Raw genomic sequence first — 68,425 nt, 5'->3', positions numbered from 1 at the left:
AGGAGTCCTGCGCCTTCGATTGCACTGAAAGGCAATAGCACGGGGAAGCCTAGGAAGGGGCTGAGTCACGTCGGACACACTTCCTCAGCCTGCTCCTTTCAGGGAAGCAACGCTGGGAGCTAGGAAAGCCTTCTCAAGCTCGGAGAGTGCAAGAGAGATGCAGGCCGCGCACCCGGAAATCTCGGTGCTTGGAGCCAATCTCAGCGTCTCCCAGGGGCAAAGCGAACGCCTCTCTGCCAAATCCAGCTGTGCAGACGCAGGCCGCTAGGCTGCCTCTGCATTGGCGAAGGAAGCTCTCTCCTCCCGCTTCCTGCGAAATCTGCTTCTCAGCCTCAGCGAATCTCAGTGGGAACGGTCTTTCCTCTGGGGCCGTTGCTCCTGGGCCTGGGGCTGCCGCAAGGGCACCACCCTCCCAGGGAAAGGCCAAACACACCCCACATGTCTTTGCTCCTCTGGAGAGCTGCAGGCAACCTCAAACTCTCAGGAAGCTTCTGGGCTGAGACGCAGAAGCACTCTGGCTGGGATCTCGCATCCCCTGCCTGGAGGCCCATGGTGCCTGTTTCTCCCTGGGCGTTGCTTCACCAGAGCGGCCAGGCAACCTCTGCCCCATCTACCCTTCTGCTCTTCCCTTCCAGCTGACAGAGTTCTCCCTGCTCTACTCTAGCCCTAGGAAGTTTGGAGACAACCGGGCTCCTCCTCCTCTGCAAGGAGTCCCGGGGCCCAGTTGGAGTGGAAAGGCGAAACCACAGGCAAGCCCAGGAAAGTGCTGAGTCATGTCTGACACACTCCCTCAGCCTGCTCCTTCATGGCTAGCGAGGCTGTGAGCTAGGAAAGTCTTTGGAAGCTCAGCAAGTGGCAGCGAGATGCAGGCCCCAACCCAGCAATCCCGGTGCTTGGAGCAGTTCTCACAGCCTCCCAGTGCCAAAGCGAGCTCCTCTCTGCCAAATGCAGCTGTGCACACGCAGGCCGCTCTGCTGCCTCTGCATCCACGAAGGAAGCTCTCTAGGCCCGCTTCCTGCGAAATCTGCTTCAGCCTGAGGGAAAAGCCCTTGGAGAGGTCTTTGCTCAGGGGCAGTTGCTCCCTTGCCTGGGGAAGAGGGAAGGGCACCACACTCCCAAGGAAAGGCCAGACACACTCCACACGTCTTTGCTCCTCTGGAGGGCGGCATGGAGCCTCCAACTGGGAGGTCGCTTCTCAGCGGAGACGCAGGGGCATTCTGGCTGTGATCCCGCAGCCCCTGCCTGGAGGCCCACGGTGCCTGTTTCTCTCTGGGCGTTGCTTCCACAGTGCGGCCAAGCAACGTCTTCACCATGGGCACAACAGCGCTTCCCTTCCGTCTGACAGACGTCTCAGTGCTCTGCTCTAGACCTCTGAAGTGGGGAGACAACCGAGCCCAGCCTCCTTTCCAAGGAGTCCTGCGCCTTCGATTGCACTGAAAGGCAATAGCACGGGGAAGCCTAGGAAGGGGCTGAGGCACGTCGGACACACTTCCTCAGCCTGCTCCTTTCAGGGAAGCAACGCTGGGAGCTAGGAAAGCCTTCTCAAGCTCGGAGAGTGCAAGAGAGATGCAGGCCGCGCACCCGGAAATCTCGGTGCTTGGAGCCAATCTCAGCGTCTCCCAGGGGCAAAGCGAACGCCTCTCTGCCAAATCCAGCTGTGCAGACGCAGGCCGCTAGGCTGCCTCTGCATTGGCGAAGGAAGCTCTCTCCTCCCGCTTCCTGCGAAATCTGCTTCTCAGCCTCAGCGAATCTCAGTGGGAACGGTCTTTCCTCTGGGGCCGTTGCTCCTGGGCCTGGGGCTGCCGCAAGGGCACCACCCTCCCAGGGAAAGGCCAAACACACCCCACATGTCTTTGCTCCTCTGGAGAGCTGCAGGCAACCTCAATCTCTCAGGAAGCTTCTGGGCTGAGACGCAGAAGCACTCTGGCTGGGATCTCGCATCCCCTGCCTGGAGGCCCATGGTGCCTGTTTCTCCCTGGGCGTTGCTTCACCAGAGCGGCCAGGCAACCTCTGCCCCATCTACCCTTCTGCTCTTCCCTTCCAGCTGACAGAGTTCTCCCTGCTCTACTCTAGCCCTAGGAAGTTTGGAGACAACCGGGCTCCTCCTCCTCTGCAAGGAGTCCCGGGGCCCAGTTGGAGTGGAAAGGCGAAACCACAGGCAAGCCCAGGAAAGTGCTGAGTCATGTCTGACACACTCCCTCAGCCTGCTCCTTCATGGCTAGCGAGGCTGTGAGCTAGGAAAGTCTTTGGAAGCTCAGAAAGTGGCAGCGAGATGCAGGCCCCAACCCAGCAATCCCGGTGCTTGGAGCAGGTCTCACAGCCTCCCAGTGCCAAAGCGAGCTCCTCTCTGCCAAATGCAGCTGTGCACACGCAGGCCGCTCTGCTGCCTCTGCATCCACGAAGGAAGCTCTCTAGGCCCGCTTCCTGCGAAATCTGCTTCAGCCTGAGGGAAAAGCCCTTGGAGAGGTCTTTGCTCAGGGGCAGTTGCTCCTGTGCCTGGGGAAGAGGGAAGGGCACCACACTCCCAAGGAAAGGCCAGACACACTCCACACGTCTTTGCTCCTCTGGAGGGCGGCATGGAGCCTCCAACTGGGAGGTCGCTTCTCAGCGGAGACGCAGGGGCATTCTGGCTGTGATCCCGCAGCCCCTGCCTGGAGGCCCACGGTGCCTGTTTCTCTCTGGGCGTTGCTTCCACAGTGCGGCCAAGCAACGTCTTCACCATGGGCACAACAGCGCTTCCCTTCCGTCTGACAGACGTCTCAGTGCTCTGCTCTAGACCTCTGAAGTGGGGAGACAACCGAGCCCAGCCTCCTTTCCAAGGAGTCCTGCGCCTTCGATTGCACTGAAAGGCAATAGCACGGGGAAGCCTAGGAAGGGGCTGAGGCACGTCGGACACACTTCCTCAGCCTGCTCCTTTCAGGGAAGCAACGCTGGGAGCTAGGAAAGCCTTCTCAAGCTCGGAGAGTGCAAGAGAGATGCAGGCCGCGCACCCGGAAATCTCGGTGCTTGGAGCCAATCTCAGCGTCTCCCAGGGGCAAAGCGAACGCCTCTCTGCCAAATCCAGCTGTGCAGACGCAGGCCGCTAGGCTGCCTCTGCATTGGCGAAGGAAGCTCTCTCCTCCCGCTTCCTGCGAAATCTGCTTCTCAGCCTCAGCGAATCTCAGTGGGAACGGTCTTTCCTCTGGGGCCGTTGCTCCTGGGCCTGGGGCTGCCGCAAGGGCACCACCCTCCCAGGGAAAGGCCAAACACACCCCACATGTCTTTGCTCCTCTGGAGAGCTGCAGGCAACCTCAAACTCTCAGGAAGCTTCTGGGCTGAGACGCAGAAGCACTCTGGCTGGGATCTCGCATCCCCTGCCTGGAGGCCCATGGTGCCTGTTTCTCCCTGGGCGTTGCTTCACCAGAGCGGCCAGGCAACCTCTGCCCCATCTACCCTTCTGCTCTTCCCTTCCAGCTGACAGAGTTCTCCCTGCTCTACTCTAGCCCTAGGAAGTTTGGAGACAACCGGGCTCCTCCTCCTCTGCAAGGAGTCCCGGGGCCCAGTTGGAGTGGAAAGGCGAAACCACAGGCAAGCCCAGGAAAGTGCTGAGTCATGTCTGACACACTCCCTCAGCCTGCTCCTTCATGGCTAGCGAGGCTGTGAGCTAGGAAAGTCTTTGGAAGCTCAGCAAGTGGCAGCGAGATGCAGGCCCCAACCCAGCAATCCCGGTGCTTGGAGCAGGTCTCACAGCCTCCCAGTGCCAAAGCGAGCTCCTCTCTGCCAAATGCAGCTGTGCACACGCAGGCCGCTCTGCTGCCTCTGCATCCACGAAGGAAGCTCTCTAGGCCCGCTTCCTGCGAAATCTGCTTCAGCCTGAGGGAAAAGCCCTTGCAGAGGTCTTTGCTCAGGGGCAGTTGCTCCTGTGCCTGGGGAAGAGGGAAGGGCACCACACTCCCAAGGAAAGGCCAGACACACTCCACATGTCTTTGCTCCTCTGGAGGGCGGCATGGAGCCTCCAACTGGGAGGTCGCTTCTCAGCGGAGACACAGGGGCATTCTGGCTGTGATCCCGCAGCCCCTGCCTGGAGGCCCACGGTGCCTGTTTCTCTCTGGGCGTTGCTTCCACAGTGCGGCCAAGCAACGTCTTCACCATGGGCACAACAGCGCTTCCCTTCCGTCTGACAGACGTCTCAGTGCTCTGCTCTAGACCTCTGAAGTGGGGAGACAACCGAGCCCAGCCTCCTTTCCAAGGAGTCCTGCGCCTTCGATTGCACTGAAAGGCAATAGCACGGGGAAGCCTAGGAAGGGGCTGAGTCACGTCGGACACACTTCCTCAGCCTGCTCCTTTCAGGGAAGCAACGCTGGGAGCTAGGAAAGCCTTCTCAAGCTCGGAGAGTGCAAGAGAGATGCAGGCCGCGCACCCGGAAATCTCGGTGCTTGGAGCCAATCTCAGCGTCTCCCAGGGGCAAAGCGAACGCCTCTCTGCCAAATCCAGCTGTGCAGACGCAGGCCGCTAGGCTGCCTCTGCATTGGCGAAGGAAGCTCTCTCCTCCCGCTTCCTGCGAAATCTGCTTCTCAGCCTCAGCGAATCTCAGTGGGAACGGTCTTTCCTCTGGGGCCGTTGCTCCTGGGCCTGGGGCTGCCGCAAGGGCACCACCCTCCCAGGGAAAGGCCAAACACACCCCACATGTCTTTGCTCCTCTGGAGAGCTGCAGGCAACCTCAAACTCTCAGGAAGCTTCTGGGCTGAGACGCAGAAGCACTCTGGCTGGGATCTCGCATCCCCTGCCTGGAGGCCCATGGTGCCTGTTTCTCCCTGGGCGTTGCTTCACCAGAGCGGCCAGGCAACCTCTGCCCCATCTACCCTTCTGCTCTTCCCTTCCAGCTGACAGAGTTCTCCCTGCTCTACTCTAGCCCTAGGAAGTTTGGAGACAACCGGGCTCCTCCTCCTCTGCAAGGAGTCCCGGGGCCCAGTTGGAGTGGAAAGACGAAACCACAGGCAAGCCCAGGAAAGTGCTGAGTCATGTCTGACACACTCCCTCAGCCTGCTCCTTCATGGCTAGCGAGGCTGTGAGCTAGGAAAGTCTTTGGAAGCTCAGAAAGTGGCAGCGAGATGCAGGCCCCAACCCAGCAATCCCGGTGCTTGGAGCAGGTCTCACAGCCTCCCAGTGCCAAAGCGAGCTCCTCTCTGCCAAATGCAGCTTTGCACACGCAGGCCGCTCTGCTGCCTCTGCATCCACGAAGGAAGCTCTCTAGGCCCGCTTCCTGCGAAATCTGCTTCAGCCTGAGGGAAAAGCCCTTGCAGAGGTCTTTGCTCAGGGGCAGTTGCTCCTGTGCCTGGGGAAGAGGGAAGGGCACCACACTCCCAAGGAAAGGCCAGACACACTCCACGCGTCTTTGCTCCTCTGGAGGGCGGCATGGAGCCTCCAACTGGGAGGTCGCTTCTCAGAGGAGACGCAGGGGCATTCTGGCTGTGATCCCGCAGCCCCTGCCTGGAGGCCCACGGTGCCTGTTTCTCTCTGGGCGTTGCTTCCACAGTGCGGCCAAGCAACGTCTTCACCATGGGCACAACAGCGCTTCCCTTCCGTCTGACAGACGTCTCAGTGCTCTGCTCTAGACCTCTGAAGTGGGGAGACAACCGAGCCCAGCCTCCTTTCCAAGGAGTCCTGCGCCTTCGATTGCACTGAAAGGCAATAACACGGGGAAGCCTAGGAAGGGGCTGAGTCACGTCGGACACACTTCCTCAGCCTGCTCCTTTCAGGGAAGCAACGCTGGGAGCTAGGAAAGCCTTCTCAAGCTCAGAGAGTGCAAGAGAGATGCAGGCCGCGCACCCGGAAATCTCGGTGCTTGGAGCCAATCTCAGCGTCTCCCAGGGGCAAAGCGAACGCCTCTCTGCCAAATCCAGCTGTGCAGACGCAGGCCGCTAGGCTGCCTCTGCATTGGCGAAGGAAGCTCTCTCCTCCCGCTTCCTGCGAAATCTGCTTCTCAGCCTCAGCGAATCTCAGTGGGAACGGTCTTTCCTCTGGGGCCGTTGCTCCTGGGCCTGGGGCTGCCGCAAGGGCACCACCCTCCCAGGGAAAGGCCAAACACACCCCACATGTCTTTGCTCCTCTGGAGAGCTGCAGGCAACCTCAAACTCTCAGGAAGCTTCTGGGCTGAGACGCAGAAGCACTCTGGCTGGGATCTCGCATCCCCTGCCTGGAGGCCCATGGTGCCTGTTTCTCCCTGGGCGTTGCTTCACCAGAGCGGCCAGGCAACCTCTGCCCCATCTACCCTTCTGCTCTTCCCTTCCAGCTGACAGAGTTCTCCCTGCTCTACTCTAGCCCTAGGAAGTTTGGAGACAACCGGGCTCCTCCTCCTCTGCAAGGAGTCCCGGGGCCCAGTTGGAGTGGAAAGGCGAAACCACAGGCAAGCCCAGGAAAGTGCTGAGTCATGTCTGACACACTCCCTCAGCCTGCTCCTTCATGGCTAGCGAGGCTGTGAGCTAGGAAAGTCTTTGGAAGCTCAGAAAGTGGCAGCGAGATGCAGGCCCCAACCCAGCAATCCCGGTGCTTGGAGCAGGTCTCACAGCCTCCCAGTGCCAAAGCGAGCTCCTCTCTGCCAAATGCAGCTGTGCACACGCAGGCCGCTCTGCTGCCTCTGCATCCACGAAGGAAGCTCTCTAGGCCCGCTTCCTGCGAAATCTGCTTCAGCCTGAGGGAAAAGCCCTTGGAGAGGTCTTTGCTCAGGGGCAGTTGCTCCTGTGCCTGGGGAAGAGGGAAGGGCACCACACTCCCAAGGAAAGGCCAGACACACTCCACACGTCTTTGCTCCTCTGGAGGGCGGCATGGAGCCTCCAACTGGGAGGTCGCTTCTCAGCGGAGACGCAGGGGCATTCTGGCTGTGATCCCGCAGCCCCTGCCTGGAGGCCCACGGTGCCTGTTTCTCTCTGGGCGTTGCTTCCACAGTGCGGCCAAGCAACGTCTTCACCATGGGCACAACAGCGCTTCCCTTCCGTCTGACAGACGTCTCAGTGCTCTGCTCTAGACCTCTGAAGTGGGGAGACAACCGAGCCCAGCCTCCTTTCCAAGGAGTCCTGCGACTTCGATTGCACTGAAAGGCAATAGCACGGGGAAGCCTAGGAAGGGGCTGAGTCACGTCGGACACACTTCCTCAGCCTGCTCCTTTCAGGGAAGCAACGCTGGGAGCTAGGAAAGCCTTCTCAAGCTCGGAGAGTGCAAGAGAGATGCAGGCCGCGCACCCGGAAATCTCGGTGCTTGGAGCCAATCTCAGCGTCTCCCAGGGGCAAAGCGAACGCCTCTCTGCCAAATCCAGCTGTGCAGACGCAGGCCGCTAGGCTGCCTCTGCATTGGCGAAGGAAGCTCTCTCCTCCCGCTTCCTGCGAAATCTGCTTCTCAGCCTCAGCGAATCTCAGTGGGAACGGTCTTTCCTCTGGGGCCGTTGCTCCTGGGCCTGGGGCTGCCGCAAGGGCACCACCCTCCCAGGGAAAGGCCAAACACACCCCACATGTCTTTGCTCCTCTGGAGAGCTGCAGGCAACCTCAAACTCTCAGGAAGCTTCTCGGCTGAGACGCAGAAGCACTCTGGCTGGGATCTCGCATCCCCTGCCTGGAGGCCCATGGTGCCTGTTTCTCCCTGGGCGTTGCTTCACCAGAGCGGCCAGGCAACCTCTGCCCCATCTACCCTTCTGCTCTTCCCTTCCAGCTGACAGAGTTCTCCCTGCTCTACTCTAGCCCTAGGAAGTTTGGAGACAACCGGGCTCCTCCTCCTGTGCAAGGAGTCCCGGGGCCCAGTTGGAGTGGAAAGGCGAAACCACAGGCAAGCCCAGGAAAGTGCTGAGTCATGTCTGACACACTCCCTCAGCCTGCTCCTTCATGGCTAGCGAGGCTGTGAGCTCGGAAAGTCTTTGGAAGCTCAGCAAGTGGCAGCGAGATGCAGGCCCCAACCCAGCAATCCCGGTGCTTGGAGCAGGTCTCACAGCCTCCCAGTGCCAAAGCGAGCTCCTCTCTGCCAAATGCAGCTGTGCACACGCAGGCCGCTCTGCTGCCTCTGCATCCACGAAGGAAGCTCTCTAGGCCCGCTTCCTGCGAAATCTGCTTCAGCCTGAGGGAAAAGCCCTTGCAGAGGTCTTTGCTCAGGGGCAGTTGCTCCTGTGCCTGGGGAAGAGGGAAGGGCACCACACTCCCAAGGAAAGGCCAGACACACTCCACACGTCTTTGCTCCTCTGGAGGGCGGCATGGAGCCTCCAACTGGGAGGTCGCTTCTCAGCGGAGACGCAGGGGCATTCTGGCTGTGATCCCGCAGCCCCTGCCTGGAGGCCCACGGTGCCTGTTTCTCTCTGGGCGTTGCTTCCACAGTGCGGCCAAGCAACGTCTTCACCATGGGCACAACAGCGCTTCCCTTCCGTCTGACAGACGTCTCAGTGCTCTGCTCTAGACCTCTGAAGTGGGGAGACAACCGAGCCCAGCCTCCTTTCCAAGGAGTCCTGCGCCTTCGATTGCACTGAAAGGCAATAGCACGGGGAAGCCTAGGAAGGGGCTGAGTCACGTCGGACACACTTCCTCAGCCTGCTCCTTTCAGGGAAGCAACGCTGGGAGCTAGGAAAGCCTTCTCAAGCTCGGAGAGTGCAAGAGAGATGCAGGCCGCGCACCCGGAAATCTCGGTGCTTGGAGCCAATCTCAGCGTCTCCCAGGGGCAAAGCGAACGCCTCTCTGCCAAATCCAGCTGTGCAGACGCAGGCCGCTAGGCTGCCTCTGCATTGGCGAAGGAAGCTCTCTCCTCCCGCTTCCTGCGAAATCTGCTTCTCAGCCTCAGCGAATCTCAGTGGGAACGGTCTTTCCTCTGGGGCCGTTGCTCCTGGGCCTGGGGCTGCCGCAAGGGCACCACCCTCCCAGGGAAAGGCCAAACACACCCCACATGTCTTTGCTCCTCTGGAGAGCTGCAGGCAACCTCAAACTCTCAGGAAGCTTCTCGGCTGAGACGCAGAAGCACTCTGGCTGGGATCTCGCATCCCCTGCCTGGAGGCCCATGGTGCCTGTTTCTCCCTGGGCGTTGCTTCACCAGAGCGGCCAGGCAACCTCTGCCCCATCTACCCTTCTGCTCTTCCCTTCCAGCTGACAGAGTTCTCCCTGCTCTACTCTAGCCCTAGGAAGTTTGGAGACAACCGGGCTCCTCCTCCTGTGCAAGGAGTCCCGGGGCCCAGTTGGAGTGGAAAGGCGAAACCACAGGCAAGCCCAGGAAAGTGCTGAGTCATGTCTGACACACTCCCTCAGCCTGCTCCTTCATGGCTAGCGAGGCTGTGAGCTCGGAAAGTCTTTGGAAGCTCAGCAAGTGGCAGCGAGATGCAGGCCGCAACCCAGCAATCCCGGTGCTTGGAGCAGGTCTCACAGCCTCCCAGTGCCAAAGCGAACTCCTCTCTGCCAAATGCAGCTGTGCACACGCAGGCCGCTCTGCTGCCTCTGCATCCACGAAGGAAGCTCTCTAGGCCCGCTTCCTGCGAAATCTGCTTCAGCCTGAGGGAAAAGCCCTTGCAGAGGTCTTTGCTCAGGGGCAGTTGCTCCTGTGCCTGGGGAAGAGGGAAGGGCACCACACTCCCAAGGAAAGGCCAGACACACTCCACACGTCTTTGCTCCTCTGGAGGGCGGCATGGAGCCTCCAACTGGGAGGTCGCTTCTCAGCGGAGACGCAGGGGCATTCTGGCTGTGATCCCGCAGCCCCTGCCTGGAGGCCCACGGTGCCTGTTTCTCTCTGGGCGTTGCTTCCACAGTGCGGCCAAGCAACGTCTTCACCATGGGCACAACAGCGCTTCCCTTCCGTCTGACAGACGTCTCAGTGCTCTGCTCTAGACCTCTGAAGTGGGGAGACAACCGAGCCCAGCCTCCTTTCCAAGGAGTCCTGCGCCTTCGATTGCACTGAAAGGCAATAGCACGGGGAAGCCTCGGAAGGGGCTGAGTCACGTCGGACACACTTCCTCAGCCTGCTCCTTTCAGGGAAGCAACGCTGGGAGCTAGGAAAGCCTTCTCAAGCTCGGAGAGTGCAAGAGAGATGCAGGCCGCGCACCCGGAAATCTCGGTGCTTGGAGCCAATCTCAGCGTCTCCCAGGGGCAAAGCGAACGCCTCTCTGCCAAATCCAGCTGTGCAGACGCAGGCCGCTAGGCTGCCTCTGCATTGGCGAAGGAAGCTCTCTCCTCCCGCTTCCTGCGAAATCTGCTTCTCAGCCTCAGCGAATCTCAGTGGGAACGGTCTTTCCTCTGGGGCCATTGCTCCTGGGCCTGGGGCTGCCGCAAGGGCACCACCCTCCCAGGGAAAGGCCAAACACACCCCACATGTCTTTGCTCCTCTGGAGAGCTGCAGGCAACCTCAAACTCTCAGGAAGCTTCTGGGCTGAGACGCAGAAGCACTCTGGCTGGGATCTCGCATCCCCTGCCTGGAGGCCCATGGTGCCTGTTTCTCCCTGGGCGTTGCTTCACCAGAGCGGCCAGGCAACCTCTGCCCCATCTACCCTTCTGCTCTTCCCTTCCAGCTGACAGAGTTCTCCCTGCTCTACTCTAGCCCTAGGAAGTTTGGAGACAACCGGGCTCCTCCTCCTCTGCAAGGAGTCCCGGGGCCCAGTTGGAGTGGAAAGGCGAAACCACAGGCAAGCCCAGGAAAGTGCTGAGTCATGTCTGACACACTCCCTCAGCCTGCTCCTTCATGGCTAGCGAGGCTGTGAGCTAGGAAAGTCTTTGGAAGCTCAGCAAGTGGCAGCGAGATGCAGGCCCCAACCCAGCAATCCCGGTGCTTGGAGCAGGTCTCACAGCCTCCCAGTGCCAAAGCGAGCTCCTCTCTGCCAAATGCAGCTGTGCACACGCAGGCCGCTCTGCTGCCTCTGCATCCACGAAGGAAGCTCTCTAGGCCCGCTTCCTGCGAAATCTGCTTCAGCCTGAGGGAAAAGCCCTTGGAGAGGTCTTTGCTCAGGGGCAGTTGCTCCTGTGCCTGGGGAAGAGGGAAGGGCACCACACTCCCAAGGAAAGGCCAGACACACTCCACACGTCTTTGCTCCTCTGGAGGGCGGCATGGAGCCTCCAACTGGGAGGTCGCTTCTCAGCGGAGACGCAGGGGCATTCTGGCTGTGATCCCGCAGCCCCTGCCTGGAGGCCCACGGTGCCTGTTTCTCTCTGGGCGTTGCTTCCACAGTGCGGCCAAGCAACGTCTTCACCATGGGCACAACAGCGCTTCCCTTCCGTCTGACAGACGTCTCAGTGCTCTGCTCTAGACCTCTGAAGTGGGGAGACAACCGAGCCCAGCCTCCTTTCCAAGGAGTCCTGCGCCTTCGATTGCACTGAAAGGCAATAGCACGGGGAAGCCTAGGAAGGGGCTGAGTCACGTCGGACACACTTCCTCAGCCTGCTCCTTTCAGGGAAGCAACGCTGGGAGCTAGGAAAGCCTTCTCAAGCTCGGAGAGTGCAAGAGAGATGCAGGCCGCGCACCCGGAAATCTCGGTGCTTGGAGCCAATCTCAGCGTCTCCCAGGGGCAAAGCGAACGCCTCTCTGCCAAATCCAGCTGTGCAGACGCAGGCCGCTAGGCTGCCTCTGCATTGGCGAAGGAAGCTCTCTCCTCCCGCTTCCTGCGAAATCTGCTTCTCAGCCTCAGCGAATCTCAGTGGGAACGGTCTTTCCTCTGGGGCCGTTGCTCCTGGGCCTGGGGCTGCCGCAAGGGCACCACCCTCCCAGGGAAAGGCCAAACACACCCCACATGTCTTTGCTCCTCTGGAGAGCTGCAGGCAACCTCAAACTCTCAGGAAGCTTCTCGGCTGAGACGCAGAAGCACTCTGGCTGGGATCTCGCATCCCCTGCCTGGAGGCCCATGGTGCCTGTTTCTCCCTGGGCGTTGCTTCACCAGAGCGGCCAGGCAACCTCTGCCCCATCTACCCTTCTGCTCTTCCCTTCCAGCTGACAGAGTTCTCCCTGCTCTACTCTAGCCCTAGGAAGTTTGGAGACAACCGGGCTCCTCCTCCTGTGCAAGGAGTCCCGGGGCCCAGTTGGAGTGGAAAGGCGAAACCACAGGGAAGCCCAGGAAAGTGCTGAGTCATGTCTGACACACTCCCTCAGCCTGCTCCTTCATGGCTAGCGAGGCTGTGAGCTAGGAAAGTCTTTGGAAGCTCAGCAAGTGGCAGCGAGATGCAGGCCCCAACCCAGCAATCCCGGTGCTTGGAGCAGGTCTCACAGCCTCCCAGTGCCAAAGCGAGCTCCTCTCTGCCAAATGCAGCTGTGCACACGCAGGCCGCTCTGCTGCCTCTGCATCCACGAAGGAAGCTCTCTAGGCCCGCTTCCTGCGAAATCTGCTTCAGCCTGAGGGAAAAGCCCTTGGAGAGGTCTTTGCTCAGGGGCAGTTGCTCCTGTGCCTGGGGAAGAGGGAAGGGCACCACACTCCCAAGGAAAGGCCAGACACACTCCACACGTCTTTGCTCCTCTGGAGGGCGGCATGGAGCCTCCAACTGGGAGGTCGCTTCTCAGCGGAGACGCAGGGGCATTCTGGCTGTGATCCCGCAGCCCCTGCCTGGAGGCCCACGGTGCCTGTTTCTCTCTGGGCGTTGCTTCCACAGTGCGGCCAAGCAACGTCTTCACCATGGGCACAACAGCGCTTCCCGTCCGTCTGACAGACGTCTCAGTGCTCTGCTCTAGACCTCTGAAGTGGGGAGACAACCGAGCCCAGCCTCCTTTCCAAGGAGTCCTGCGCCTTCGATTGCACTGAAAGGCAATAGCACGGGGAAGCCTCGGAAGGGGCTGAGTCACGTCGGACACACTTCCTCAGCCTGCTCCTTTCAGGGAAGCAACGCTGGGAGCTAGGAAAGCCTTCTCAAGCTCGGAGAGTGCAAGAGAGATGCAGGCCGCGCACCCGGAAATCTCGGTGCTTGGAGCCAATCTCAGCGTCTCCCAGGGGCAAAGCGAACGCCTCTCTGCCAAATCCAGCTGTGCAGACGCAGGCCGCTAGGCTGCCTCTGCATTGGCGAAGGAAGCTCTCTCCTCCCGCTTCCTGCGAAATCTGCTTCTCAGCCTCAGCGAATCTCAGTGGGAACGGTCTTTCCTCTGGGGCCGTTGCTCCTGGGCCTGGGGCTGCCGCAAGGGCACCACCCTCCCAGGGAAAGGCCAAACACACCCCACATGTCTTTGCTCCTCTGGAGAGCTGCAGGCAACCTCAAACTCTCAGGAAGCTTCTCGGCTGAGACGCAGAAGCACTCTGGCTGGGATCTCGCATCCCCTGCCTGGAGGCCCATGGTGCCTGTTTCTCCCTGGGCGTTGCTTCACCAGAGCGGCCAGGCAACCTCTGCCCCATCTACCCTTCTGCTCTTCCCTTCCAGCTGACAGAGTTCTCCCTGCTCTACTCTAGCCCTAGGACGTTTGGAGACAACCGGGCTCCTCCTCCTGTGCAAGGAGTCCCGGGGCCCAGTTGGAGTGGAAAGGCGAAACCACAGGCAAGCCCAGGAAAGTGCTGAGTCATGTCTGACACACTCCCTCAGCCTGCTCCTTCATGGCTAGCGAGGCTGTGAGCTCGGAAAGTCTTTGGAAGCTCAGCAAGTGGCAGCGAGATGCAGGCCCCAACCCAGCAATCCCGGTGCTTGGAGCAGGTCTCACAGCTTCCCAGTGCCAAAGCGAGCTCCTCTCTGCCAAATGCAGCTGTGCACACGCAGGCCGCTCTGCTGCCTCTGCATCCACGAAGGAAGCTCTCTAGGCCCGCTTCCTGCGAAATCTGCTTCAGCCTGAGGGAAAAGCCCTTGGAGAGGTCTTTGCTCAGGGGCAGTTGCTCCTGTGCCTGGGGAAGAGGGAAGGGCACCACACTCCCAAGGAAAGGCCAGACACACTCCACACGTCTTTGCTCCTCTGGAGGGCGGCATGGAGCCTCCAACTGGGAGGTCGCTTCTCAGCGGAGACGCAGGGGCATTCTGGCTGTGATCCCGCAGCCCCTGCCTGGAGGCCCACGGTGCCTGTTTCTCTCTGGGCGTTGCTTCCACAGTGCGGCCAAGCAACGTCTTCACCATGGGCACAACAGCGCTTCCCTTCCGTCTGACAGACGTCTCAGTGCTCTGCTCTAGACCTCTGAAGTGGGGAGACAACCGAGCCCAGCCTCCTTTCCAAGGAGTCCTGCGCCTTCGATTGCACTGAAAGGCAATAGCACGGGGAAGCCTAGGAAGGGGCTGAGTCACGTCGGACACACTTCCTCAGCCTGCTCCTTTCAGGGAAGCAACGCTGGGAGCTAGGAAAGCCTTCTCAAGCTCGGAGAGTGCAAGAGAGATGCAGGCCGCGCACCCGGAAATCTCGGTGCTTGGAGCCAATCTCAGCGTCTCCCAGGGGCAAAGCGAACGCCTCTCTGCCAAATCCAGCTGTGCAGACGCAGGCCGCTAGGCTGCCTCTGCATTGGCGAAGGAAGCTCTCTCCTCCCGCTTCCTGCGAAATCTGCTTCTCAGCCTCAGCGAATCTCAGTGGGAACGGTCTTTCCTCTGGGGCCGTTGCTCCTGGGCCTGGGGCTGCCGCAAGGGCACCACCCTCCCAGGGAAAGGCCAAACACACCCCACATGTCTTTGCTCCTCTGGAGAGCTGCAGGCAACCTCAAACTCTCAGGAAGCTTCTCGGCTGAGACGCAGAAGCACTCTGGCTGGGATCTCGCATCCCCTGCCTGGAGGCCCATGGTGCCTGTTTCTCCCTGGGCGTTGCTTCACCAGAGCGGCCAGGCAACCTCTGCCCCATCTACCCTTCTGCTCTTCCCTTCCAGCTGACAGAGTTCTCCCTGCTCTACTCTAGCCCTAGGAAGTTTGGAGACAACCGGGCTCCTCCTCCTCTGCAAGGAGTCCCGGGGCCCAGTTGGAGTGGAAAGGCGAAACCACAGGCAAGTCCAGGAAAGTGCTGAGTCATGTCTGACACACTCCCTCAGCCTGCTCCTTCATGGCTAGCGAGGCTGTGAGCTAGGAAAGTCTTTGGAAGCTCAGCAAGTGGCAGCGAGATGCAGGCCCCAAGCCAGCAATCCCGGTGCTTGGAGCAGGTCTCACAGCCTCCCAGTGCCAAAGCGAGCTCCTCTCTGCCAAATGCAGCTGTGCACACGCAGGCCGCTCTGCTGCCTCTGCATCCACGAAGGAAGCTCTCTAGGCCCGCTTCCTGCGAAATCTGCTTCAGCCTGAGGGAAAAGCCCTTGGAGAGGTCTTTGCTCAGGGGCAGTTGCTCCTGTGCCTGGGGAAGAGGGAAGGGCACCACACTCCCAAGGAAAGGCCAGACACACTCCACACGTCTTTGCTCCTCTGGAGGGCGGCATGGAGCCTCCAACTGGGAGGTCGCTTCTCAGCGGAGACGCAGGGGCATTCTGGCTGTGATCCCGCAGCCCCTGCCTGGAGGCCCACGGTGCCTGTTTCTCTCTGGGCGTTGCTTCCACAGTGCGGCCAAGCAACGTCTTCACCATGGGCACAACAGCGCTTCCCTTCCGTCTGACAGACGTCTCAGTGCTCTGCTCTAGACCTCTGAAGTGGGGAGACAACCGAGCCCAGCCTCCTTTCCAAGGAGTCCTGCGCCTTCGATTGCACTGAAAGGCAATAGCACGGGGAAGCCTAGGAAGGGGCTGAGTCACGTCGGACACACTTCCTCAGCCTGCTATTTCAGGGAAGCAACGCTGGGAGCTAGGAAAGCCTTCTCAAGCTCGGAGAGTGCAAGAGAGATGCAGGCCGCGCACCCGGAAATCTCGGTGCTTGGAGCCAATCTCAGCGTCTCCCAGGGGCAAAGCGAACGCCTCTCTGCCAAATCCAGCTGTGCAGACTCAGGCCGCTAGGCTGCCTCTGCATTGGCGAAGGAAGCTCTCTCCTCCCGCTTCCTGCGAAATCTGCTTCTCAGCCTCAGCGAATCTCAGTGGGAACGGTCTTTCCTCTGGGGCCGTTGCTCCTGGGCCTGGGGCTGCCGCAAGGGCACCACCCTCCCAGGGAAAGGCCAAACACACCCCACATGTCTTTGCTCCTCTGGAGAGCTGCAGGCAACCTCAAACTCTCAGGAAGCTTCTCGGCTGAGATGCAGAAGCACTCTGGCTGGGATCTCGCATCCCCTGCCTGGAGGCCCATGGTGCCTGTTTCTCCCTGGGCGTTGCTTCACCAGAGCGGCCAGGCAACCTCTGCCCCATCTACCCTTCTGCTCTTCCCTTCCAGCTGACAGAGTTCTCCCTGCTCTACTCTAGCCCTAGGAAGTTTGGAGACAACCGGGCTCCTCCTCCTCTGCAAGGAGTCCCGGGGCCCAGTTGGAGTGGAAAGGCGAAACCACAGGCAAGCCCAGGAAAGTGCTGAGTCATGTCTGACACACTCCCTCAGCCTGCTCCTTCATGGCTAGCGAGGCTGTGAGCTCGGAAAGTCTTTGGAAGCTCAGCAAGTGGCAGCGAGATGCAGGCCCCAACCCAGCAATCCCGGTGCTTGGAGCAGGTCTCACAGCCTCCCAGTGCCAAAGCGAGCTCCTCTCTGCCAAATGCAGCTGTGCACACGCAGGCCGCTCTGCTGCCTCTGCATCCACGAAGGAAGCTCTCTAGGCCCGCTTCCTGCGAAATCTGCTTCAGCCTGAGGGAAAAGCCCTTGCAGAGGTCTTTGCTCAGGGGCAGTTGCTCCTGTGCCTGGGGAAGAGGGAAGGGCACCACACTCCCAAGGAAAGGCCAGACACACTCCACACGTCTTTGCTCCTCTGGAGGGCGGCATGGAGCCTCCAACTGGGAGGTCGCTTCTCAGCGGAGACGCAGGGGCATTCTGGCTGTGATCCCGCAGCCCCTGCCTGGAGGCCCACGGTGCCTGTTTCTCTCTGGGCGTTGCTTCCACAGTGCGGCCAAGCAACGTCTTCACCATGGGCACAACAGCGCTTCCCTTCCGTCTGACAGACGTCTCAGTGCTCTGCTCTAGACCTCTGAAGTGGGGAGACAACCGAGCCCAGCCTCCTTTCCAAGGAGTCCTGCGCCTTCGATTGCACTGAAAGGCAATAGCACGGGGAAGCCTAGGAAGGGGCTGAGTCACGTCGGACACACTTCCTCAGCCTGCTCCTTTCAGGGAAGCAACGCTGGGAGCTAGGAAAGCCTTCTCAAGCTCGGAGAGTGCAAGAGAGATGCAGGCCGCGCACCCGGAAATCTCGGTGCTTGGAGCCAATCTCAGCGTCTCCCAGGGGCAAAGTGAACGCCTCTCTGCCAAATCCAGCTGTGCAGACGCAGGCCGCTAGGCTGCCTCTGCATTGGCGAAGGAAGCTCTCTCCTCCCGCTTCCTGCGAAATCTGCTTCTCAGCCTCAGCGAATCTCAGTGGGAACGGTCTTTCCTCTGGGGCCGTTGCTCCTGGGCCTGGGGCTGCCGCAAGGGCACCACCCTCCCAGGGAAAGGCCAAACACACCCCACATGTCTTTGCTCCTCTGGAGAGCTGCAGGCAACCTCAAACTCTCAGGAAGCTTCTGGGCTGAGACGCAGAAGCACTCTGGCTGGGATCTCGCATCCCCTGCCTGGAGGCCCATGGTGCCTGTTTCTCCCTGGGCGTTGCTTCACCAGAGCGGCCAGGCAACCTCTGCCCCATCTACCCTTCTGCTCTTCCCTTCCAGCTGACAGAGTTCTCCCTGCTCTACTCTAGCCCTAGGAAGTTTGGAGACAACCGGGCTCCTCCTCCTGTGCAAGGAGTCCCGGGGCCCAGTTGGAGTGGAAAGGCGAAACCACAGGCAAGCCCAGGAAAGTGCTGAGTCATGTCTGACACACTCCCTCAGCCTGCTCCTTCATGGCTAGCGAGGCTGTGAGCTCGGAAAGTCTTTGGAAGCTCAGCAAGTGGCAGCGAGATGCAGGCCCCAACCCAGCAATCCCGGTGCTTGGAGCAGGTCTCACAGCCTCCCAGTGCCAAAGCGAGCTCCTCTCTGCCAAATGCAGCTGTGCACACGCAGGCCGCTCTGCTGCCTCTGCATCCACGAAGGAAGCTCTCTAGGCCCGCTTCCTGCGAAATCTGCTTCAGCCTGAGGGAAAAGCCCTTGGAGAGGTCTTTGCTCAGGGGCAGTTGCTCCTGTGCCTGGGGAAGAGGGAAGGGCACCACACTCCCAAGGAAAGGCCAGACACACTCCACACGTCTTTGCTCCTCTGGAGGGCGGCATGGAGCCTCCAACTGGGAGGTCGCTTCTCAGCGGAGACGCAGGGGCATTCTGGCTGTGATCCCGCAGCCCCTGCCTGGAGGCCCACGGTGCCTGTTTCTCTCTGGGCGTTGCTTCCACAGTGCGGCCAAGCAACGTCTTCACCATGGGCACAACAGCGCTTCCCTTCCGTCTGACAGACGTCTCAGTGCTCTGCTCTAGACCTCTGAAGTGGGGAGACAACCGAGCCCAGCCTCCTTTCCAAGGAGTCCTGCGCCTTCGATTGCACTGAAAGGCAATAGCACGGGGAAGCCTAGGAAGGGGCTGAGTCACGTCGGACACACTTCCTCAGCCTGCTCCTTTCAGGGAAGCAACGCTGGGAGCTAGGAAAGCCTTCTCAAGCTCGGAGAGTGCAAGAGAGATGCAGGCCGCGCACCCGGAAATCTCGGTGCTTGGAGCCAATCTCAGCGTCTCCCAGGGGCAAAGCGAACGCCTCTCTGCCAAATCCAGCTGTGCAGACGCAGGCCGCTAGGCTGCCTCTGCATTGGCGAAGGAAGCTCTCTCCTCCCGCTTCCTGCGAAATCTGCTTCTCAGCCTCAGCGAATCTCAGTGGGAACGGTCTTTCCTCTGGGGCCGTTGCTCCTGGGCCTGGGGCTGCCGCAAGGGCACCACCCTCCCAGGGAAAGGCCAAACACACCCCACATGTCTTTGCTCCTCTGGAGAGCTGCAGGCAACCTCAAACTCTCAGGAAGCTTCTGGGCTGAGACGCAGAAGCACTCTGGCTGGGATCTCGCATCCCCTGCCTGGAGGCCCATGGTGCCTGTTTCTCCCTGGGCGTTGCTTCACCAGAGCGGCCAGGCAACCTCTGCCCCATCTACCCTTCTGCTCTTCCCTTCCAGCTGACAGAGTTCTCCCTGCTCTACTCTAGCCCTAGGAAGTTTGGAGACAACCGGGCTCCTCCTCCTCTGCAAGGAGTCCCGGGGCCCAGTTGGAGTGGAAAGGCGAAACCACAGGCAAGCCCAGGAAAGTGCTGAGTCATGTCTGACACACTCCCTCAGCCTGCTCCTTCATGGCTAGCGAGGCTGTGAGCTAGGAAAGTCTTTGGAAGCTCAGCAAGTGGCAGCGAGATGCAGGCCCCAACCCAGCAATCCCGGTGCTTGGAGCAGGTCTCACAGCCTCCCAGTGCCAAAGCGAGCTCCTCTCTGCCAAATGCAGCTGTGCACACGCAGGCCGCTCTGCTGCCTCTGCATCCACGAAGGAAGCTCTCTAGGCCCGCTTCCTGCGAAATCTGCTTCAGCCTGAGGGAAAAGCCCTTGCAGAGGTCTTTGCTCAGGGGCAGTTGCTCCTGTGCCTGGGGAAGAGGGAAGGGCACCACACTCCCAAGGAAAGGCCAGACACACTCCACACGTCTTTGCTCCTCTGGAGGGCGGCATGGAGCCTCCAACTGGGAGGTCGCTTCTCAGCGGAGACGCAGGGGCATTCTGGCTGTGATCCCGCAGCCCCTGCCTGGAGGCCCACGGTGCCTGTTTCTCTCTGGGCGTTGCTTCCACAGTGCGGCCAAGCAACGTCTTCACCATGGGCACAACAGCGCTTCCCTTCCGTCTGACAGACGTCTCAGTGCTCTGCTCTAGACCTCTGAAGTGGGGAGACAACCGAGCCCAGCCTCCTTTCCAAGGAGTCCTGCGCCTTCGATTGCACTGAAAGGCAATAGCACGGGGAAGCCTAGGAAGGGGCTGAGGCACGTCGGACACACTTCCTCAGCCTGCTCCTTTCAGGGAAGCAACGCTGGGAGCTAGGAAAGCCTTCTCAAGCTCGGAGAGTGCAAGAGAGATGCAGGCCGCGCACCCGGAAATCTCGGTGCTTGGAGCCAATCTCAGCGTCTCCCAGGGGCAAAGCGAACGCCTCTCTGCCAAATCCAGCTGTGCAGACGCAGGCCGCTAGGCTGCCTCTGCATTGGCGAAGGAAGCTCTCTCCTCCCGCTTCCTGCGAAATCTGCTTCTCAGCCTCAGCGAATCTCAGTGGGAACGGTCTTTCCTCTGGGGCCGTTGCTCCTGGGCCTGGGGCTGCCGCAAGGGCACCACCCTCCCAGGGAAAGGCCAAACACACCCCACATGTCTTTGCTCCTCTGGAGAGCTGCAGGCAACCTCAAACTCTCAGGAAGCTTCTCGGCTGAGACGCAGAAGCACTCTGCCTGGGATCTCGCATCCCCTGCCTGGAGGCCCATGGTGCCTGTTTCTCCCTGGGCGTTGCTTCACCAGAGCGGCCAGGCAACCTCTGCCCCATCTACCCTTCTGCTCTTCCCTTCCAGCTGACAGAGTTCTCCCTGCTCTACTCTAGCCCTAGGAAGTTTGGAGACAACCGGGCTCCTCCTCCTGTGCAAGGAGTCCCGGGGCCCAGTTGGAGTGGAAAGGCGAAACCACAGGCAAGCCCAGGAAAGTGCTGAGTCATGTCTGACACACTCCCTCAGCCTGCTCCTTCATGGCTAGCGAGGCTGTGAGCTCGGAAAGTCTTTGGAAGCTCAGCAAGTGGCAGCGAGATGCAGGCCCCAACCCAGCAATCCCGGTGCTTGGAGCAGGTCTCACAGCCTCCCAGTGCCAAAGCGAGCTCCTCTCTGCCAAATGCAGCTGTGCACACGCAGGCCGCTCTGCTGCCTCTGCATCCACGAAGGAAGTTCTCTAGGCCCGCTTCCTGCGAAATCTGCTTCAGCCTGAGGGAAAAGCCCTTGCAGAGGTCTTTGCTCAGGGGCAGTTGCTCCTGTGCCTGGGGAAGAGGGAAGGGCACCACACTCCCAAGGAAAGGCCAGACACACTCCACACGTCTTTGCTCCTCTGGAGGGCGGCATGGAGCCTCCAACTGGGAGGTCGCTTCTCAGCGGAGACGCAGGGGCATTCTGGCTGTGATCCCGCAGCCCCTGCCTGGAGGCCCACGGTGCCTGTTTCTCTCTGGGCGTTGCTTCCACAGTGCGGCCAAGCAACGTCTTCACGATGGGCACAACAGCGCTTCCCTTCCGTCTGACAGACGTCTCAGTGCTCTGCTCTAGACCTCTGAAGTGGGGAGACAACCGAGCCCAGCCTCCTTTCCAAGGAGTCCTGCGCCTTCGATTGCACTGAAAGGCAATAGCACGGGGAAGCCTAGGAAGGGGCTGAGTCACGTCGGACACACTTCCTCAGCCTGCTCCTTTCAGGGAAGCAACGCTGGGAGCTAGGAAAGCCTTCTCAAGCTCGGAGAGTGCAAGAGAGATGCAGGCCGCGCACCCGGAAATCTCGGTGCTTGGAGCCAATCTCAGCGTCTCCCATGGGCAAAGCAAACGCCTCTCTGCCAAATCCAGCTGTGCAGACGCAGGCCGCTAGGCTGCCTCTGCATTGGCGAAGGAAGCTCTCTCCTCCCGCTTCCTGCGAAATCTGCTTCTCAGCCTCAGCGAATCTCAGTGGGAACGGTCTTTCCTCTGGGGCCGTTGCTCCTGGGCCTGGGGCTGCCGCAAGGGCACCACCCTCCCAGGGAAAGGCCAAACACACCCCACATGTCTTTGCTCCTCTGGAGAGCTGCAGGCAACCTCAAACTCTCAGGAAGCTTCTCGGCTGAGACGCAGAAGCACTCTGGCTGGGATCTCGCATCCCCTGCCTGGAGGCCCATGGTGCCTGTTTCTCCCTGGGCGTTGCTTCACCAGAGCGGCCAGGCAACCTCTGCCCCATCTACCCTTCTGCTCTTCCCTTCCAGCTGACAGAGTTCTCCCTGCTCTACTCTAGCCCTAGGAAGTTTGGAGACAACCGGGCTCCTCCTCCTCTGCAAGGAGTCCCGGGGCCCAGTTGGAGTGGAAAGGCGAAACCACAGGCAAGCCCAGGAAAGTGCTGAGTCATGTCTGACACACTCCCTCAGCCTGCTCCTTCATGGCTAGCGAGGCTGTGAGCTCGGAAAGTCTTTGGAAGCTCAGCAAGTGGCAGCGAGATGCAGGCCCCAACCCAGCAATCCCGGTGCTTGGAGCAGGTCTCACAGCCTCCCAGTGCCAAAGCGAGCTCCTCTCTGCCAAATGCAGCTGTTCACACGCAGGCCGCTCTGCTGCCTCTGCATCCACGAAGGAAGCTCTCTAGGCCCGCTTCCTGCGAAATCTGCTTCAGCCTGAGGGAAAAGCCCTTGGAGAGGTCTTTGCTCAGGGGCAGTTGCTCCTGTGCCTGGGGAAGAGGGAAGGGCACCACACTCCCAAGGAAAGGCCAGACACACTCCACACGTCTTTGCTCCTCTGGAGGGCGGCATGGAGCCTCCAACTGGGAGGTCGCTTCTCAGCGGAGACGCAGGGGCATTCTGGCTGTGATCCCGCAGCCCCTGCCTGGAGGCCCACGGTGCCTGTTTCTCTCTGGGCGTTGCTTCCACAGTGCGGCCAAGCAACGTCTTCACCATGGGCACAACAGCGCTTCCCTTCCGTCTGACAGACGTCTCAGTGCTCTGCTCTAGACCTCTGAAGTGGGGAGACAACCGAGCCCAGCCTCCTTTCCAAGGAGTCCTGCGCCTTCGATTGCACTGAAAGGCAATAGCACGGGGAAGCCTAGGAAGGGGCTGAGTCACGTCGGACACACTTCCTCAGCCTGCTCCTTTCAGGGAAGCAACGCTGGGAGCTAGGAAAGCCTTCTCAAGCTCGGAGAGTGCAAGAGAGATGCAGGCCGCGCACCCGGAAATCTCGGTGCTTGGAGCCAATCTCAGCGTCTCCCAGGGGCAAAGCGAACGCCTCTCTGCCAAATCCAGCTGTGCAGACGCAGGCCGCTAGGCTGCCTCTGCATTGGCGAAGGAAGCTCTCTCCTCCCGCTTCCTGCGAAATCTGCTTCTCAGCCTCAGCGAATCTCAGTGGGAACGGTCTTTCCTCTGGGGCCGTTGCTCCTGGGCCTGGGGCTGCCGCAAGGGCACCACCCTCCCAGGGAAAGGCCAAACACACCCCACATGTCTTTGCTCCTCTGGAGAGCTGCAGGCAACCTCAAACTCTCAGGAAGCTTCTCGGCTGAGACGCAGAAGCACTCTGGCTGGGATCTCGCATCCCCTGCCTGGAGGCCCATGGTGCCTGTTTCTCCCTGGGCGTTGCTTCACCAGAGCGGCCAGGCAACCTCTGCCCCATCTACCCTTCTGCTCTTCCCTTCCAGCTGACAGAGTTCTCCCTGCTCTACTCTAGCCCTAGGAAGTTTGGAGACAACCGGGCTCCTCCTCCTGTGCAAGGAGTCCCGGGGCCCAGTTGGAGTGGAAAGGCGAAACCACAGGCAAGCCCAGGAAAGTGCTGAGTCATGTCTGACACACTCCCTCAGCCTGCTCCTTCATGGCTAGCGAGGCTGTGAGCTAGGAAAGTCTTTGGAAGCTCAGAAAGTGGCAGCGAGATGCAGGCCCCAACCCAGCAATCCCGGTGCTTGGAGCAGGTCTCACAGCCTCCCAGTGCCAAAGCGAGCTCCTCTCTGCCAAATGCAGCTGTGCACACGCAGGCCGCTCTGCTGCCTCTGCATCCACGAAGGAAGTTCTCTAGGCCCGCTTCCTGCGAAATCTGCTTCAGCCTGAGGGAAAAGCCCTTGCAGAGGTCTTTGCTCAGGGGCAGTTGCTCCTGTGCCTGGGGAAGAGGGAAGGGCACCACACTCCCAAGGAAAGGCCAGACACACTCCACGCGTCTTTGCTCCTCTGGAGGGCGGCATGGAGCCTCCAACTGGGAGGTCGCTTCTCAGCGGAGACGCAGGGGCATTCTGGCTGTGATCCCGCAGCCCCTGCCTGGAGGCCCACGGTGCCTGTTTCTCTCTGGGCGTTGCTTCCACAGTGCGGCCAAGCAACGTCTTCACGATGGGCACAACAGCGCTTCCCTTCCGTCTGACAGACGTCTCAGTGCTCTGCTCTAGACCTCTGAAGTGGGGAGACAACCGAGCCCAGCCTCCTTTCCAAGGAGTCCTGCGCCTTCGATTGCACTGAAAGGCAATAGCACGGGGAAGCCTAGGAAGGGGCTGAGTCACGTCGGACACACTTCCTCAGCCTGCTCCTTTCAGGGAAGCAACGCTGGGAGCTAGGAAAGCCTTCTCAAGCTCGGAGAGTGCAAGAGAGATGCAGGCCGCGCACCCGGAAATCTCGGTGCTTGGAGCCAATCTCAGCGTCTCCCAGGGGCAAAGCGAACGCCTCTCTGCCAAATCCAGCTGTGCAGACGCAGGCCGCTAGGCTGCCTCTGCATTGGCGAAGGAAGCTCTCTCCTCCCGCTTCCTGCGAAATCTGCTTCTCAGCCTCAGCGAATCTCAGTGGGAACGGTCTTTCCTCTGGGGCCGTTGCTCCTGGGCCTGGGGCTGCCGCAAGGGCACCACCCTCCCAGGGAAAGGCCAAACACACCCCACATGTCTTTGCTCCTCTGGAGAGCTGCAGGCAACCTCAAACTCTCAGGAAGCTTCTGGGCTGAGACGCAGAAGCACTCTGGCTGGGATCTCGCATCCCCTGCCTGGAGGCCCATGGTGCCTGTTTCTCCCTGGGCGTTGCTTCACCAGAGCGGCCAGGCAACCTCTGCCCCATCTACCCTTCTGCTCTTCCCTTCCAGCTGACAGAGTTCTCCCTGCTCTACTCTAGCCCTAGGAAGTTTGGAGACAACCGGGCTCCTCCTCCTGTGCAATGAGTCCCGAGGCCCAGTTGGAGTGGAAAGGCGAAACCACAGGCAAGCCCAGGAAAGTGCTGAGTCATGTCTGACACACTCCCTCAGCCTGCTCCTTCATGGCTAGCGAGGCTGTGAGCTCGGAAAGTCTTTGGAAGCTCAGCAAGTGGCAGCGAGATGCAGGCCCCAACCCAGCAATCCCGGTGCTTGGAGCAGGTCTCACAGCCTCCCAGTGCCAAAGCGAGCTCCTCTCTGCCAAATGCAGCTGTGCACACGCAGGCCGCTCTGCTGCCTCTGCATCCACGAAGGAAGCTCTCTAGGCCCGCTTCCTGCGAAATCTGCTTCAGCCTGAGGGAAAAGCCCTTGGAGAGGTCTTTGCTCAGGGGCAGTTGCTCCTGTGCCTGGGGAAGAGGGAAGGGCACCACACTCCCAAGGAAAGGCCAGACACACTCCACACGTCTTTGCTCCTCTGGAGGGCGGCATGGAGCCTCCAACTGGGAGGTCGCTTCTCAGCGGAGACGCAGGGGCATTCTGGCTGTGATCCCGCAGCCCCTGCCTGGAGGCCCACGGTGCCTGTTTCTCTCTGGGCGTTGCTTCCACAGTGCGGCCAAGCAACGTCTTCACCATGGGCACAACAGCGCTTCCCTTCCGTCTGACAGACGTCTCAGTGCTCTGCTCTAGACCTCTGAAGTGGGGAGACAACCGAGCCCAGCCTCCTTTCCAAGGAGTCCTGCGCCTTCGATTGCACTGAAAGGCAATAGCACGGGGAAGCCTAGGAAGGGGCTGAGTCACGTCGGACACACTTCCTCAGCCTGCTCCTTTCAGGGAAGCAACGCTGGGAGCTAGGAAAGCCTTCTCAAGCTCGGAGAGTGCAAGAGAGATGCAGGCCGCGCACCCGGAAATCTCGGTGCTTGGAGCCAATCTCAGCGTCTCCCAGGGGCAAAGCGAACGCCTCTCTGCCAAATCCAGCTGTGCAGACGCAGGCCGCTAGGCTGCCTCTGCATTGGCGAAGGAAGCTCTCTCCTCCCGCTTCCTGCGAAATCTGCTTCTCAGCCTCAGCGAATCTCAGTGGGAACGGTCTTTCCTCTGGGGCCGTTGCTCCTGGGCCTGGGGCTGCCGCAAGGGCACCACCCTCCCAGGGAAAGGCCAAACACACCCCACATGTCTTTGCTCCTCTGGAGAGCTGCAGGCAACCTCAAACTCTCAGGAAGCTTCTCGGCTGAGACGCAGAAGCACTCTGGCTGGGATCTCGTATCCCCTGCCTGGAGGCCCATGGTGCCTGTTTCTCCCTGGGCGTTGCTTCACCAGAGCGGCCAGGCAACCTCTGCCCCATCTACCCTTCTGCTCTTCCCTTCCAGCTGACAGAGTTCTCCCTGCTCTACTCTAGCCCTAGGAAGTTTGGAGACAACCGGGCTCCTCCTCCTGTGCAAGGAGTCCCGGGGCCCAGTTGGAGTGGAAAGGCGAAACCACAGGCAAGCCCAGGAAAGTGCTGAGTCATGTCTGACACACTCCCTCAGCCTGCTCCTTCATGGCTAGCGAGGCTGTGAGCTCGGAAAGTCTTTGGAAGCTCAGCAAGTGGCAGCGAGATGCAGGCCCCAACCCAGCAATCCCGGTGCTTGGAGCAGGTCTCACAGCCTCCCAGTGCCAAAGCGAGCTCCTCTCTGCCAAATGCAGCTGTGCACACGCAGGCCGCTCTGCTGCCTCTGCATCCACGAAGGAAGCTCTCTAGGCCCGCTTCCTGCGAAATCTGCTTCAGCCTGAGGGAAAAGCCCTTGGAGAGGTCTTTGCTCAGGGGCAGTTGCTCCTGTGCCTGGGGAAGAGGGAAGGGCACCACACTCCCAAGGAAAGGCCAGACACACTCCACACGTCTTTGCTCCTCTGGAGGGCGGCATGGAGCCTCCAACTGGGAGGTCGCTTCTCAGCGGAGACGCAGGGGCATTCTGGCTGTGATCCCGCAGCCCCTGCCTGGAGGCCCACGGTGCCTGTTTCTCTCTGGGCGTTGCTTCCACAGTGCGGCCAAGCAACGTCTTCACCATGGGCACAACAGCGCTTCCCTTCCGTCTGACAGACGTCTCAGTGCTCTGCTCTAGACCTCTGAAGTGGGGAGACAACCGAGCCCAGCCTCCTTTCCAAGGAGTCCTGCGCCTTCCATTGCACTGAAAGGCAATAGCACGGGGAAGCCTAGGAAGGGGCTGAGTCACGTCGGACACACTTCCTCAGCCTGCTCCTTTCAGGGAAGCAACGCTGGGAGCTAGGAAAGCCTTCTCAAGCTCGGAGAGTGCAAGAGAGATGCAGGCCGCGCACCCGGAAATCTCGGTGCTTGGAGCCAATCTCAGCGTCTCCCAGGGGCAAAGCGAACGCCTCTCTGCCAAATCCAGCTGTGCAGACGCAGGCCGCTAGGCTGCCTCTGCATTGGCGAAGGAAGCTCTCTCCTCCCGCTTCCTGCGAAATCTGCTTCTCAGCCTCAGCGAATCTCAGTGGGAACGGTCTTTCCTCTGGGGCCGTTGCTCCTGGGCCTGGGGCTGCCGCAAGGGCACCACCCTCCCAGGGAAAGGCCAAACACACCCCACATGTCTTTGCTCCTCTGGAGAGCTGCAGGCAACCTCAAACTCTCAGGAAGCTTCTCGGCTGAGACGCAGAAGCACTCTGGCTGGGATCTCGCATCCCCTGCCTGGAGGCCCATGGTGCCTGTTTCTCCCTGGGCGTTGCTTCACCAGAGCGGCCAGGCAACCTCTGCCCCATCTACCCTTCTGCTCTTCCCTTCCAGCTGACAGAGTTCTCCCTGCTCTACTCTAGCCCTAGGACGTTTGGAGACAACCGGGCTCCTCCTCCTGTGCAAGGAGTCCCGGGGCCCAGTTGGAGTGGAAAGGCGAAACCACAGGCAAGCCCAGGAAAGTGCTGAGTCATGTCTGACACACTCCCTCAGCCTGCTCCTTCATGGCTAGCGAGGCTGTGAGCTAGGAAAGTCTTTGGAAGCTCAGAAAGTGGCAGCGAGATGCAGGCCCCAACCCAGCAATCCCGGTGCTTGGAGCAGGTCTCACAGCTTCCCAGTGCCAAAGCGAGCTCCTCTCTGCCAAATGCAGCTGTGCACACGCAGGCCGCTCTGCTGCCTCTGCATCCACGAAGGAAGCTCTCTAGGCCCGCTTCCTGCGAAATCTGCTTCAGCCTGAGGGAAAAGCCCTTGGAGAGGTCTTTGCTCAGGGGCAGTTGCTCCTGTGCCTGGGGAAGAGGGAAGGGCACCACACTCCCAAGGAAAGGCCAGACACACTCCACACGTCTTTGCTCCTCTGGAGGGCGGCATGGAGCCTCCAACTGGGAGGTCGCTTCTCAGCGGAGACGCAGGGGCATTCTGGCTGTGATCCCGCAGCCCCTGCCTGGAGGCCCACGGTGCCTGCTTCTCTCTGGGCGTTGCTTCCACAGTGCGGCCAAGCAACGTCTTCACCATGGGCACAACAGCGCTTCCCGTCCGTCTGACAGACGTCTCAGTGCTCTGCTCTAGACCTCTGAAGTGGGGAGACAACCGAGCCCAGCCTCCTTTCCAAGGAGTCCTGCGCCTTCGATTGCACTGAAAGGCAATAGCACGGGGAAGCCTCGGAAGGGGCTGAGTCACGTCGGACACACTTCCTCAGCCTGCTCCTTTCAGGGAAGCAACGCTGGGAGCTAGGAAAGCCTTCTCAAGCTCGGAGAGTGCAAGAGAGATGCAGGCCGCGCACCCGGAAATCTCGGTGCTTGGAGCCAATCTCAGCGTCTCCCAGGGGCAAAGCGAACGCCTCTCTGCCAAATCCAGCTGTGCAGACGCAGGCCGCTAGGCTGCCTCTGCATTGGCGAAGGAAGCTCTCTCCTCCCGCTTCCTGCGAAATCTGCTTCTCAGCCTCAGCGAATCTCAGTGGGAACGGTCTTTCCTCTGGGGCCGTTGCTCCTGGGCCTGGGGCTGCCGCAAGGGCACCACCCTCCCAGGGAAAGGCCAAACACACCCCACATGTCTTTGCTCCTCTGGAGAGCTGCAGGCAACCTCAAACTCTCAGGAAGCTTCTCGGCTGAGACGCAGAAGCACTCTGGCTGGGATCTCGCATCCCCTGCCTGGAGGCCCATGGTGCCTGTTTCTCCCTGGGCGTTGCTTCACCAGAGCGGCCAGGCAACCTCTGCCCCATCTACCCTTCTGCTCTTCCCTTCCAGCTGACAGAGTTCTCCCTGCTCTACTCTAGCCCTAGGACGTTTGGAGACAACCGGGCTCCTCCTCCTCTGCAAGGAGTCCCGGGGCCCAGGTGGAGTGGAAAGGCGAAACCACAGGCAAGCCCAGGAAAGTGCTGAGTCATGTCTGACACACTCCCTCAGCCTGCTCCTTCATGGCTAGCGAGGCTGTGAGCTAGGAAAGTCTTTGGAAGCTCAGAAAGTGGCAGCGAGATGCAGGCCCCAACCCAGCAATCCCGGTGCTTGGAACAGGTCTCACAGCCTCCCAGTGCCAAAGCGAGCTCCTCTCTGCCAAATGCAGCTGTGCACACGCAGGCCGCTCTGCTGCCTCTGCATCCACGAAGGAAGCTCTCTAGGCCCGCTTCCTGCGAAATCTGCTTCAGCCTGAGGGAAAAGCCCTTGCAGAGGTCTTTGCTCAGGGGCAGTTGCTCCTGTGCCTGGGGAAGAGGGAAGGGCACCACACTCCCAAGGAAAGGCCAGACACACTCCACACGTCTTTGCTCCTCTGGAGGGCGGCATGGAGCCTCCAACTGGGAGGTCGCTTCTCAGCGGAGACGCAGGGGCATTCTGCCTGTGATCCCGCAGCCCCTGCCTGGAGGCCCACGGTGCCTGTTTCTCTCTGGGCGTTGCTTCCACAGTGCGGCCAAGCAACGTCTTCACCATGGGCACAACAGCGCTTCCCTTCCGTCTGACAGACGTCTCAGTGCTCTGCTCTAGACCTCTGAAGTGGGGAGACAACCGAGCCCAGCCTCCTTTCCAAGGAGTCCTGCGCCTTCGATTGCACTGAAAGGCAATAGCACGGGGAAGCCTAGGAAGGGGCTGAGTCACGTCGGACACACTTCCTCAGCCTGCTCCTTTCAGGGAAGCAACGCTGGGAGCTAGGAAAGCCTTCTCAAGCTCGGAGAGTGCAAGAGAGATGCAGGCCGCGCACCCGGAAATCTCGGTGCTTGGAGCCAATCTCAGCGTCTCCCAGGGGCAAAGCGAACGCCTCTCTGCCAAATCCATCTGTGCAGACGCAGGCCGCTAGGCTGCCTCTGCATTGGCGAAGGAAGCTCTCTCCTCCCGCTTCCTGCGAAATCTGCTTCTCAGCCTCAGCGAATCTCAGTGGGAACGGTCTTTCCTCTGGGGCCGTTGCTCCTGGGCCTGGGGCTGCCGCAAGGGCACCACCCTCCCAGGGAAAGGCCAAACACACCCCACATGTCTTTGCTCCTCTGGAGAGCTGCAGGCAACCTCAAACTCTCAGGAAGCTTCTGGGCTGAGATGCAGAAGCACTCTGGCTGGGATCTCGCATCCCCTGCCTGGAGGCCCATGGTGCCTGTTTCTCCCTGGGCGTTGCTTCACCAGAGCGGCCAGGCAACCTCTGCCCCATCTACCCTTCTGCTCTTCCCTTCCAGCTGACAGAGTTCTCCCTGCTCTACTCTAGCCCTAGGAAGTTTGGAGACAACCGGGCTCCTCCTCCTCTGCAAGGAGTCCCGGGGCCCAGTTGGAGTGGAAAGGCGAAACCACAGGCAAGTCCAGGAAAGTGCTGAGTCATGTCTGACACACTCCCTCAGCCTGCTCCTTCATGGCTAGCGAGGCTGTGAGCTCGGAAAGTCTTTGGAAGCTCAGCAAGTGGGAGCGAGATGCAGGCCCCAACCCAGCAATCCCGGTGCTTGGAGCAGGTCTCACAGCCTCCCAGTGCCAAAGCGAGCTCCTCTCTGCCAAATGCAGCTGTGCACACGCAGGCCGCTCTGCTGCCTCTGCATCCACGAAGGAAGCTCTCTAGGCCCGCTTCCTGCGAAATCTGCTTCAGCCTGAGGGAAAAGCCCTTGGAGAGGTCTTTGCTCAGGGGCAGTTGCTCCTGTGCCTGGGGAAGAGGGAAGGGCACCACACTCCCAAGGAAAGGCCAGACACACTCCACACGTCTTTGCTCCTCTGGAGGGCGGCATGGAGCCTCCAACTGGGAGGTCGCTTCTCAGCGGAGACGCAGGGGCATTCTGGCTGTGATCCCGCAGCCCCTGCCTGGAGGCCCACGGTGCCTGTTTCTCTCTGGGCGTTGCTTCCACAGTGCGGCCAAGCAACATCTTCACCATGGGCACAACAGCGCTTCCCTTCCGTCTGACAGACGTCTCAGTGCTCTGCTCTAGACCTCTGAAGTGGGGAGACAACCGAGCCCAGCCTCCTTTCCAAGGAGTCCTGCGCCTTCGATTGCACTGAAAGGCAATAGCACGGGGAAGCCTAGGAAGGGGCTGAGGCACGTCGGACACACTTCCTCAGCCTGCTCCTTTCAGGGAAGCAACGCTGGGAGCTAGGAAAGCCTTCTCAAGCTCGGAGAGTGCAAGAGAGATGCAGGCCGCGCACCCGGAAATCTCGGTGCTTGGAGCCAATCTCAGCGTCTCCCAGGGGCAAAGCGAACGCCTCTCTGCCAAATCCAGCTGTGCAGACGCAGGCCGCTAGGCTGCCTCTGCATTGGCGAAGGAAGCTCTCTCCTCCCGCTTCCTGCGAAATCTGCTTCTCAGCCTCAGCGAATCTCAGTGGGAACGGTCTTTCCTCTGGGGCCGTTGCTCCTGGGCCTGGGGCTGCCGCAAGGGCACCACCCTCCCAGGGAAAGGCCAAACACACCCCACATGTCTTTGCTCCTCTGGAGAGCTGCAGGCAACCTCAAACTCTCAGGAAGCTTCTCGGCTGAGACGCAGAAGCACTCTGGCTGGGATCTCGCATCCCCTGCCTGGAGGCCCATGGTGCCTGTTTCTCCCTGGGCGTTGCTTCACCAGAGCGGCCAGGCAACCTCTGCCCCATCTACCCTTCTGCTCTTCCCTTCCAGCTGACAGAGTTCTCCCTGCTCTACTCTAGCCCTAGGAAGTTTGGAGACAACCGGGCTCCTCCTCCTCTGCAAGGAGTCCCGGGGCCCAGTTGGAGTGGAAAGGCGAAACCACAGGCAAGCCCAGGAAAGTGCTGAGTCATGTCTGACACACTCCCTCAGCCTGCTCCTTCATGGCTAGCGAGGCTGTGAGCTCGGAAAGTCTTTGGAAGCTCAGAAAGTGGCAGCGAGATGCAGGCCCCAACCCAGCAATCCCGGTGCTTGGAGCAGGTCTCACAGCCTCCCAGTGCCAAAGCGAGCTCCTCTCTGCCAAATGCAGCTGTGCACACGCAGGCCGCTCTGCTGCCTCTGCATCCACGAAGGAAGCTCTCTAGGCCCGCTTCCTGCGAAATCTGCTTCAGCCTGAGGGAAAAGCCCTTGGAGAGGTCTTTGCTCAGGGGCAGTTGCTCCTGTGCCTGGGGAAGAGGGAAGGGCACCACACTCCCAAGGAAAGGCCAGACACACTCCACACGTCTTTGCTCCTCTGGAGGGCGGCATGGAGCCTCCAACTGGGAGGTCGCTTCTCAGCGGAGACGCAGGGGCATTCTGGCTGTGATCCCGCAGCCCCTGCCTGGAGGCCCACGGTGCCTGTTTCTCTCTGGGCGTTGCTTCCACAGTGCGGCCAAGCAACGTCTTCACCATGGGCACAACAGCGCTTCCCTTCCGTCTGACAGACGTCTCAGTGCTCTGCTCTAGACCTCTGAAGTGGGGAGACAACCGAGCCCAGCCTCCTTTCCAAGGAGTCCTGCGCCTTCGATTGCACTGAAAGGCAATAGCACGGGGAAGCCTAGGAAGGGGCTGAGGCACGTCGGACACACTTCCTCAGCCTGCTCCTTTCAGGGAAGCAACGCTGGGAGCTAGGAAAGCCTTCTCAAGCTCGGAGAGTGCAAGAGAGATGCAGGCCGCGCACCCGGAAATCTCGGTGCTTGGAGCCAATCTCAGCGTCTCCCAGGGGCAAAGCGAACGCCTCTCTGCCAAATCCAGCTGTGCAGACGCAGGCCGCTAGGCTGCCTCTGCATTGGCGAAGGAAGCTCTCTCCTCCCGCTTCCTGCGAAATCTGCTTCTCAGCCTCAGCGAATCTCAGTGGGAACGGTCTTTCCTCTGGGGCCGTTGCTCCTGGGCCTGGGGCTGCCGCAAGGGCACCACCCTCCCAGGGAAAGGCCAAACACACCCCACATGTCTTTGCTCCTCTGGAGAGCTGCAGGCAACCTCAAACTCTCAGGAAGCTTCTCGGCTGAGACGCAGAAGCACTCTGGCTGGGATCTCGCATCCCCTGCCTGGAGGCCCATGGTGCCTGTTTCTCCCTGGGCGTTGCTTCACCAGAGCGGCCAGGCAACCTCTGCCCCATCTACCCTTCTGCTCTTCCCTTCCAGCTGACAGAGTTCTCCCTGCTCTACTCTAGCCCTAGGAAGTTTGGAGACAACCGGGCTCCTCCTCCTCTGCAAGGAGTCCCGGGGCCCAGTTGGAGTGGAAAGGCGAAACCACAGGCAAGCCCAGGAAAGTGCTGAGTCATGTCTGACACACTCCCTCAGCCTGCTCCTTCATGGCTAGCGAGGCTGTGAGCTCGGAAAGTCTTTGGAAGCTCAGAAAGTGGCAGCGAGATGCAGGCCCCAACCCAGCAATCCCGGTGCTTGGAGCAGGTCTCACAGCCTCCCAGTGCCAAAGCGAGCTCCTCTCTGCCAAATGCAGCTGTGCACACGCAGGCCGCTCTGCTGCCTCTGCATCCACGAAGGAAGCTCTCTAGGCCCGCTTCCTGCGAAATCTGCTTCAGCCTGAGGGAAAAGCCCTTGGAGAGGTCTTTGCTCAGGGGCAGTTGCTCCTGTGCCTGGGGAAGAGGGAAGGGCACCACACTCCCAAGGAAAGGCCAGACACACTCCACACGTCTTTGCTCCTCTGGAGGGCGGCATGGAGCCTCCAACTGGGAGGTCGCTTCTCAGCGGAGACGCAGGGGCATTCTGGCTGTGATCCCGCAGCCCCTGCCTGGAGGCCCACGGTGCCTGTTTCTCTCTGGGCGTTGCTTCCACAGTGCGGCCAAGCAACGTCTTCACCATGGGCACAACAGCGCTTCCCTTCCGTCTGACAGACGTCTCAGTGCTCTGCTCTAGACCTCTGAAGTGGGGAGACAACCGAGCCCAGCCTCCTTTCCAAGGAGTCCTGCGCCTTCGATTGCACTGAAAGGCAATAGCACGGGGAAGCCTAGGAAGGGGCTGAGGCACGTCGGACACACTTCCTCAGCCTGCTCCTTTCAGGGAAGCAACGCTGGGAGCTAGGAAAGCCTTCTCAAGCTCGGAGAGTGCAAGAGAGATGCAGGCCGCGCACCCGGAAATCTCGGTGCTTGGAGCCAATCTCAGCGTCTCCCAGGGGCAAAGCGAACGCCTCTCTGCCAAATCCAGCTGTGCAGACGCAGGCCGCTAGGGTGCCTCTGCATTGGCGAAGGAAGCTCTCTCCTCCCGCTTCCTGCGAAATCTGCTTCTCAGCCTCAGCGAATCTCAGTGGGAACGGTCTTTCCTCTGGGGCCGTTGCTCCTGGGCCTGGGGCTGCCGCAAGGGCACCACCCTCCCAGGGAAAGGCCAAACACACCCCACATGTCTTTGCTCCTCTGGAGAGCTGCAGGCAACCTCAAACTCTCAGGAAGCTTCTCGGCTGAGACGCAGAAGCACTCTGGCTGGGATCTCGCATCCCCTGCCTGGAGGCCCATGGTGCCTGTTTCTCCCTGGGCGTTGCTTCACCAGAGCGGCCAGGCAACCTCTGCCCCATCTACCTTTCTGCTCTTCCCTTCCAGCTGACAGAGTTCTCCCTGCTCTACTCTAGCCCTAGGAAGTTTGGAGACAACCGGGCTCCTCCTCCTCTGCAAGGAGTCCCGGGCCCAGTTGGAGTGGAAAGGCGAAACCACAGGCAAGCCCAGGAAAGTGCTGAGTCATGTCTGACACACTCCCTCAGCCTGCTCCTTCATGGCTAGCGAGGCTGTGAGCTCGGAAAGTCTTTGGAAGCTCAGAAAGTGGCAGCGAGATGCAGGCCCCAACCCAGCAATCCCGGTGCTTGGAGCAGGTCTCACAGCCTCCCAGTGCCAAAGCGAGCTCCTCTCTGCCAAATGCAGCTGTGCACACGCAGGCCGCTCTGCTGCCTCTGCATCCACGAAGGAAGCTCTCTAGGCCCGCTTCCTGCGAAATCTGCTTCAGCCTGAGGGAAAAGCCCTTGGAGAGGTCTTTGCTCAGGGGCAGTTGCTCCTGTGCCTGGGGAAGAGGGAAGGGCACCACACTCCCAAGGAAAGGCCAGACACACTCCACACGTCTTTGCTCCTCTGGAGGGCGGCATGGAGCCTCCAACTGGGAGGTCGCTTCTCAGCGGAGACGCAGGGGCATTCTGGCTGTGATCCCGCAGCCCCTGCCTGGAGGCCCACGGTGCCTGTTTCTCTCTGGGCGTTGCTTCCACAGTGCGGCCAAGCAACGTCTTCACCATGGGCACAACAGCGCTTCCCTTCCGTCTGACAGACGTCTCAGTGCTCTGCTCTAGACCTCTGAAGTGGGGAGACAACCGAGCCCAGCCTCCTTTCCAAGGAGTCCTGCGCCTTCGATTGCACTGAAAGGCAATAGCACGGGGAAGCCTAGGAAGGGGCTGAGGCACGTCGGACACACTTCCTCAGCCTGCTCCTTTCAGGGAAGCAACGCTGGGAGCTAGGAAAGCCTTCTCAAGCTCGGAGAGTGCAAGAGAGATGCAGGCCGCGCACCCGGAAATCTCGGTGCTTGGAGCCAATCTCAGCGTCTCCCAGGGGCAAAGCGAACGCCTCTCTGCCAAATCCAGCTGTGCAGACGCAGGCCGCTAGGCTGCCTCTGCATTGGCGAAGGAAGCTCTCTCCTCCCGCTTCCTGCGAAATCTGCTTCTCAGCCTCAGCGAATCTCAGTGGGAACGGTCTTTCCTCTGGGGCCGTTGCTCCTGGGCCTGGGGCTGCCGCAAGGGCACCACCCTCCCAGGGAAAGGCCAAACACACCCCACATGTCTTTGCTCCTCTGGAGAGCTGCAGGCAACCTCAAACTCTCAGGAAGCTTCTCGGCTGAGACGCAGAAGCACTCTGGCTGGGATCTCGCATCCCCTGCCTGGAGGCCCATGGTGCCTGTTTCTCCCTGGGCGTTGCTTCACCAGAGCGGCCAGGCAACCTCTGCCCCATCTACCCTTCTGCTCTTCCCTTCCAGCTGACAGAGTTCTCCCTGCTCTACTCTAGCCCTAGGAAGTTTGGAGACAACCGGGCTCCTCCTCCTCTGCAAGGAGTCCCGGGGCCCAGTTGGAGTGGAAAGGCGAAACCACAGGCAAGCCCAGGAAAGTGCTGAGTCATGTCTGACACACTCCCTCAGCCTGCTCCTTCATGGCTAGCGAGGCTGTGAGCTCGGAAAGACTTTGGAAGCTCAGAAAGTGGCAGCGAGATGCAGGCCCCAACCCAGCAATCCCGGTGCTTGGAGCAGGTCTCACAGCCTCCCAGTGCCAAAGCGAGCTCCTCTCTGCCAAATGCAGCTGTGCACACGCAGGCCGCTCTGCTGCCTCTGCATCCACGAAGGAAGCTCTCTAGGCCCGCTTCCTGCGAAATCTGCTTCAGCCTGAGGGAAAAGCCCTTGGAGAGGTCTTTGCTCAGGGGCAGTTGCTCCTGTGCCTGGGGAAGAGGGAAGGGCACCACACTCCCAAGGAAAGGCCAGACACACTCCACACGTCTTTGCTCCTCTGGAGGGCGGCATGGAGCCTCCAACTGGGAGGTCGCTTCTCAGCGGAGACGCAGGGGCATTCTGGCTGTGATCCCGCAGCCCCTGCCTGGAGGCCCACGGTGCCTGTTTCTCTCTGGGCGTTGCTTCCACAGTGCGGCCAAGCAACGTCTTCACCATGGGCACAACAGCGCTTCCCTTCCGTCTGACAGACGTCTCAGTGCTCTGCTCTAGACCTCTGAAGTGGGGAGACAACCGAGCCCAGCCTCCTTTCCAAGGAGTCCTGCGCCTTCGATTGCACTGAAAGGCAATAGCACGGGGAAGCCTAGGAAGGGGCTGAGTCACGTCGGACACACTTCCTCAGCCTGCTCCTTTCAGGGAAGCAACGCTGGGAGCTAGGAAAGCCTTCTCAAGCTCGGAGAGTGCAAGAGAGATGCAGGCCGCGCACCCGGAAATCTCGGTGCTTGGAGCCAATCTCAGCGTCTCCCAGGGGCAAAGCGAACGCCTCTCTGCCAAATCCAGCTGTGCAGACGCAGGCCGCTAGGCTGCCTCTGCATTGGCGAAGGAAGCTCTCTCCTCCCGCTTCCTGCGAAATCTGCTTCTCAGCCTCAGCGAATCTCAGTGGGAACGGTCTTTCCTCTGGGGCCGTTGCTCCTGGGCCTGGGGCTGCCGCAAGGGCACCACCCTCCCAGGGAAAGGCCAAACACACCCCACATGTCTTTGCTCCTCTGGAGAGCTGCAGGCAACCTCAAACTCTCAGGAAGCTTCTGGGCTGAGACGCAGAAGCACTCTGGCTGGGATCTCGCATCCCCTGCCTGGAGGCCCATGGTGCCTGTTTCTCCCTGGGCGTTGCTTCACCAGAGCGGCCAGGCAACCTCTGCCCCATCTACCCTTCTGCTCTTCCCTTCCAGCTGACAGAGTTCTCCCTGCTCTACTCTAGCCCTAGGAAGTTTGGAGACAACCGGGCTCCTCCTCCTCTGCAAGGAGTCCCGGGGCCCAGTTGGAGTGGAAAGGCGAAACCACAGGCAAGCCCAGGAAAGTGCTGAGTCATGTCTGACACACTCCCTCAGCCTGCTCCTTCATGGCTAGCGAGGCTGTGAGCTAGGAAAGTCTTTGGAAGCTCAGCAAGTGGCAGCGAGATGCAGGCCCCAACCCAGCAATCCCGGTGCTTGGAGCAGTTCTCACAGCCTCCCAGTGCCAAAGCGAGCTCCTCTCTGCCAAATGCAGCTGTGCACACGCAGGCCGCTCTGCTGCCTCTGCATCCACGAAGGAAGCTCTCTAGGCCCGCTTCCTGCGAAATCTGCTTCAGCCTGAGGGAAAAGCCCTTGGAGAGGTCTTTGCTCAGGGGCAGTTGCTCCCTTGCCTGGGGAAGAGGGAAGGGCACCACACTCCCAAGGAAAGGCCAGACACACTCCACACGTCTTTGCTCCTCTGGAGGGCGGCATGGAGCCTCCAACTGGGAGGTCGCTTCTCAGCGGAGACGCAGGGGCATTCTGGCTGTGATCCCGCAGCCCCTGCCTGGAGGCCCACGGTGCCTGTTTCTCTCTGGGCGTTGCTTCCACAGTGCGGCCAAGCAACGTCTTCACCATGGGCACAACAGCGCTTCCCTTCCGTCTGACAGACGTCTCAGTGCTCTGCTCTAGACCTCTGAAGTGGGGAGACAACCGAGCCCAGCCTCCTTTCCAAGGAGTCCTGCGCCTTCGATTGCACTGAAAGGCAATAGCACGGGGAAGCCTAGGAAGGGGCTGAGGCACGTCGGACACACTTCCTCAGCCTGCTCCTTTCAGGGAAGCAACGCTGGGAGCTAGGAAAGCCTTCTCAAGCTCGGAGAGTGCAAGAGAGATGCAGGCCGCGCACCCGGAAATCTCGGTGCTTGGAGCCAATCTCAGCGTCTCCCAGGGGCAAAGCGAACGCCTCTCTGCCAAATCCAGCTGTGCAGACGCAGGCCGCTAGGCTGCCTCTGCATTGGCGAAGGAAGCTCTCTCCTCCCGCTTCCTGCGAAATCTGCTTCTCAGCCTCAGCGAATCTCAGTGGGAACGGTCTTTCCTCTGGGGCCGTTGCTCCTGGGCCTGGGGCTGCCGCAAGGGCACCACCCTCCCAGGGAAAGGCCAAACACACCCCACATGTCTTTGCTCCTCTGGAGAGCTGCAGGCAACCTCAAACTCTCAGGAAGCTTCTCGGCTGAGACGCAGAAGCACTCTGGCTGGGATCTCGCATCCCCTGCCTGGAGGCCCATGGTGCCTGTTTCTCCCTGGGCGTTGCTTCACCAGAGCGGCCAGGCAACCTCTGCCCCATCTACCTTTCTGCTCTTCCCTTCCAGCTGACAGAGTTCTCCCTGCTCTACTCTAGCCCTAGGAAGTTTGGAGACAACCGGGCTCCTCCTCCTCTGCAAGGAGTCCCGGGCCCAGTTGGAGTGGAAAGGCGAAACCACAGGCAAGCCCAGGAAAGTGCTGAGTCATGTCTGACACACTCCCTCAGCCTGCTCCTTCATGGCTAGCGAGGCTGTGAGCTCGGAAAGTCTTTGGAAGCTCAGAAAGTGGCAGCGAGATGCAGGCCCCAACCCAGCAATCCCGGTGCTTGGAGCAGGTCTCACAGCCTCCCAGTGCCAAAGCGAGCTCCTCTCTGCCAAATGCAGCTGTGCACACGCAGGCCGCTCTGCTGCCTCTGCATCCACGAAGGAAGCTCTCTAGGCCCGCTTCCTGCGAAATCTGCTTCAGCCTGAGGGAAAAGCCCTTGGAGAGGTCTTTGCTCAGGGGCAGTTGCTCCTGTGCCTGGGGAAGAGGGAAGGGCACCACACTCCCAAGGAAAGGCCAGACACACTCCACACGTCTTTGCTCCTCTGGAGGGCGGCATGGAGCCTCCAACTGGGAGGTCGCTTCTCAGCGGAGACGCAGGGGCATTCTGGCTGTGATCCCGCAGCCCCTGCCTGGAGGCCCACGGTGCCTGTTTCTCTCTGGGCGTTGCTTCCACAGTGCGGCCAAGCAACGTCTTCACCATGGGCACAACAGCGCTTCCCTTCCGTCTGACAGACGTCTCAGTGCTCTGCTCTAGACCTCTGAAGTGGGGAGACAACCGAGCCCAGCCTCCTTTCCAAGGAGTCCTGCGCCTTCGATTGCACTGAAAGGCAATAGCACGGGGAAGCCTAGGAAGGGGCTGAGGCACGTCGGACACACTTCCTCAGCCTGCTCCTTTCAGGGAAGCAACGCTGGGAGCTAGGAAAGCCTTCTCAAGCTCGGAGAGTGCAAGAGAGATGCAGGCCGCGCACCCGGAAATCTCGGTGCTTGGAGCCAATCTCAGCGTCTCCCAGGGGCAAAGCGAACGCCTCTCTGCCAAATCCAGCTGTGCAGACGCAGGCCGCTAGGCTGCCTCTGCATTGGCGAAGGAAGCTCTCTCCTCCCGCTTCCTGCGAAATCTGCTTCTCAGCCTCAGCGAATCTCAGTGGGAACGGTCTTTCCTCTGGGGCCGTTGCTCCTGGGCCTGGGGCTGCCGCAAGGGCACCACCCTCCCAGGGAAAGGCCAAACACACCCCACATGTCTTTGCTCCTCTGGAGAGCTGCAGGCAACCTCAAACTCTCAGGAAGCTTCTCGGCTGAGACGCAGAAGCACTCTGGCTGGGATCTCGCATCCCCTGCCTGGAGGCCCATGGTGCCTGTTTCTCCCTGGGCGTTGCTTCACCAGAGCGGCCAGGCAACCTCTGCCCCATCTACCCTTCTGCTCTTCCCTTCCAGCTGACAGAGTTCTCCCTGCTCTACTCTAGCCCTAGGAAGTTTGGAGACAACCGGGCTCCTCCTCCTCTGCAAGGAGTCCCGGGGCCCAGTTGGAGTGGAAAGGCGAAACCACAGGCAAGCCCAGGAAAGTGCTGAGTCATGTCTGACACACTCCCTCAGCCTGCTCCTTCATGGCTAGCGAGGCTGTGAGCTCGGAAAGACTTTGGAAGCTCAGAAAGTGGCAGCGAGATGCAGGCCCCAACCCAGCAATCCCGGTGCTTGGAGCAGGTCTCACAGCCTCCCAGTGCCAAAGCGAGCTCCTCTCTGCCAAATGCAGCTGTGCACACGCAGGCCGCTCTGCTGCCTCTGCATCCACGAAGGAAGCTCTCTAGGCCCGCTTCCTGCGAAATCTGCTTCAGCCTGAGGGAAAAGCCCTTGGAGAGGTCTTTGCTCAGGGGCAGTTGCTCCTGTGCCTGGGGAAGAGGGAAGGGCACCACACTCCCAAGGAAAGGCCAGACACACTCCACACGTCTTTGCTCCTCTGGAGGGCGGCATGGAGCCTCCAACTGGGAGGTCGCTTCTCAGCGGAGACGCAGGGGCATTCTGGCTGTGATCCCGCAGCCCCTGCCTGGAGGCCCACGGTGCCTGTTTCTCTCTGGGCGTTGCTTCCACAGTGCGGCCAAGCAACGTCTTCACCATGGGCACAACAGCGCTTCCCTTCCGTCTGACAGACGTCTCAGTGCTCTGCTCTAGACCTCTGAAGTGGGGAGACAACCGAGCCCAGCCTCCTTTCCAAGGAGTCCTGCGCCTTCGATTGCACTGAAAGGCAATAGCACGGGGAAGCCTAGGAAGGGGCTGAGTCACGTCGGACACACTTCCTCAGCCTGCTCCTTTCAGGGAAGCAACGCTGGGAGCTAGGAAAGCCTTCTCAAGCTCGGAGAGTGCAAGAGAGATGCAGGCCGCGCACCCGGAAATCTCGGTGCTTGGAGCCAATCTCAGCGTCTCCCAGGGGCAAAGCGAACGCCTCTCTGCCAAATCCAGCTGTGCAGACGCAGGCCGCTAGGCTGCCTCTGCATTGGCGAAGGAAGCTCTCTCCTCCCGCTTCCTGCGAAATCTGCTTCTCAGCCTCAGCGAATCTCAGTGGGAACGGTCTTTCCTCTGGGGCCGTTGCTCCTGGGCCTGGGGCTGCCGCAAGGGCACCACCCTCCCAGGGAAAGGCCAAACACACCCCACATGTCTTTGCTCCTCTGGAGAGCTGCAGGCAACCTCAAACTCTCAGGAAGCTTCTGGGCTGAGACGCAGAAGCACTCTGGCTGGGATCTCGCATCCCCTGCCTGGAGGCCCATGGTGCCTGTTTCTCCCTGGGCGTTGCTTCACCAGAGCGGCCAGGCAACCTCTGCCCCATCTACCCTTCTGCTCTTCCCTTCCAGCTGACAGAGTTCTCCCTGCTCTACTCTAGCCCTAGGAAGTTTGGAGACAACCGGGCTCCTCCTCCTCTGCAAGGAGTCCCGGGGCCCAGTTGGAGTGGAAAGGCGAAACCACAGGCAAGCCCAGGAAAGTGCTGAGTCATGTCTGACACACTCCCTCAGCCTGCTCCTTCATGGCTAGCGAGGCTGTGAGCTAGGAAAGTCTTTGGAAGCTCAGCAAGTGGCAGCGAGATGCAGGCCCCAACCCAGCAATCCCGGTGCTTGGAGCAGTTCTCACAGCCTCCCAGTGCCAAAGCGAGCTCCTCTCTGCCAAATGCAGCTGTGCACACGCAGGCCGCTCTGCTGCCTCTGCATCCACGAAGGAAGCTCTCTAGGCCCGCTTCCTGCGAAATCTGCTTCAGCCTGAGGGAAAAGCCCTTGGAGAGGTCTTTGCTCAGGGGCAGTTGCTCCCTTGCCTGGGGAAGAGGGAAGGGCACCACACTCCCAAGGAAAGGCCAGACACACTCCACACGTCTTTGCTCCTCTGGAGGGCGGCATGGAGCCTCCAACTGGGAGGTCGCTTCTCAGCGGAGACGCAGGGGCATTCTGGCTGTGATCCCGCAGCCCCTGCCTGGAGGCCCACGGTGCCTGTTTCTCTCTGGGCGTTGCTTCCACAGTGCGGCCAAGCAACGTCTTCACCATGGGCACAACAGCGCTTCCCTTCCGTCTGACAGACGTCTCAGTGCTCTGCTCTAGACCTCTGAAGTGGGGAGACAACCGAGCCCAGCCTCCTTTCCAAGGAGTCCTGCGCCTTCGATTGCACTGAAAGGCAATAGCACGGGGAAGCCTAGGAAGGGGCTGAGGCACGTCGGACACACTTCCTCAGCCTGCTCCTTTCAGGGAAGCAACGCTGGGAGCTAGGAAAGCCTTCTCAAGCTCGGAGAGTGCAAGAGAGATGCAGGCCGCGCACCCGGAAATCTCGGTGCTTGGAGCCAATCTCAGCGTCTCCCAGGGGCAAAGCGAACGCCTCTCTGCCAAATCCAGCTGTGCAGACGCAGGCCGCTAGGCTGCCTCTGCATTGGCGAAGGAAGCTCTCTCCTCCCGCTTCCTGCGAAATCTGCTTCTCAGCCTCAGCGAATCTCAGTGGGAACGGTCTTTCCTCTGGGGCCGTTGCTCCTGGGCCTGGGGCTGCCGCAAGGGCACCACCCTCCCAGGGAAAGGCCAAACACACCCCACATGTCTTTGCTCCTCTGGAGAGCTGCAGGCAACCTCAAACTCTCAGGAAGCTTCTGGGCTGAGACGCAGAAGCACTCTGGCTGGGATCTCGCATCCCCTGCCTGGAGGCCCATGGTGCCTGTTTCTCCCTGGGCGTTGCTTCACCAGAGCGGCCAGGCAACCTCTGCCCCATCTACCCTTCTGCTCTTCCCTTCCAGCTGACAGAGTTCTCCCTGCTCTACTCTAGCCCTAGGAAGTTTGGAGACAACCGGGCTCCTCCTCCTCTGCAAGGAGTCCCGGGGCCCAGTTGGAGTGGAAAGGCGAAACCACAGGCAAGCCCAGGAAAGTGCTGAGTCATGTCTGACACACTCCCTCAGCCTGGTCCTTCATGGCTAGCGAGGCTGTGAGCTCGGAAAGTCTTTGGAAGCTCAGAAAGTGGCAGCGAGATGCAGGCCCCAACCCAGCAATCCCGGTGCTTGGAGCAGGTCTCACAGCCTCCCAGTGCCAAAGCGAGCTCCTCTCTGCCAAATGCAGCTGTGCACACGCAGGCCGCTCTGCTGCCTCTGCATCCACGAAGGAAGCTCTCTAGGCCCGCTTCCTGCGAAATCTGCTTCAGCCTGAGGGAAAAGCCCTTGGAGAGGTCTTTGCTCAGGGGCAGTTGCTCCTGTGCCTGGGGAAGAGGGAAGGGCACCACACTCCCAAGGAAAGGCCAGACACACTCCACACGTCTTTGCTCCTCTGGAGGGCGGCATGGAGCCTCCAACTGGGAGGTCGCTTCTCAGCGGAGACGCAGGGGCATTCTGGCTGTGATCCCGCAGCCCCTGCCTGGAGGCCCACGGTGCCTGTTTCTCTCTGGGCGTTGCTTCCACAGTGCGGCCAAGCAACGTCTTCACCATGGGCACAACAGCGCTTCCCTTCCGTCTGACAGACGTCTCAGTGCTCTGCTCTAGACCTCTGAAGTGGGGAGACAACCGAGCCCAGCCTCCTTTCCAAGGAGTCCTGCGCCTTCGATTGCACTGAAAGGCAATAGCACGGGGAAGCCTAGGAAGGGGCTGAGGCACGTCGGACACACTTCCTCAGCCTGCTCCTTTCAGGGAAGCAACGCTGGGAGCTAGGAAAGCCTTCTCAAGCTCGGAGAGTGCAAGAGAGATGCAGGCCGCGCACCCGGAAATCTCGGTGCTTGGAGCCAATCTCAGCGTCTCCCAGGGGCAAAGCGAACGCCTCTCTGCCAAATCCAGCTGTGCAGACGCAGGCCGCTAGGCTGCCTCTGCATTGGCGAAGGAAGCTCTCTCCTCCCGCTTCCTGCGAAATCTGCTTCTCAGCCTCAGCGAATCTCAGTGGGAACGGTCTTTCCTCTGGGGCCGTTGCTCCTGGGCCTGGGGCTGCCGCAAGGGCACCACCCTCCCAGGGAAAGGCCAAACACACCCCACATGTCTTTGCTCCTCTGGAGAGCTGCAGGCAACCTCAAACTCTCAGGAAGCTTCTGGGCTGAGACGCAGAAGCACTCTGGCTGGGATCTCGCATCCCCTGCCTGGAGGCCCATGGTGCCTGTTTCTCCCTGGGCGTTGCTTCACCAGAGCGGCCAGGCAACCTCTGCCCCATCTACCCTTCTGCTCTTCCCTTCCAGCTGACAGAGTTCTCCCTGCTCTACTCTAGCCCTAGGAAGTTTGGAGACAACCGGGCTCCTCCTCCTCTGCAAGGAGTCCCGGGGCCCAGTTGGAGTGGAAAGGCGAAACCACAGGCAAGCCCAGGAAAGTGCTGAGTCATGTCTGACACACTCCCTCAGCCTGCTCCTTCATGGCTAGCGAGGCTGTGAGCTCGGAAAGTCTTTGGAAGCTCAGAAAGTGGCAGCGAGATGCAGGCCCCAACCCAGCAACCCCGGTGCTTGGAACAGGTCTCACAGCCTCCCAGTGCCAAAGCGAGCTCCTCTCTGCCAAATGCAGCTGTGCACACGCAGGCCGCTCTGCTGCCTCTGCATCCACGAAGGAAGTTCTCTAGGCCCGCTTCCTGCGAAATCTGCTTCAGCCTGAGGGAAAAGCCCTTGCAGAGGTCTTTGCTCAGGGGCAGTTGCTCCTGTGCCTGGGGAAGAGGGAAGGGCACCACACTCCCAAGGAAAGGCCAGACACACTCCACATGTCTTTGCTCCTCTGGAGGGCGGCATGGAGCCTCCAACTGGGAGGTCGCTTCTCAGCGGAGACGCAGGGGCATTCTGGCTGTGATCCCGCAGCCCCTGCCTGGAGGCCCACGGTGCCTGTTTCTCTCTGGGCGTTGCTTCCACAGTGCGGCAAAGCAACGTCTTCACCATGGGCACAACAGCGCTTCCCTTCCGTCTGACAGACGTCTCAGTGCTCTGCTCTAGACCTCTGAAGTGGGGAGACAACCGAGCCCAGCCTCCTTTCCAAGGAGTCCTGCGCCTTCGATTGCACTGAAAGGCAATAGCACGGGGAAGCCTAGGAAGGGGCTGAGGCACGTCGGACACACTTCCTCAGCCTGCTCCTTTCAGGGAAGCAACGCTGGGAGCTAGGAAAGCCTTCTCAAGCTCGGAGAGTGCAAGAGAGATGCAGGCCGCGCACCCGGAAATCTCGGTGCTTGGAGCCAATCTCAGCGTCTCCCAGGGGCAAAGCGAACGCCTCTCTGCCAAATCCAGCTGTGCAGACGCAGGCCGCTAGGCTGCCTCTGCATTGGCGAAGGAAGCTCTCTCCTCCCGCTTCCTGCGAAATCTGCTTCTCAGCCTCAGCGAATCTCAGTGGGAACGGTCTTTCCTCTGGGGCCGTTGCTCCTGGGCCTGGGGCTGCCGCAAGGGCACCACCCTCCCAGGGAAAGGCCAAACACACCCCACATGTCTTTGCTCCTCTGGAGAGCTGCAGGCAACCTCAAACTCTCAGGAAGCTTCTGGGCTGAGACGCAGAAGCACTCTGGCTGGGATCTCGCATCCCCTGCCTGGAGGCCCATGGTGCCTGTTTCTCCCTGGGCGTTGCTTCACCAGAGCGGCCAGGCAACCTCTGCCCCATCTACCCTTCTGCTCTTCCCTTTCAGCTGACAGAGTTCTCCCTGCTCTACTCTAGCCCTAGGAAGTTTGGAGACAACCGGGCTCCTCCTCCTCTGCAAGGAGTCCCGGGGCCCAGTTGGAGTGGAAAGGCGAAACCACAGGCAAGCCCAGGAAAGTGCTGAGTCATGTCTGACACACTCCCTCAGCCTGCTCCTTCATGGCTAGCGAGGCTGTGAGCTAGGAAAGTCTTTGGAAGCTCAGCAAGTGGCAGCGAGATGCAGGCCCCAACCCAGCAATCCCGGTGCTTGGAGCAGGTCTCACAGCCTCCCAGTGCCAAAGCGAGCTCCTCTCTGCCAAATGCAGCTGTGCACACGCAGGCCGCTCTGCTGCCTCTGCATCCACGAAGGAAGCTCTCTAGGCCCGCTTCCTGCGAAATCTGCTTCAGCCTGAGGGAAAAGCCCTTGCAGAGGTCTTTGCTCAGGGGCAGTTGCTCCTGTGCCTGGGGAAGAGGGAAGGGCACCACACTCCCAAGGAAAGGCCAGACACACTCCACATGTCTTTGCTCCTCTGGAGGGCGGCATGGAGCCTCCAACTGGGAGGTCGCTTCTCAGCGGAGACACAGGGGCATTCTGGCTGTGATCCCGCAGCCCCTGCCTGGAGGCCCACGGTGCCTGTTTCTCTCTGGGCGTTGCTTCCACAGTGCGGCCAAGCAACGTCTTCACCATGGGCACAACAGCGCTTCCCTTCCGTCTGACAGACGTCTCAGTGCTCTGCTCTAGACCTCTGAAGTGGGGAGACAACCGAGCCCAGCCTCCTTTCCAAGGAGTCCTGCGCCTTCGATTGCACTGAAAGGCAATAGCACGGGGAAGCCTAGGAAGGGGCTGAGTCACGTCGGACACACTTCCTCAGCCTGCTCCTTTCAGGGAAGCAACGCTGGGAGCTAGGAAAGCCTTCTCAAGCTCGGAGAGTGCAAGAGAGATGCAGGCCGCGCACCCGGAAATCTCGGTGCTTGGAGCCAATCTCAGCGTCTCCCAGGGGCAAAGCGAACGCCTCTCTGCCAAATCCAGCTGTGCAGACGCAGGCCGCTAGGCTGCCTCTGCATTGGCGAAGGAAGCTCTCTCCTCCCGCTTCCTGCGAAATCTGCTTCTCAGCCTCAGCGAATCTCAGTGGGAACGGTCTTTCCTCTGGGGCCGTTGCTCCTGGGCCTGGGGCTGCCGCAAGGGCACCACCCTCCCAGGGAAAGGCCAAACACACCCCACATGTCTTTGCTCCTCTGGAGAGCTGCAGGCAACCTCAAACTCTCAGGAAGCTTCTGGGCTGAGACGCAGAAGCACTCTGGCTGGGATCTCGCATCCCCTGCCTGGAGGCCCATGGTGCCTGTTTCTCCCTGGGCGTTGCTTCACCAGAGCGGCCAGGCAACCTCTGCCCCATCTACCCTTCTGCTCTTCCCTTCCAGCTGACAGAGTTCTCCCTGCTCTACTCTAGCCCTAGGAAGTTTGGAGACAACCGGGCTCCTCCTCCTCTGCAAGGAGTCCCGGGGCCCAGTTGGAGTGGAAAGGCGAAACCACAGGCAAGCCCAGGAAAGTGCTGAGTCATGTCTGACACACTCCCTCAGCCTGCTCCTTCATGGCTAGCGAGGCTGTGAGCTAGGAAAGTCTTTGGAAGCTCAGAAAGTGGCAGCGAGATGCAGGCCCCAACCCAGCAATCCCGGTGCTTGGAGCAGGTCTCACAGCCTCCCAGTGCCAAAGCGAGCTCCTCTCTGCCAAATGCAGCTTTGCACACGCAGGCCGCTCTGCTGCCTCTGCATCCACGAAGGAAGCTCTCTAGGCCCGCTTCCTGCGAAATCTGCTTCAGCCTGAGGGAAAAGCCCTTGCAGAGGTCTTTGCTCAGGGGCAGTTGCTCCTGTGCCTGGGGAAGAGGGAAGGGCACCACACTCCCAAGGAAAGGCCAGACACACTCCACGCGTCTTTGCTCCTCTGGAGGGCGGCATGGAGCCTCCAACTGGGAGGTCGCTTCTCAGAGGAGACGCAGGGGCATTCTGGCTGTGATCCCGCAGCCCCTGCCTGGAGGCCCACGGTGCCTGTTTCTCTCTGGGCGTTGCTTCCACAGTGCGGCCAAGCAACGTCTTCACCATGGGCACAACAGCGCTTCCCTTCCGTCTGACAGACGTCTCAGTGCTCTGCTCTAGACCTCTGAAGTGGGGAGACAACCGAGCCCAGCCTCCTTTCCAAGGAGTCCTGCGCCTTCGATTGCACTGAAAGGCAATAACACGGGGAAGCCTAGGAAGGGGCTGAGTCACGTCGGACACACTTCCTCAGCCTGCTCCTTTCAGGGAAGCAACGCTGGGAGCTAGGAAAGCCTTCTCAAGCTCAGAGAGTGCAAGAGAGATGCAGGCCGCGCACCCGGAAATCTCGGTGCTTGGAGCCAATCTCAGCGTCTCGCAGGGGCAAAGCGAACGCCTCTCTGCCAAATCCAGCTGTGCAGACGCAGGCCGCTAGGCTGCCTCTGCATTGGCGAAGGAAGCTCTCTCCTCCCGCTTCCTGCGAAATCTGCTTCTCAGCCTCAGCGAATCTCAGTGGGAACGGTCTTTCCTCTGGGGCCGTTGCTCCTGGGCCTGGGGCTGCCGCAAGGGCACCACCCTCCCAGGGAAAGGCCAAACACACCCCACATGTCTTTGCTCCTCTGGAGAGCTGCAGGCAACCTCAAACTCTCAGGAAGCTTCTGGGCTGAGACGCAGAAGCACTCTGGCTGGGATCTCGCATCCCCTGCCTGGAGGCCCATGGTGCCTGTTTCTCCCTGGGCGTTGCTTCACCAGAGCGGCCAGGCAACCTCTGCCCCATCTACCCTTCTGCTCTTCCCTTCCAGCTGACAGAGTTCTCCCTGCTCTACTCTAGCCCTAGGAAGTTTGGAGACAACCGGGCTCCTCCTCCTCTGCAAGGAGTCCCGGGGCCCAGTTGGAGTGGAAAGGCGAAACCACAGGCAAGCCCAGGAAAGTGCTGAGTCATGTCTGACACACTCCCTCAGCCTGCTCCTTCATGGCTAGCGAGGCTGTGAGCTAGGAAAGTCTTTGGAAGCTCAGAAAGTGGCAGCGAGATGCAGGCCCCAACCCAGCAATCCCGGTGCTTGGAGCAGGTCTCACAGCCTCCCAGTGCCAAAGCGAGCTCCTCTCTGCCAAATGCAGCTGTGCACACGCAGGCCGCTCTGCTGCCTCTGCATCCACGAAGGAAGCTCTCTAGGCCCGCTTCCTGCGAAATCTGCTTCAGCCTGAGGGAAAAGCCCTTGGAGAGGTCTTTGCTCAGGGGCAGTTGCTCCTGTGCCTGGGGAAGAGGGAAGGGCACCACACTCCCAAGGAAAGGCCAGACACACTCCACACGTCTTTGCTCCTCTGGAGGGCGGCATGGAGCCTCCAACTGGGAGGTCGCTTCTCAGCGGAGACGCAGGGGCATTCTGGCTGTGATCCCGCAGCCCCTGCCTGGAGGCCCACGGTGCCTGTTTCTCTCTGGGCGTTGCTTCCACAGTGCGGCCAAGCAACGTCTTCACCATGGGCACAACAGCGCTTCCCTTCCGTCTGACAGACGTCTCAGTGCTCTGCTCTAGACCTCTGAAGTGGGGAGACAACCGAGCCCAGCCTCCTTTCCAAGGAGTCCTGCGCCTTCGATTGCACTGAAAGGCAATAGCACGGGGAAGCCTAGGAAGGGGCTGAGTCACGTCGGACACACTTCCTCAGCCTGCTCCTTTCAGGGAAGCAACGCTGGGAGCTAGGAAAGCCTTCTCAAGCTCGGAGAGTGCAAGAGAGATGCAGGCCGCGCACCCGGAAATCTCGGTGCTTGGAGCCAATCTCAGCGTCTCCCAGGGGCAAAGCGAACGCCTCTCTGCCAAATCCAGCTGTGCAGACGCAGGCCGCTAGGCTGCCTCTGCATTGGCGAAGGAAGCTCTCTCCTCCCGCTTCCTGCGAAATCTGCTTCTCAGCCTCAGCGAATCTCAGTGGGAACGGTCTTTCCTCTGGGGCCGTTGCTCCTGGGCCTGGGGCTGCCGCAAGGGCACCACCCTCCCAGGGAAAGGCCAAACACACCCCACATGTCTTTGCTCCTCTGGAGAGCTGCAGGCAACCTCAAACTCTCAGGAAGCTTCTCGGCTGAGACGCAGAAGCACTCTGGCTGGGATCTCGCATCCCCTGCCTGGAGGCCCATGGTGCCTGTTTCTCCCTGGGCGTTGCTTCACCAGAGCGGCCAGGCAACCTCTGCCCCATCTACCCTTCTGCTCTTCCCTTCCAGCTGACAGAGTTCTCCCTGCTCTACTCTAGCCCTAGGAAGTTTGGAGACAACCGGGCTCCTCCTCCTGTGCAAGGAGTCCCGGGGCCCAGTTGGAGTGGAAAGGCGAAACCACAGGCAAGCCCAGGAAAGTGCTGAGTCATGTCTGACACACTCCCTCAGCCTGCTCCTTCATGGCTAGCGAGGCTGTGAGCTCGGAAAGTCTTTGGAAGCTCAGCAAGTGGCAGCGAGATGCAGGCCCCAACCCAGCAATCCCGGTGCTTGGAGCAGGTCTCACAGCCTCCCAGTGCCAAAGCGAGCTCCTCTCTGCCAAATGCAGCTGTGCACACGCAGGCCGCTCTGCTGCCTCTGCATCCACGAAGGAAGCTCTCTAGGCCCGCTTCCTGCGAAATCTGCTTCAGCCTGAGGGAAAAGCCCTTGCAGAGGTCTTTGCTCAGGGGCAGTTGCTCCTGTGCCTGGGGAAGAGGGAAGGGCACCACACTCCCAAGGAAAGGCCAGACACACTCCACACGTCTTTGCTCCTCTGGAGGGCGGCATGGAGCCTCCAACTGGGAGGTCGCTTCTCAGCGGAGACGCAGGGGCATTCTGGCTGTGATCCCGCAGCCCCTGCCTGGAGGCCCACGGTGCCTGTTTCTCTCTGGGCGTTGCTTCCACAGTGCGGCCAAGCAACGTCTTCACCATGGGCACAACAGCGCTTCCCTTCCGTCTGACAGACGTCTCAGTGCTCTGCTCTAGACCTCTGAAGTGGGGAGACAACCGAGCCCAGCCTCCTTTCCAAGGAGTCCTGCGCCTTCGATTGCACTGAAAGGCAATAGCACGGGGAAGCCTAGGAAGGGGCTGAGTCACGTCGGACACACTTCCTCAGCCTGCTCCTTTCAGGGAAGCAACGCTGGGAGCTAGGAAAGCCTTCTCAAGCTCGGAGAGTGCAAGAGAGATGCAGGCCGCGCACCCGGAAATCTCGGTGCTTGGAGCCAATCTCAGCGTCTCCCAGGGGCAAAGCGAACGCCTCTCTGCCAAATCCAGCTGTGCAGACGCAGGCCGCTAGGCTGCCTCTGCATTGGCGAAGGAAGCTCTCTCCTCCCGCTTCCTGCGAAATCTGCTTCTCAGCCTCAGCGAATCTCAGTGGGAACGGTCTTTCCTCTGGGGCCGTTGCTCCTGGGCCTGGGGCTGCCGCAAGGGCACCACCCTCCCAGGGAAAGGCCAAACACACCCCACATGTCTTTGCTCCTCTGGAGAGCTGCAGGCAACCTCAAACTCTCAGGAAGCTTCTCGGCTGAGACGCAGAAGCACTCTGGCTGGGATCTCGCATCCCCTGCCTGGAGGCCCATGGTGCCTGTTTCTCCCTGGGCGTTGCTTCACCAGAGCGGCCAGGCAACCTCTGCCCCATCTACCCTTCTGCTCTTCCCTTCCAGCTGACAGAGTTCTCCCTGCTCTACTCTAGCCCTAGGAAGTTTGGAGACAACCGGGCTCCTCCTCCTGTGCAAGGAGTCCCGGGGCCCAGTTGGAGTGGAAAGGCGAAACCACAGGCAAGCCCAGGAAAGTGCTGAGTCATGTCTGACACACTCCCTCAGCCTGCTCCTTCATGGCTAGCGAGGCTGTGAGCTCGGAAAGTCTTTGGAAGCTCAGCAAGTGGCAGCGAGATGCAGGCCGCAACCCAGCAATCCCGGTGCTTGGAGCAGGTCTCACAGCCTCCCAGTGCCAAAGCGAGCTCCTCTCTGCCAAATGCAGCTGTGCACACGCAGGCCGCTCTGCTGCCTCTGCATCCACGAAGGAAGCTCTCTAGGCCCGCTTCCTGCGAAATCTGCTTCAGCCTGAGGGAAAAGCCCTTGCAGAGGTCTTTGCTCAGGGGCAGTTGCTCCTGTGCCTGGGGAAGAGGGAAGGGCACCACACTCCCAAGGAAAGGCCAGACACACTCCACACGTCTTTGCTCCTCTGGAGGGCGGCATGGAGCCTCCAACTGGGAGGTCGCTTCTCAGCGGAGACGCAGGGGCATTCTGGCTGTGATCCCGCAGCCCCTGCCTGGAGGCCCACGGTGCCTGTTTCTCTCTGGGCGTTGCTTCCACAGTGCGGCCAAGCAACGTCTTCACCATGGGCACAACAGCGCTTCCCTTCCGTCTGACAGACGTCTCAGTGCTCTGCTCTAGACCTCTGAAGTGGGGAGACAACCGAGCCCAGCCTCCTTTCCAAGGAGTCCTGCGCCTTCGATTGCACTGAAAGGCAATAGCACGGGGAAGCCTCGGAAGGGGCTGAGTCACGTCGGACACACTTCCTCAGCCTGCTCCTTTCAGGGAAGCAACGCTGGGAGCTAGGAAAGCCTTCTCAAGCTCGGAGAGTGCAAGAGAGATGCAGGCCGCGCACCCGGAAATCTCGGTGCTTGGAGCCAATCTCAGCGTCTCCCAGGGGCAAAGCGAACGCCTCTCTGCCAAATCCAGCTGTGCAGACGCAGGCCGCTAGGCTGCCTCTGCATTGGCGAAGGAAGCTCTCTCCTCCCGCTTCCTGCGAAATCTGCTTCTCAGCCTCAGCGAATCTCAGTGGGAACGGTCTTTCCTCTGGGGCCATTGCTCCTGGGCCTGGGGCTGCCGCAAGGGCACCACCCTCCCAGGGAAAGGCCAAACACAGCCCACATGTCTTTGCTCCTCTGGAGAGCTGCAGGCAACCTCAAACTCTCAGGAAGCTTCTGGGCTGAGACGCAGAAGCACTCTGGCTGGGATCTCGCATCCCCTGCCTGGAGGCCCATGGTGCCTGTTTCTCCCTGGGCGTTGCTTCACCAGAGCGGCCAGGCAACCTCTGCCCCATCTACCCTTCTGCTCTTCCCTTCCAGCTGACAGAGTTCTCCCTGCTCTACTCTAGCCCTAGGAAGTTTGGAGACAACCGGGCTCCTCCTCCTGTGCAAGGAGTCCCGGGGCCCAGTTGGAGTGGAAAGGCGAAACCACAGGCAAGCCCAGGAAAGTGCTGAGTCATGTCTGACACACTCCCTCAGCCTGCTCCTTCATGGCTAGCGAGGCTGTGAGCTCGGAAAGTCTTTGGAAGCTCAGCAAGTGGCAGCGAGATGCAGGCCCCAACCCAGCAATCCCGGTGCTTGGAGCAGGTCTCACAGCCTCCCAGTGCCAAAGCGAGCTCCTCTCTGCCAAATGCAGCTGTGCACACGCAGGCCGCTCTGCTGCCTCTGCATCCACGAAGGAAGCTCTCTAGGCCCGCTTCCTGCGAAATCTGCTTCCGCCTGAGGGAAAAGCCCTTGGAGAGGTCTTTGCTCAGGGGCAGTTGCTCCTGTGCCTGGGGAAGAGGGAAGGGCACCACACTCCCAAGGAAAGGCCAGACACACTCCACAGGTCTTTGCTCCTCTGGAGGGCGGCATGGAGCCTCCAACTGGGAGGTCGCTTCTCAGCGGAGACGCAGGGGCATTCTGGCTGTGATCCCGCAGCCCCTGCCTGGAGGCCCACGGTGCCTGTTTCTCTCTGGGCGTTGCTTCCACAGTGCGGCCAAGCAACGTCTTCACCATGGGCACAACAGCGCTTCCCTTCCGTCTGACAGACGTCTCAGTGCTCTGCTCTAGACCTCTGAAGTGGGGAGACAACCGAGCCCAGCCTCCTTTCCAAGGAGTCCTGCGCCTTCCATTGCACTGAAAGGCAATAGCACGGGGAAGCCTAGGAAGGGGCTGAGTCACGTCGGACACACTTCCTCAGCCTGCTCCTTTCAGGGAAGCAACGCTGGGAGCTAGGAAAGCCTTCTCAAGCTCGGAGAGTGCAAGAGAGATGCAGGCCGCGCACCCGGAAATCTCGGTGCTTGGAGCCAATCTCAGCGTCTCCCAGGGGCAAAGCGAATGCCTCTCTGCCAAATCCAGCTGTGCAGACGCAGGCCGCTAGGCTGCCTCTGCATTGGCGAAGGAAGCTCTCTCCTCCCGCTTCCTGCGAAATCTGCTTCTCAGCCTCAGCGAATCTCAGTGGGAACGGTCTTTCCTCTGGGGCCATTGCTCCTGGGCCTGGGGCTGCCGCAAGGGCACCACCCTCCCAGGGAAAGGCCAAACACACCCCACATGTCTTTGCTCCTCTGGAGAGCTGCAGGCAACCTCAAACTCTCAGGAAGCTTCTGGGCTGAGACGCAGAAGCACTCTGGCTGGGATCTCGCATCCCCTGCCTGGAGGCCCATGGTGCCTGTTTCTCCCTGGGCGTTGCTTCACCAGAGCGGCCAGGCAACCTCTGCCCCATCTACCCTTCTGCTCTTCCCTTCCAGCTGACAGAGTTCTCCCTGCTCTACTCTAGCCCTAGGAAGTTTGGAGACAACCGGGCTCCTCCTCCTGTGCAAGGAGTCCCGGGGCCCAGTTGGAGTGGAAAGGCGAAACCACAGGCAAGCCCAGGAAAGTGCTGAGTCATGTCTGACACACTCCCTCAGCCTGCTCCTTCATGGCTAGCGAGGCTGTGAGCTAGGAAAGTCTTTGGAAGCTCAGCAAGTGGCAGCGAGATGCAGGCCCCAACCCAGCAATCCCGGTGCTTGGAGCAGGTCTCACAGCCTCCCAGTGCCAAAGCGAGCTCCTCTCTGCCAAATGCAGCTGTGCACACGCAGGCCGCTCTGCTGCCTCTGCATCCACGAAGGAAGCTCTCTAGGCCCGCTTCCTGCGAAATCTGCTTCAGCCTGAGGGAAAAGCCCTTGCAGAGGTCTTTGCTCAGGGGCAGTTGCTCCTGTGCCTGGGGAAGAGGGAAGGGCACCACACTCCCAAGGAAAGGCCAGACACACTCCACACGTCTTTGCTCCTCTGGAGGGCGGCATGGAGCCTCCAACTGGGAGGTCGCTTCTCAGCGGAGACGCAGGGGCATTCTGGCTGTGATCCCGCAGCCCCTGCCTGGAGGCCCACGGTGCCTGTTTCTCTCTGGGCGTTGCTTCCACAGTGCGGCCAAGCAACGTCTTCACCATGGGCACAACAGCGCTTCCCTTCCGTCTGACAGACGTCTCAGTGCTCTGCTCTAGACCTCTGAAGTGGGGAGACAACCGAGCCCAGCCTCCTTTCCAAGGAGTCCTGCGCCTTCGATTGCACTGAAAGGCAATAGCACGGGGAAGCCTAGGAAGGGGCTGAGTCACGTCGGACACACTTCCTCAGCCTGCTCCTTTCAGGGAAGCAACGCTGGGAGCTAGGAAAGCCTTCTCAAGCTCGGAGAGTGCAAGAGAGATGCAGGCCGCGCACCCGGAAATCTCGGTGCTTGGAGCCAATCTCAGCGTCTCCCAGGGGCAAAGCGAACGCCTCTCTGCCAAATCCAGCTGTGCAGACGCAGGCCGCTAGGCTGCCTCTGCATTGGCGAAGGAAGCTCTCTCCTCCCGCTTCCTGCGAAATCTGCTTCTCAGCCTCAGCGAATCTCAGTGGGAACGGTCTTTCCTCTGGGGCCGTTGCTCCTGGGCCTGGGGCTGCCGCAAGGGCACCACCCTCCCAGGGAAAGGCCAAACACACCCCACATGTCTTTGCTCCTCTGGAGAGCTGCAGGCAACCTCAAACTCTCAGGAAGCTTCTCGGCTGAGACGCAGAAGCACTCTGGCTGGGATCTCGCATCCCCTGCCTGGAGGCCCATGGTGCCTGTTTCTCCCTGGGCGTTGCTTCACCAGAGCGGCCAGGCAACCTCTGCCCCATCTACCCTTCTGCTCTTCCCTTCCAGCTGACAGAGTTCTCCCTGCTCTACTCTAGCCCTAGGAAGTTTGGAGACAACCGGGCTCCTCCTCCTGTGCAAGGAGTCCCGGGGCCCAGTTGGAGTGGAAAGGCGAAACCACAGGGAAGCCCAGGAAAGTGCTGAGTCATGTCTGACACACTCCCTCAGCCTGCTCCTTCATGGCTAGCGAGGCTGTGAGCTAGGAAAGTCTTTGGAAGCTCAGCAAGTGGCAGCGAGATGCAGGCCCCAACCCAGCAATCCCGGTGCTTGGAGCAGGTCTCACAGCCTCCCAGTGCCAAAGCGAGCTCCTCTCTGCCAAATGCAGCTGTGCACACGCAGGCCGCTCTGCTGCCTCTGCATCCACGAAGGAAGCTCTCTAGGCCCGCTTCCTGCGAAATCTGCTTCAGCCTGAGGGAAAAGCCCTTGGAGAGGTCTTTGCTCAGGGGCAGTTGCTCCTGTGCCTGGGGAAGAGGGAAGGGCACCACACTCCCAAGGAAAGGCCAGACACACTCCACACGTCTTTGCTCCTCTGGAGGGCGGCATGGAGCCTCCAACTGGGAGGTCGCTTCTCAGCGGAGACGCAGGGGCATTCTGGCTGTGATCCCGCAGCCCCTGCCTGGAGGGCCACGGTGCCTGTTTCTCTCTGGGCGTTGCTTCCACAGTGCGGCCAAGCAACGTCTTCACCATGGGCACAACAGCGCTTCCCGTCCGTCTGACAGACGTCTCAGTGCTCTGCTCTAGACCTCTGAAGTGGGGAGACAACCGAGCCCAGCCTCCTTTCCAAGGAGTCCTGCGCCTTCGATTGCACTGAAAGGCAATAGCACGGGGAAGCCTCGGAAGGGGCTGAGTCACGTCGGACACACTTCCTCAGCCTGCTCCTTTCAGGGAAGCAACGCTGGGAGCTAGGAAAGCCTTCTCAAGCTCGGAGAGTGCAAGAGAGATGCAGGCCGCGCACCCGGAAATCTCGGTGCTTGGAGCCAATCTCAGCGTCTCCCAGGGGCAAAGCGAACGCCTCTCTGCCAAATCCAGCTGTGCAGACGCAGGCCGCTAGGCTGCCTCTGCATTGGCGAAGGAAGCTCTCTCCTCCCGCTTCCTGCGAAATCTGCTTCTCAGCCTCAGCGAATCTCAGTGGGAACGGTCTTTCCTCTGGGGCCGTTGCTCCTGGGCCTGGGGCTGCCGCAAGGGCACCACCCTCCCAGGGAAAGGCCAAACACACCCCACATGTCTTTGCTCCTCTGGAGAGCTGCAGGCAACCTCAAACTCTCAGGAAGCTTCTCGGCTGAGACGCAGAAGCACTCTGGCTGGGATCTCGCATCCCCTGCCTGGAGGCCCATGGTGCCTGTTTCTCCCTGGGCGTTGCTTCACCAGAGCGGCCAGGCAACCTCTGCCCCATCTACCCTTCTGCTCTTCCCTTCCAGCTGACAGAGTTCTCCCTGCTCTACTCTAGCCCTAGGACGTTTGGAGACAACCGGGCTCCTCCTCCTGTGCAAGGAGTCCCGGGGCCCAGTTGGAGTGGAAAGGCGAAACCACAGGCAAGCCCAGGAAAGTGCTGAGTCATGTCTGACACACTCCCTCAGCCTGCTCCTTCATGGCTAGCGAGGCTGTGAGCTAGGAAAGTCTTTGGAAGCTCAGCAAGTGGCAGCGAGATGCAGGCCCCAACCCAGCAATCCCGGTGCTTGGAGCAGGTCTCACAGCTTCCCAGTGCCAAAGCGAGCTCCTCTCTGCCAAATGCAGCTGTGCACACGCAGGCCGCTCTGCTGCCTCTGCATCCACGAAGGAAGCTCTCTAGGCCCGCTTCCTGCGAAATCTGCTTCAGCCTGAGGGAAAAGCCCTTGGAGAGGTCTTTGCTCAGGGGCAGTTGCTCCTGTGCCTGGGGAAGAGGGAAGGGCACCACACTCCCAAGGAAAGGCCAGACACACTCCACACGTCTTTGCTCCTCTGGAGGGCGGCATGGAGCCTCCAACTGGGAGGTCGCTTCTCAGCGGAGACGCAGGGGCATTCTGGCTGTGATCCCGCAGCCCCTGCCTGGAGGCCCACGGTGCCTGTTTCTCTCTGGGCGTTGCTTCCACAGTGCGGCCAAGCAACGTCTTCACCATGGGCACAACAGCGCTTCCCTTCCGTCTGACAGACGTCTCAGTGCTCTGCTCTAGACCTCTGAAGTGGGGAGACAACCGAGCCCAGCCTCCTTTCCAAGGAGTCCTGCGCCTTCGATTGCACTGAAAGGCAATAGCACGGGGAAGCCTAGGAAGGGGCTGAGTCACGTCGGACACACTTCCTCAGCCTGCTCCTTTCAGGGAAGCAACGCTGGGAGCTAGGAAAGCCTTCTCAAGCTCGGAGAGTGCAAGAGAGATGCAGGCCGCGCACCCGGAAATCTCGGTGCTTGGAGCCAATCTCAGCGTCTCCCAGGGGCAAAGCGAACGCCTCTCTGCCAAATCCAGCTGTGCAGACGCAGGCCGCTAGGCTGCCTCTGCATTGGCGAAGGAAGCTCTCTCCTCCCGCTTCCTGCGAAATCTGCTTCTCAGCCTCAGCGAATCTCAGTGGGAACGGTCTTTCCTCTGGGGCCGTTGCTCCTGGGCCTGGGGCTGCCGCAAGGGCACCACCCTCCCAGGGAAAGGCCAAACACACCCCACATGTCTTTGCTCCTCTGGAGAGCTGCAGGCAACCTCAAACTCTCAGGAAGCTTCTCGGCTGAGACGCAGAAGCACTCTGGCTGGGATCTCGCATCCCCTGCCTGGAGGCCCATGGTGCCTGTTTCTCCCTGGGCGTTGCTTCACCAGAGCGGCCAGGCAACCTCTGCCCCATCTACCCTTCTGCTCTTCCCTTCCAGCTGACAGAGTTCTCCCTGCTCTACTCTAGCCCTAGGAAGTTTGGAGACAACCGGGCTCCTCCTCCTCTGCAAGGAGTCCCGGGGCCCAGTTGGAGTGGAAAGGCGAAACCACAGGCAAGTCCAGGAAAGTGCTGAGTCATGTCTGACACACTCCCTCAGCCTGCTCCTTCATGGCTAGCGAGGCTGTGAGCTAGGAAAGTCTTTGGAAGCTCAGCAAGTGGCAGCGAGATGCAGGCCCCAACCCAGCAATCCCGGTGCTTGGAGCAGGTCTCACAGCCTCCCAGTGCCAAAGCGAGCTCCTCTCTGCCAAATGCAGCTGTGCACACGCAGGCCGCTCTGCTGCCTCTGCATCCACGAAGGAAGCTCTCTAGGCCCGCTTCCTGCGAAATCTGCTTCAGCCTGAGGGAAAAGCCCTTGGAGAGGTCTTTGCTCAGGGGCAGTTGCTCCTGTGCCTGGGGAAGAGGGAAGGGCACCACACTCCCAAGGAAAGGCCAGACACACTCCACACGTCTTTGCTCCTCTGGAGGGCGGCATGGAGCCTCCAACTGGGAGGTCGCTTCTCAGCGGAGACGCAGGGGCATTCTGGCTGTGATCCCGCAGCCCCTGCCTGGAGGCCCACGGTGCCTGTTTCTCTCTGGGCGTTGCTTCCACAGTGCGGCCAAGCAACGTCTTCACCATGGGCACAACAGCGCTTCCCTTCCGTCTGACAGACGTCTCAGTGCTCTGCTCTAGACCTCTGAAGTGGGGAGACAACCGAGCCCAGCCTCCTTTCCAAGGAGTCCTGCGCCTTCGATTGCACTGAAAGGCAATAGCACGGGGAAGCCTAGGAAGGGGCTGAGTCACGTCGGACACACTTCCTCAGCCTGCTATTTCAGGGAAGCAACGCTGGGAGCTAGGAAAGCCTTCTCAAGCTCGGAGAGTGCAAGAGAGATGCAGGCCGCGCACCCGGAAATCTCGGTGCTTGGAGCCAATCTCAGCGTCTCCCAGGGGCAAAGCGAACGCCTCTCTGCCAAATCCAGCTGTGCAGACTCAGGCCGCTAGGCTGCCTCTGCATTGGCGAAGGAAGCTCTCTCCTCCCGCTTCCTGCGAAATCTGCTTCTCAGCCTCAGCGAATCTCAGTGGGAACGGTCTTTCCTCTGGGGCCGTTGCTCCTGGGCCTGGGGCTGCCGCAAGGGCACCACCCTCCCAGGGAAAGGCCAAACACACCCCACATGTCTTTGCTCCTCTGGAGAGCTGCAGGCAACCTCAAACTCTCAGGAAGCTTCTCGGCTGAGATGCAGAAGCACTCTGGCTGGGATCTCGCATCCCCTGCCTGGAGGCCCATGGTGCCTGTTTCTCCCTGGGCGTTGCTTCACCAGAGCGGCCAGGCAACCTCTGCCCCATCTACCCTTCTGCTCTTCCCTTCCAGCTGACAGAGTTCTCCCTGCTCTACTCTAGCCCTAGGAAGTTTGGAGACAACCGGGCTCCTCCTCCTCTGCAAGGAGTCCCGGGGCCCAGTTGGAGTGGAAAGGCGAAACCACAGGCAAGCCCAGGAAAGTGCTGAGTCATGTCTGACACACTCCCTCAGCCTGCTCCTTCATGGCTAGCGAGGCTGTGAGCTCGGAAAGTCTTTGGAAGCTCAGCAAGTGGCAGCGAGATGCAGGCCCCAACCCAGCAATCCCGGTGCTTGGAGCAGGTCTCACAGCCTCCCAGTGCCAAAGCGAGCTCCTCTCTGCCAAATGCAGCTGTGCACACGCAGGCCGCTCTGCTGCCTCTGCATCCACGAAGGAAGCTCTCTAGGCCCGCTTCCTGCGAAATCTGCTTCAGCCTGAGGGAAAAGCCCTTGCAGAGGTCTTTGCTCAGGGGCAGTTGCTCCTGTGCCTGGGGAAGAGGGAAGGGCACCACACTCCCAAGGAAAGGCCAGACACACTCCACACGTCTTTGCTCCTCTGGAGGGCGGCATGGAGCCTCCAACTGGGAGGTCGCTTCTCAGCGGAGACGCAGGGGCATTCTGGCTGTGATCCCGCAGCCCCTGCCTGGAGGCCCACGGTGCCTGTTTCTCTCTGGGCGTTGCTTCCACAGTGCGGCCAAGCAACGTCTTCACCATGGGCACAACAGCGCTTCCCTTCCGTCTGACAGACGTCTCAGTGCTCTGCTCTAGACCTCTGAAGTGGGGAGACAACCGAGCCCAGCCTCCTTTCCAAGGAGTCCTGCGCCTTCGATTGCACTGAAAGGCAATAGCACGGGGAAGCCTAGGAAGGGGCTGAGTCACGTCGGACACACTTCCTCAGCCTGCTCTTTCAGGGAAGCAACGCTGGGAGCTAGGAAGCCTTCTCAAGCTCGGAGAGTGCAAGAGAGATGCAGGCCGCGCACCCGGAAATCTCGGTGCTTGGAGCCAATCTCAGCGTCTCCCAGGGGCAAAGCGAACGCCTCTCTGCCAAATCCAGCTGTGCAGACGCAGGCCGCTAGGCTGCCTCTGCATTGGCGAAGGAAGCTCTCTCCTCCCGCTTCCTGCGAAATCTGCTTCTCAGCCTCAGCGAATCTCAGTGGGAACGGTCTTTCCTCTGGGGCGTTGCTCCTGGGCCTGGGCTGCCGCAAGGGCACCACCCTCCCAGGGAAAGGCCAAACACACCCCACATGTCTTTGCTCCTCTGGAGAGCTGCAGGCAACCTCAAACTCTCAGGAAGCTTCTGGGCTGAGACGCAGAAGCACTCTGGCTGGGATCTCGCATCCCCTGCCTGGAGGCCCATGGTGCCTGTTTCTCCCTGGGCGTTGCTTCACCAGAGCGGCCAGGCAACCTCTGCCCCATCTACCCTTCTGCTCTTCCTTCCAGCTGACAGAGTTCTCCCTGCTCTACTCTAGCCCTAGGAAGTTTGGAGACAACCGGGCTCCTCCTCCTGTGCAAGGAGTCCCGGGGCCCAGTTGGAGTGGAAAGGCGAAACCACAGGCAAGCCCAGGAAAGTGCTGAGTCATGTCTGACACACTCCCTCAGCCTGCTCCTTCATGGCTAGCGAGGCTGTGAGCTCGGAAAGTCTTTGGAAGCTCAGCAAGTGGCAGCGAGATGCAGGCCCCAACCCAGCAATCCCGGTGCTTGGAGCAGGTCTCACAGCCTCCCAGTGCCAAAGCGAGCTCCTCTCTGCCAAATGCAGCTGTGCACACGCAGGCCGCTCTGCTGCCTCTGCATCCACGAAGGAAGCTCTCTAGGCCCGCTTCCTGCGAAATCTGCTTCAGCCTGAGGGAAAAGCCCTTGGAGAGGTCTTTGCTCAGGGGCAGTTGCTCCTGTGCCTGGGGAAGAGGGAAGGGCACCACACTCCCAAGGAAAGGCCAGACACACTCCACACGTCTTTGCTCCTCTGGAGGGCGGCATGGAGCCTCCAACTGGGAGGTCGCTTCTCAGCGGAGACGCAGGGGCATTCTGGCTGTGATCCCGCAGCCCCTGCCTGGAGGCCCACGGTGCCTGTTTCTCTCTGGGCGTTGCTTCCACAGTGCGGCCAAGCAACGTCTTCACCATGGGCACAACAGCGCTTCCCTTCCGTCTGACAGACGTCTCAGTGCTCTGCTCTAGACCTCTGAAGTGGGGAGACAACCGAGCCCAGCCTCCTTTCCAAGGAGTCCTGCGCCTTCGATTGCACTGAAAGGCAATAGCACGGGGAAGCCTAGGAAGGGGCTGAGTCACGTCGGACACACTTCCTCAGCCTGCTCCTTTCAGGGAAGCAACGCTGGGAGCTAGGAAAGCCTTCTCAAGCTCGGAGAGTGCAAGAGAGATGCAGGCCGCGCACCCGGAAATCTCGGTGCTTGGAGCCAATCTCAGCGTCTCCCAGGGGCAAAGCGAACGCCTCTCTGCCAAATCCAGCTGTGCAGACGCAGGCCGCTAGGCTGCCTCTGCATTGGCGAAGGAAGCTCTCTCCTCCCGCTTCCTGCGAAATCTGCTTCTCAGCCTCAGCGAATCTCAGTGGGAACGGTCTTTCCTCTGGGGCCGTTGCTCCTGGGCCTGGGGCTGCCGCAAGGGCACCACCCTCCCAGGGAAAGGCCAAACACACCCCACATGTCTTTGCTCCTCTGGAGAGCTGCAGGCAACCTCAAACTCTCAGGAAGCTTCTCGGCTGAGACGCAGAAGCACTCTGGCTGGGATCTCGCATCCCCTGCCTGGAGGCCCATGGTGCCTGTTTCTCCCTGGGCGTTGCTTCACCAGAGCGGCCAGGCAACCTCTGCCCCATCTACCCTTCTGCTCTTCCCTTCCAGCTGACAGAGTTCTCCCTGCTCTACTCTAGCCCTAGGAAGTTTGGAGACAACCGGGCTCCTCCTCCTGTGCAAGGAGTCCCGGGGCCCAGTTGGAGTGGAAAGGCGAAACCACAGGCAAGCCCAGGAAAGTGCTGAGTCATGTCTGACACACTCCCTCAGCCTGCTCCTTCATGGCTAGCGAGGCTGTGAGCTAGGAAAGTCTTTGGAAGCTCAGAAAGTGGCAGCGAGATGCAGGCCCCAACCCAGCAATCCCGGTGCTTGGAGCAGGTCTCACAGCCTCCCAGTGCCAAAGCGAGCTCCTCTCTGCCAAATGCAGCTGTGCACACGCAGGCCGCTCTGCTGCCTCTGCATCCACGAAGGAAGTTCTCTAGGCCCGCTTCCTGCGAAATCTGCTTCAGCCTGAGGGAAAAGCCCTTGCAGAGGTCTTTGCTCAGGGGCAGTTGCTCCTGTGCCTGGGGAAGAGGGAAGGGCACCACACTCCCAAGGAAAGGCCAGACACACTCCACGCGTCTTTGCTCCTCTGGAGGGCGGCATGGAGCCTCCAACTGGGAGGTCGCTTCTCAGCGGAGACGCAGGGGCATTCTGGCTGTGATCCCGCAGCCCCTGCCTGGAGGCCCACGGTGCCTGTTTCTCTCTGGGCGTTGCTTCCACAGTGCGGCCAAGCAACGTCTTCACGATGGGCACAACAGCGCTTCCCTTCCGTCTGACAGACGTCTCAGTGCTCTGCTCTAGACCTCTGAAGTGGGGAGACAACCGAGCCCAGCCTCCTTTCCAAGGAGTCCTGCGCCTTCGATTGCACTGAAAGGCAATAGCACGGGGAAGCCTAGGAAGGGGCTGAGTCACGTCGGACACACTTCCTCAGCCTGCTCCTTTCAGGGAAGCAACGCTGGGAGCTAGGAAAGCCTTCTCAAGCTCGGAGAGTGCAAGAGAGATGCAGGCCGCGCACCCGGAAATCTCGGTGCTTGGAGCCAATCTCAGCGTCTCCCAGGGGCAAAGCGAACGCCTCTCTGCCAAATCCAGCTGTGCAGACGCAGGCCGCTAGGCTGCCTCTGCATTGGCGAAGGAAGCTCTCTCCTCCCGCTTCCTGCGAAATCTGCTTCTCAGCCTCAGCGAATCTCAGTGGGAACGGTCTTTCCTCTGGGGCCGTTGCTCCTGGGCCTGGGGCTGCCGCAAGGGCACCACCCTCCCAGGGAAAGGCCAAACACACCCCACATGTCTTTGCTCCTCTGGAGAGCTGCAGGCAACCTCAAACTCTCAGGAAGCTTCTGGGCTGAGACGCAGAAGCACTCTGGCTGGGATCTCGCATCCCCTGCCTGGAGGCCCATGGTGCCTGTTTCTCCCTGGGCGTTGCTTCACCAGAGCGGCCAGGCAACCTCTGCCCCATCTACCCTTCTGCTCTTCCCTTCCAGCTGACAGAGTTCTCCCTGCTCTACTCTAGCCCTAGGAAGTTTGGAGACAACCGGGCTCCTCCTCCTGTGCAATGAGTCCCGAGGCCCAGTTGGAGTGGAAAGGCGAAACCACAGGCAAGCCCAGGAAAGTGCTGAGTCATGTCTGACACACTCCCTCAGCCTGCTCCTTCATGGCTAGCGAGGCTGTGAGCTCGGAAAGTCTTTGGAAGCTCAGCAAGTGGCAGCGAGATGCAGGCCCCAACCCAGCAATCCCGGTGCTTGGAGCAGGTCTCACAGCCTCCCAGTGCCAAAGCGAGCTCCTCTCTGCCAAATGCAGCTGTGCACACGCAGGCCGCTCTGCTGCCTCTGCATCCACGAAGGAAGCTCTCTAGGCCCGCTTCCTGCGAAATCTGCTTCAGCCTGAGGGAAAAGCCCTTGGAGAGGTCTTTGCTCAGGGGCAGTTGCTCCTGTGCCTGGGGAAGAGGGAAGGGCACCACACTCCCAAGGAAAGGCCAGACACACTCCACACGTCTTTGCTCCTCTGGAGGGCGGCATGGAGCCTCCAACTGGGAGGTCGCTTCTCAGCGGAGACGCAGGGGCATTCTGGCTGTGATCCCGCAGCCCCTGCCTGGAGGCCCACGGTGCCTGTTTCTCTCTGGGCGTTGCTTCCACAGTGCGGCCAAGCAACGTCTTCACCATGGGCACAACAGCGCTTCCCTTCCGTCTGACAGACGTCTCAGTGCTCTGCTCTAGACCTCTGAAGTGGGGAGACAACCGAGCCCAGCCTCCTTTCCAAGGAGTCCTGCGCCTTCGATTGCACTGAAAGGCAATAGCACGGGGAAGCCTCGGAAGGGGCTGAGTCACGTCGGACACACTTCCTCAGCCTGCTCCTTTCAGGGAAGCAACGCTGGGAGCTAGGAAAGCCTTCTCAAGCTGGGAGAGTGCAAGAGAGATGCAGGCCGCGCACCCGGAAATCTCGGTGCTTGGAGCCAATCTCAGCGTCTCCCAGGGGCAAAGCGAACGCCTCTCTGCCAAATCCAGCTGTGCAGACGCAGGCCGCTAGGCTGCCTCTGCATTGGCGAAGGAAGCTCTCTCCTCCCGCTTCCTGCGAAATCTGCTTCTCAGCCTCAGCGAATCTCAGTGGGAACGGTCTTTCCTCTGGGGCCGTTGCTCCTGGGCCTGGGGCTGCCGCAAGGGCACCACCCTCCCAGGGAAAGGCCAAACACACCCCACATGTCTTTGCTCCTCTGGAGAGCTGCAGGCAACCTCAAACTCTCAGGAAGCTTCTGGGCTGAGACGCAGAAGCACTCTGGCTGGGATCTCGCATCCCCTGCCTGGAGGCCCATGGTGCCTGTTTCTCCCTGGGCGTTGCTTCACCAGAGCGGCCAGGCAACCTCTGCCCCATCTACCCTTCTGCTCTTCCCTTCCAGCTGACAGAGTTCTCCCTGCTCTACTCTAGCCCTAGGAAGTTTGGAGACAACCGGGCTCCTCCTCCTGTGCAAGGAGTCCCGGGGCCCAGTTGGAGTGGAAAGGCGAAACCACAGGCAAGCCCAGGAAAGTGCTGAGTCATGTCTGACACACTCCCTCAGCCTGCTCCTTCATGGCTAGCGAGGCTGTGAGCTCGGAAAGTCTTTGGAAGCTCAGCAAGTGGCAGCGAGATGCAGGCCCCAACCCAGCAATCCCGGTGCTTGGAGCAGGTCTCACAGCCTCCCAGTGCCAAAGCGAGCTCCTCTCTGCCAAATGCAGCTGTGCACACGCAGGCCGCTCTGCTGCCTCTGCATCCACGAAGGAAGCTCTCTAGGCCCGCTTCCTGCGAAATCTGCTTCCGCCTGAGGGAAAAGCCCTTGGAGAGGTCTTTGCTCAGGGGCAGTTGCTCCTGTGCCTGGGGAAGAGGGAAGGGCACCACACTCCCAAGGAAAGGCCAGACACACTCCACACGTCTTTGCTCCTCTGGAGGGCGGCATGGAGCCTCCAACTGGGAGGTCGCTTCTCAGCGGAGACGCAGGGGCATTCTGGCTGTGATCCCGCAGCCCCTGCCTGGAGGCCCACGGTGCCTGTTTCTCTCTGGGCGTTGCTTCCACAGTGCGGCCAAGCAACGTCTTCACCATGGGCACAACAGCGCTTCCCTTCCGTCTGACAGACGTCTCAGTGCTCTGCTCTAGACCTCTGAAGTGGGGAGACAACCGAGCCCAGCCTCCTTTCCAAGGAGTCCTGCGCCTTCGATTGCACTGAAAGGCAATAGCACGGGGAAGCCTAGGAAGGGCTGAGTCACGTCGGACACACTTCCTCAGCCTGCTCCTTTCAGGGAAGCAACGCTGGGAGCTAGGAAAGCCTTCTCAAGCTCGGAGAGTGCAAGAGAGATGCAGGCCGCGCACCCGGAAATCTCGGTGCTTGGAGCCAATCTCAGCGTCTCCCAGGGGCAAAGCGAACGCCTCTCTGCCAAATCCAGCTGTGCAGACGCAGGCCGCTAGGCTGCCTCTGCATTGGCGAAGGAAGCTCTCTCCTCCCGCTTCCTGCGAAATCTGCTTCTCAGCCTCAGCGAATCTCAGTGGGAACGGTCTTTCCTCTGGGGCCGTTGCTCCTGGGCCTGGGGCTGCCGCAAGGGCACCACCCTCCCAGGGAAAGGCCAAACACACCCCACATGTCTTTGCTCCTCTGGAGAGCTGCAGGCAACCTCAAACTCTCAGGAAGCTTCTGGGCTGAGACGCAGAAGCACTCTGGCTGGGATCTCGCATCCCCTGCCTGGAGGCCCATGGTGCCTGTTTCTCCCTGGGCGTTGCTTCACCAGAGCGGCCAGGCAACCTCTGCCCCATCTACCCTTCTGCTCTTCCCTTCCAGCTGACAGAGTTCTCCCTGCTCTACTCTAGCCCTAGGAAGTTTGGAGACAACCGGGCTCCTCCTCCTCTGCAAGGAGTCCCGGGGCCCAGTTGGAGTGGAAAGGCGAAACCACAGGCAAGCCCAGGAAAGTGCTGAGTCATGTCTGACACACTCCCTCAGCCTGCTCCTTCATGGCTAGCGAGGCTGTGAGCTCGGAAAGTCTTTGGAAGCTCAGCAAGTGGCAGCGAGATGCAGGCCCCAACCCAGCAATCCCGGTGCTTGGAGCAGGTCTCACAGCCTCCCAGTGCCAAAGCGAGCTCCTCTCTGCCAAATGCAGCTGTGCACACGCAGGCCGCTCTGCTGCCTCTGCATCCACGAAGGAAGCTCTCTAGGCCCGCTTCCTGCGAAATCTTCTTCAGCCTGAGGGAAAAGCCCTTGGAGAGGTCTTTGCTCAGGGGCAGTTGCTCCTGTGCCTGGGGAAGAGGGAAGGGCACCACACTCCCAAGGAAAGGCCAGACACACTCCACACGTCTTTGCTCCTCTGGAGGGCGGCATGGAGCCTCCAACTGGGAGGTCGCTTCTCAGCGGAGACGCAGGGGCATTCTGGCTGTGATCCCGCAGCCCCTGCCTGGAGGCCCACGGTGCCTGTTTCTCTCTGGGCGTTGCTTCCACAGTGCGGCCAAGCAACGTCTTCACCATGGGCACAACAGCGCTTCCCTTCCGTCTGACAGACGTCTCAGTGCTCTGCTCTAGACCTCTGAAGTGGGGAGACAACCGAGCCCAGCCTCCTTTCCAAGGAGTCCTGCGCCTTCGATTGCACTGAAAGGCAATAGCACGGGGAAGCCTCGGAAGGGGCTGAGTCACGTCGGACACACTTCCTCAGCCTGCTCCTTTCAGGGAAGCAACGCTGGGAGCTAGGAAAGCCTTCTCAAGCTCGGAGAGTGCAAGAGAGATGCAGGCCGCGCACCCGGAAATCTCGGTGCTTGGAGCCAATCTCAGCATCTCCCAGGGGCAAAGCGAACGCCTCTCTGCCAAATCCAGCTGTGCAGACGCAGGCCGCTAGGCTGCCTCTGCATTGGCGAAGGAAGCTCTCTCCTCCCGCTTCCTGCGAAATCTGCTTCTCAGCCTCAGCGAATCTCAGTGGGAACGGTCTTTCCTCTGGGGCCGTTGCTCCTGGGCCTGGGGCTGCCGCAAGGGCACCACCCTCCCAGGGAAAGGCCAAACACACCCCACATGTCTTTGCTCCTCTGGAGAGCTGCAGGCAACCTCAAACTCTCAGGAAGCTTCTCGGCTGAGACGCAGAAGCACTCTGGCTGGGATCTCGCATCCCCTGCCTGGAGGCCCATGGTGCCTGTTTCTCCCTGGGCGTTGCTTCACCAGAGCGGCCAGGCAACCTCTGCCCCATCTACCCTTCTGCTCTTCCCTTCCAGCTGACAGAGTTCTCCCTGCTCTACTCTAGCCCTAGGAAGTTTGGAGACAACCGGGCTCCTCCTCCTCTGCAAGGAGTCCCGGGGCCCAGTTGGAGTGGAAAGGCGAAACCACAGGCAAGCCCAGGAAAGTGCTGAGTCATGTCTGACACACTCCCTCAGCCTGCTCCT

Source organism: Moschus berezovskii, chromosome 3, assembly GCF_049115385.1.
Source record: "Moschus berezovskii isolate FMDL1 chromosome 3, NW_MosBer_1.0, whole genome shotgun sequence".
In the NCBI taxonomy this organism is placed as follows: Eukaryota; Metazoa; Chordata; class Mammalia; order Artiodactyla; family Moschidae; genus Moschus; species Moschus berezovskii.
The sequence above is the reverse complement of the archived record's forward strand: the minus strand, read 5'-3'. Positions refer to the sequence as shown.